Source organism: Xylocopa sonorina, chromosome 12 (assembly GCF_050948175.1).
Source record: "Xylocopa sonorina isolate GNS202 chromosome 12, iyXylSono1_principal, whole genome shotgun sequence".
Taxonomy (NCBI): domain Eukaryota; kingdom Metazoa; phylum Arthropoda; class Insecta; order Hymenoptera; family Apidae; genus Xylocopa; species Xylocopa sonorina.
In genome coordinates this window covers 5,321,042-5,392,527 of record NC_135204.1, presented here as the reverse complement: position 1 = coordinate 5,392,527, position 71,486 = coordinate 5,321,042, and the positions used below count along the sequence as shown (strand labels likewise).

Genomic DNA, 71,486 nt, shown 5'->3' with positions numbered 1-71,486 from the left:
GATACCAAAGGATACCTTTCTCTCTCGCACTCCATCGTCTCTCCTGCCATATATCTCTTTCTCTCTCGCACTTCATCGTCTCTCCTGCCATATATCTCTTTCTCTCTCGCACTGCTTCGTCTCTCCTGCCATATATCTCTTTCTCTCTCGCATTTCATCGTCTCTCCTGCCATATATCTCGTTCTCTCTCGCACTTCATCGTCTCTCCTGCCATATATCTCTTTTTCTTTCCCACTCTCACTCGAACCACTCCAGTATATCCGTTTCGTCTCTCTCTCTCCTCTGTATTTTTTCTTTCATTTTTGTCACAACTTCAAAGAGACCCCCGGCCATCGATTCCGGGATAAGAGATTCTGGGTCAACGGTCTTCCTTGTCTCCCTGTCAACCCTGGCCCGAGGGCCGATTGATATTCAGCGGAAACGGAAAAAGCTGGAAACAGGTCAAATGCAAATGGTTAGGCTCGAACGGTGGCTCAGGGGATGTTACGTCGAAGCGGAACGTCGAACATGCTGGACCAGCCAGGATTGGTTCTCGTTATCTCGATGGAGATCTAAATTTCTAATCGTCCTCGTGTCTCGTATTCGAATTCGCCATTTTCGTTTCATTTTGATACTTGACCAAGGATATGTCTTCAGAAACCTTCTGATCTTGGAGACTGTTCATTCAGACTAAAAACACTTATTACAAAGCTAGATACAAACATTAAATGGGTCGAAGAGGAGGTTCTCGTTATCTCGATGGAGATCTAAATTTCTAATCGTCCGTAGTTTGATTTTGATATTTGACCAAGTATATTTCTTCAGAGACCTTCTGATCTCAGAGACTGTTCATTCAGACTAAAAACACTTACTATAATGCTAGATATAAACACTAAATGCATGAAAGAGGAGGAAAGAAAATGGAAACAAATGAAACGAAGGGGAAAAGAGAGTAAAAATTAGAGAGAAGAAAGAATATTGGGTTGATCGGTCGCGATTGGCAACAGGGTCGCGCGACTCGAATCGAAAACTCGAGACAAAGGTGATCGGTCGGCGCGTAGGTGTTGTCATTACCGACAGAGAACCGGGACGCGCCTAAAAAGCATTCGTGCGAGAAAGCGATTGACCGAGTCGCTGGAGCAAATCAGATTTATCGGACGCCGGCTGGGTTAGAATCGTCCTCAGTAATTAACCGAGTTATTCGGCCAGGAGGAAACCCCCGTCGCTTTTCGATGCTGCAGACCCCTTGCAAACGTCATCTCCACTTGCGAACACATCGTTTTATTCGTCGATTCTTCTCTCGACCCGTGGGAACGAGCGCCATTAACACTTTCTGTCACAATTAACGATTTTCAGTCAAGATTTATAGAACAATAACGTTCACTGAGAAATTGGGTGCATATAGCTTTGCTCGTTTAAAGACGAATAAATTGGTTTGTATACTTTGTGAAACTGCGTTCTAATGTTTTTTTTTTTAATGCAAGTAACACATGTTTAATCACTGATTTTATTTGTAAATTTTGCATTAATTAAAAGTTTCTAAAAATCTTATACTTGGACATTTATAATCCAGATTTGCTGCTTCGTATAAACTTTTTTATATACCTCGAAGAAATACGCAAGAGTTTTTTTGCTACTTTTCAAATTAATGCGTTTACGTTGTAACAAGTCTGAACAGCACTCGATCTCCGCCTCCATCTCGCAGTTTACCCGGGGCTCGTTTATGAATCTTGCAAAAAATTAATTAAGAGTGAAACCGATGGTAGTGTCCCAGTTATGGCGTATTTACTTAATATTTAATTAAACTTTCACTTTATCGATTAGAAAGCCGCCAAGTTTTTCAATCCAGCGGCGTTTTTTAATCCAATTACAAAAGACACCGGGTACATCGTTTACGTAACCGAAATTTAATCAGCGAACGAAGCTGACGATCAGAAATTAATTATTTACCGATATCGATGCTTCGATTTTATGTAAAAGAGAATCTGTTAATCGTTAAATGAAGTAAAGAAGGAGCAGATTGTGTGTACTTTTCCTTCGCCTGAGTATCTCACAATTTTATCAGATGTTCAGCTAATACACTTAGGAACTTTTAATAAGTTTACGATTCTCTCCTCATTGATAAATTTCCCGATAAAACAATGAAAAGTTCGCGGAAAGTTTCGATGCGAGACAGATTGAAAAACAGCGGCTGGCTTTTATTCCACGGAAACGGAAACATCGTTTGCTTTCAGCTGTTTACTACAACGTTTGCTCTTAACTTTCCGTTTGCTCTAAAATGCGATTTTTAAATATCGGGAAACATTCGCGTATTAAAAATTATATTTAACAACCAGCAAAACTAGATTCCTCAAATCTTACTGTCGTAGAAATAGTCTCAACAACCATATATTTAATTTTTATTGCAATGCAAAAGTAAAATAAAATTGAAAGAATATAATCATTTAAAAAACCAAATGCTATTAATTTATTTTCTTGGCTGAAAAAACTGCTTTAAATTCGTTGACGAATTAAAAAAATCCTTAAAAATTAACCCTTTGCGCTCGAATGGCAACTCTCACTCGCCACGATGTTTCGCGTGGCAACTCGAGCGGCTGTATTTATGTTGAATTTCGTTATCTCCAATTGATAGATGCGAAGTATTGGTTCGAGAACGTGGTCCTTGAGACTGTTTATATCTTCGGTTGGAAAGTGACATTGTGACGTAAAATTCTACGACTGTAGTCCTGAATACGATGTGTCTGGCGTTAGTACAGTTTCGACGGTCGTAGCGAGCACAAGTATCGCGAAATTTTCCACCACTCGTTTTTAATTTCGAGCAAGTCTAAACGGTAATGACGTATCGGATGCGAGAAATAGAAAAATTAGCGTGACAGACAGTGAATCCGGAAGTAGCAGCGATGATCCACAAGATCCTGGCACTTCAGAATGCCTTGGTAAGTGTTTTCTAAAATATTACAATCATACAGAACTTGAACTCCGATAATTACCTTTGCAAAATGTAAACACCGATGATATATCAATATATAACACTTTCGTATGTTAATTCTTCTCTGTAAATTCATTTACGCGCGAAATCGTCTCGAGTTGCAACGCTTCCCGACCAAAAAAGTCGTCGAGCGCAAAGGGTTAAACACACGAAATTCAGTTCGAAACGAGAAGGAAGTGTTGATGCACGATCGTGCGCTGGTGCCCTCGCGATCTCTTCGTAAACTCGAACAGTCGGAGGAAATGAATATTTCGGATTATACGTAACAGCGGACCCCGCGAGGGAAATAATTTCCGCGAAAATGAACGCAGAAAGTACCATTATCCGCAATTTCACGGTTGTTCGCCGTGCGACAAAGAACGGAGGGGGTGGAAAAAAGCCAGCTGTGGATATCGGGACTGGCAATCTTTTCGCGATACGAGCGCGCCCGTTTCTAAGTGGATTCCAACGCCAGAGAGAAACCTGGGCGTAAATGAGGTTACTGATAATGAGTGTTACGCGTTGAGAATTTTATAACGACTCTAACAGGGTCCTTCGATTGTTAGTCGCCTCGTCTGAAACAGTGCAATTACTTAAAGCTTTGAGACAAAGGAGCTTCGAGTTTGAACGACGATAGAATGTAAATTGGGTCGTTAAAAATTGTTAATCTTAATCGCTCGTACGTGAACCATGGAGGATTCGTTCATTTTTAGTAATTTCGTGATGTACGATCGTTTTATCGAATCTACGAGAGGAGAAATAGGGATATACGTGTAAGGTAAGATCATGTCGTCCCTCTAGCGGAGAAAACCAACAACTGTCCGCCATTCATTGGAATGAAACTCTCTTAGAGTAGGTACTTTTCTTGCGCTCGTAGTATCGTCCAATTAGTAAAAGTTTCCATTACGTCTGAGAGGCATAATGGACATGTAACTGGGCATTAAAACAGCTGGATATCGCTTGCTTTTATGATAATAGAAATGAACGTTTAGTAGCCACTCTTGAACAGCGTTCTCCTTTGGAGAGTGTTCAACTCGAACAGAAATGAAGATAAACGTAGAACGATTGTCTTCTTTTTAATTACAGCATTTACGAACGTTCACTGGCAGACTAAGTAATCAAACATTGACTTACACATTAGAAATCTATTGTGTGACACTCTTTGGTTAAAAAATTCCCTCGATCTTAACCCCGTTATGATCCAACGATGCCAAATGAGAACAGGCTGGCGGATAAAGGGAGCTGGTAAACAGAAGCTTGTTTAGAAACACGTAGACAAGTCAATTTGACGTCGCCAGCCTTGGCTTTACGTACGTTCGACGACAGGAACATCGTTGCAACAAAATCAAGGGAGAAACCGAGAGCAACGTAAAGCCCAAATCACGCGGTTTAATTCGATTGCGAAACGCGGTTTGAATATTCAACAGAATTGAAAGCAACAGCGAATGATCGAGCGCTTCGATCGAATGCCAATCTACGCCCCGTTCATTTTACTTTCAATTCGACAGGGTCGGCTAAAACGAACCGTGTAACCCTCTCCTTAAGCGCGTCGTTGGCAAGACGCGCGATTTGATTGGACGGGTTATTCAATTTACCCTTAATTGAAAGCGTGTCGTTAAACGACACCAGCGTGGGACACAGGCGATCGACGGAGTTTCCTCGTCAACGAATGCTAATTCCCAGGGAATATTCAAACGCTCCCGCGATATTCCAGTGCCCGCCCTCCCCTCTCGACTCTTTTAACGACGCGAATTTAATGAACGACCCTGGCACGAGACGCCGTCCGCGAGCCAGAAAAACGGAAAGTTTAAAAATGTTAATGCGCCTCGTTTGCGAAGGCACTCGTAGAAAGGCAAACGAGACGCATGATTCGAGGAGAAGAAAAAAAGAGGAGACAGAAAGCACCATGGAAAGGTAAAAATGGACGAGAAAAACTTGCGAAAGTAGCTGTTCATCTTACTTTGCGTCTGTCGCGGTCTCCTCGCTTCTTCGCGTTAAAAATTGCATAAATAATTCCTATCCTCTCGCGTGTACATAAATACACCCTCGTTCAAAAGTGTGGCGACACTTGTGGCGCGAGTCGTTATGGCTCGTTCACGCTATCAACATTTCTTGTCAATATATACATTAATAAATCTCGTCAATACATACCCTGCATTTTCTTCACACAGTGACTAAGATCTTATCAATATCAACAAACCAATTATTACCTACCACAAGGATCACAGAATATTTATAAACAAACTTCTAACCTAAAAACTGCATTCGATCAAGAAAAAACGGTTAGCTTCCACTGAGAATACGCGAAAGCGCGAATGCAATTCTCACTTGCGAAAGCAACACTCGCGTAATTCCTTCGATTGCTGCTCGAACAACGTCCATCCGCAACTATCCGCGTTCCCACGGTACGAAACAAAAATCCAACCGCGGCATAATTAAAGCGGGCGAGGGAAGCAGACACGCCAGCGGCCGCGTCGTGAATTATAAACGGCTGCGGCGAGGGCTGGCAACGTTCTAACCCCGTCTACCGGAAGTTACGGATGAGGAACGTTCGCTGGTCGAAGTTACGGGTGGCTGTAGCCATTAATGTTTACGAACGCCGCGAAGACTGGGCCGCTGGATCAACAGGTACGGGGACGGGAACGGAATAATTCCTTGGCAGAAGTTTCCTCTCGTTACGGATGCGCCTTTCGCGCGGAAAAGTTCGAGCGAGAACTCGTGTTACACGTCTTTCGGGAACACTCGAGCCAGCGAGGCGATGTTTCAAACTTGTCCGTCGAATGAAAGGGATTTTTTGTTTGGCCTCGAGCCCCGTCTGCCGCTGAGAGACAAATATTTAAACGGCACCCACTGGGGCCGGTGAATAATCAAATTTTCAGGCTATTTGGTGTGTGGACCTGGCGCGTTGGACAATATTGATGCGTTGATACACGAGGATGCTGATCGTATTGGAAACGATCTCTGTTTCTGAGGAAATGTGCGAATGAAATCTTCGAACTTTCGTATTTTATCTCGCTCGAATTGATATGGTAAAAGAATTGTTCGTATTTATTTATATTTTATGTATTCAATTGACGAAGGAATCTGTTTTATAGATCGTGGCGTTAGGAATTTTCTTTTATCTTGGTTTTGTTATGTTACGATCGTAATTTGGAAACGATCTACAGTCCGTTTCTGAGGAAATGTGCGAATGAAATCTTCGAACTTTCGTATTTTATCTCGCTCGAATTGATATGGTAAAAGAATTGTTTGTTTATTTGTACTTTATGTATTCAATTGACGAAGGAATCTGTTTTATAGATCATGGCGTTAGGAATTTTCTTTTATCTTGGTTTTGTTATGTTACGATCATAATTTGCAGATATTTGGCAATTATAACAATATACTATTCTCTGACATTCCATATTTGTCAAATAAAAGCACTAGAAATAACAGGAATTAAATGCAACTTAGATTTAATAGAAAGCCCCGTTTATTATTGACTCGTACTACTTAGATTAACCATTTCCCACGTCCTCCGCTCTTGCCTTCGAACATTTCTACTTCGAAATGATGCTAAATAAAATTGTAGACCCTATCAAATACAAAAAAAGAAAAAGAAAACCCCCAAAACATGTGCCAAAATTAATTTCCACAAAAACACTTATGTTCCTTATAAAAAATTTCAGAAAATTATTTTCATGAAAAGTATTATACCATTATTCTTATCGTCACTGTTACATCAACTATCGAAAGACGACAATTATCGAGTTAATCGTAAACGTAAAATCTCCGAAAGGCAAGCAACCAGCGAGTGAACGAGCACGTAACGCAAACCGTAGCCGTTCACCAAAATCTCGATCAGCCTTCCGGAGCAATTTGTAACGTTCCTGTACGCCAACACCGCGGGCAGGGCGAACGAACGGTGCAACAACTACGGACAACAGCGGGAAACCCCTGCAGCCCTCGTCTTAACGTAATCGATCTCATTCTCGAGCCGAGACCCAACCCCTCGGCTGGCCCCATTGTACACACACGTGTTTGCGCGCGTACATCACGCCAGACTGGCTCACTGTTTTGGCTATAAGACCGTAAACAATGGTAGTAACTGGGCCGAGAGAGGCAGGTAGATAGAGAGAAGGAGAGAGAGATAAATAGATAGATAGATAGAGATAGAGAGAGATAAATAGATAGATAGATAAATAGAGATAGAGAGGGAGAAAGAGAGAGAGAGATAAATAGATAGATAGATAAATAGAGATAGAGAGAGGGAGAGAGAGATAAATAGATAGATAGATAGATAGAGATAGAGAGAGGGAGAGAGGGATAAATAGATAGATAGAGATAGAGATAGAGAGAGGGAGAGAGAGAGATAAATAGATAGATAGATATAGAGATAGAGAGAGGGAGAGAGAGATAAATAGATAGATAGATAGAGATAGAGGTAGAAAGAGGGAGAGAGAGATAAATAGGTAGATAGATAGATAGAGATAGTTAGATAGAGATAGATAGATAGATAGAGATAGAGAGAGGGAGAGAGAGATAAATAGATAGATAGATAGATAGAGAGAGAGAGATCGTGTACAGGTGAAATTAGCGGCAGGGCAATATGGTATGTGGAAGACGGAGCAACGGAACAAGCCGCTTTTAATTAGAATTAATTTATAGCCGACTGCGCCACAATCGAAGGCTCGTTGGAGTATTTCATTAATGGCGGACCCGATGGTATCAACCCAGTCCACTGATTGAAAGTACTCGAACAATCGAGATCCGATACCCATTCCGTGGGCACGTCCAACCCCCGCCGCGGACATGCTAACCTCTCTCCCCCGCCCTCTTCCCCTCTCCTGTCCCTACTTCTGTCGTTTCGTGGGATTAACCGCGGCATTGTTTCGCGCGGCTCTGTTCGGTAGTAAAGGAAGCGGTGAAAAGCGTATTTATAGCGATCGACGGCGAGGGCCGATATTGTTAATCGTTAATTCGGCTCCGCTCTGTTTTACTTCGCCGTCGCCGCTTCTCGATCGGTCCGTAAAATTAACCGCGGCATTGTTCGACGCCAATCGGTTCCACGGACACGTCCTACCTTCAAAAGCGGAATTTTTACTTCTGATAATACGCCGGATTGCCACTTCGTTCTAACGATTTCACTCGATCACGTTCCGCTACGTTTGTCGGATAAATATCGTTTCCCATTCGATATGGAAATTGCGTCCTTTTTCAGGGAAAAGCTTTTCAGAGGCAAAATGTTGTCGATTTGTTTTTAAATACGATGAAATATTTTTATGATGGAGCTCTGCGTCGATTGTTATGATTGTTGCAACGCTTTCCTCTCAGATTGGCTGAGCAACGCTGTGCTATACTACTGATATCTGTATTGGCTAATAGAAACGTTTTAAATTGATACAATTTAATTATAAAAACTGGCAGTTACTTAAAACGATATTAATCGTAGGTATTTTTGCTTGCCTTTATGCTATTGAACTATAAAATATTTCAAAATGTCTGATTTTTAGTTAACAATCAAGTTTAAATTAATATATTGTCAATTAGCAATTCATTTTCAATCACAAATTTATGATAGTACATTATACCATATTAATGACTCATATTGCTAAATCAATTATAATTACTTAAGTAGTATTAAATTAATAAACCTAAGAATAGAAATTGAACTTAATCTCAATTTTAATGATGGAAGTAATTTCTTTTTACATTCCAGAAATTTAATTAACCGTTTCATTTCGATTAATAAATTCCTCCCGATAGAGTATTTAGAAGTAGATATTAATTAAACAAAGTGAACCGGAATGAAAGCCACTTTGACGGTCGACGCATTTTGCGCGGATCGAGTCGAATGAATTTTGAAATCGAAACCGCAGAACGCGGATGCGCCGCGTACAACGCAATCGGGACGAGTCGATTAATGAAAAGCCCCAATAAAAGTTCCGATTCCAGTTCGTGATCGCGAAATTAAAAGTAATCGAAACCCTCCAGCCGGAAACATTTTTTGCGAGCGGCGCAATTTGAATAACCGCGCGCGCGTTTCCTCTGAAATGAAAAAAATTTATTGCCAATAAAGACATTTTCATTGGCTGCATAAAAATCGACAACAAAACCGTACGGTTACTAAAATGTAAAATACCCACGTATAAATGGAATAAAGTTTATAGAAACAAACATTTGGTGAGCTTAAAGCAAAGTGGAATAGAAAAGTTGCAGAATTCCATTTACAATTTTTTGTTAATATTAATCAAAATGATTTTATTTTCAGTGTACGATTTTTTTTATTTTAATATTCCAATTTTATATCTACGAATTCAAATTTTTTTAAATTTATAAATTTCCTAATAAAAAAAAAGAAACACTGTACTCCTACAGTATTTTTGCGAAAATTAATTCGCTGAAAAAAGGATAAATTTCAAAAGCAGAAATTCTGCGAACTATAGAGGATCGAGAATTCAAAGAAATTGACAAACATTTAAATTGCTCAAAATATATAAAATTCCTAATAAAAAAAAAAAAATACTGCACTCCCACAATATTTTTGCGAAAATTAATTCGCTAAAAAGGGATAAACTTTAAAACCAGAAATTCTGCGAACTATAGAGGATCGAGAATTCAAAGAAATTGACAAACATTTAAATTGCTCAAAATTTATAAATTCCCTAGTAAAAAAAATGAAACACTGTACTCCTACAGTATTTTTGGGAAAATTAATTCGCTGAAGAAAGGATGAATTTCAAAATCAGAAATTCTGCGAACTATAGAGGATCGAGAATTTCAAGAAATTGGCAAACATTTAAATTTCGATAATTCGAAACTTGGAAAATTTCGAGATTCAGCGACTTCAATTTCCGACCGTTTGAACACGGGGCAATTTATCATCAAAAACAGGTCTGGTCATCGATTTTCGCCGGAACAATGGCCGGCGTATGCACGTCCGAGATATTTATTGATTTTCTTTCTCTTCACACTCGAGTTGCGTCTCGGGATGCGAAGATCGATGTATCGCCAGCCGCGAAACCCCGTTTGGCCGCGGTTTAATTAAAATTTTCGCCCTTCAGAGTCAATCGAAATTCCGTGGACAAGATGATCAGCGCTTGTACAGGCAAACGCGTTCGCGGCCCCTCGATTTATTAATTTATGGTTTTAATCGCGCGATATCTGGCTCTGAGCAAATTGGCGGGATTCAACGGGCTCACCCTTTAACGGAATTCGATGAAGCCTGCAGAGGCTATTTTCTACAGTGTACGACGAAAATACGTTGAAACATGCACGCTGCGATTTTACGAAAAAAAATTACATTTACAGTTGTAACGATAGCAACAAACTTTTTCATTAACTGAATTAATGGAAAGAAGATGCACACAGAACTAAGGAACTACCATTGTACGTTTTGTGGGACCAAGTAGAACTACAGAAACCTTGATTACATTCAGTAATTAGTCACGTATATTGTATATATGTATAACGAATATTAAAAACCAGAAGAATTTCCTACAAGTTATTTAATATATATTGTAATGTTTTTGAAGTAACTTTTGTTACTTCGTGTATATTGTACATATTTTTGAAACATTTTTTTGTAAACTGATTATTTAAAAAAAATGTTTGAACGTCATTTAATAATAATTAAAGAATATATCTATGGTGTTTTCGAATTTTTAGAACTTTACTCATTTCCTAATTGCAGATAATTGCTGACATAAAAGGTATGAACGAAATATATTTTCTTCAACCACAACAGGGGGTTAATTTTACTAAAATTAATGATTAGCAATCAGTTTAGTCAATGTTCGACAGACTAAAAATGAAAAGATCGATTTACACCTTGCGAATCATTGAAACAAACGCCAATCGAAGGAAACGATTAAATATTCCGTTCAATTTCCGATTGCGGTAAAAAATGAAACCGTTCGACTGGCGAAAAAACGCTAAGTATCGATTTCGGGTGTACAATTCCGAGCATTCCCACCGCAATGCTTCTGTTCTTGATATCGAGTTACATTTTCAACGCGTCAGTCAGCGTACACTTGATGCCCGACCACTTATGCGGTTATACCACTGACAACAGTTCCCGTTTCCGCGCTTTCGCTCGATGCCTGATTTATAATTAACCGATTCGCTTAAACTGCGTCTTTTTCGTGAAACCCTCTGACAAATATAAAAGCACTATATTGGGCTTAAGTATCCAAAGATAGGCAATTCGAAAAAGAAAACAAACGATAATATACAGTGTTCTTAATAAATTGATGTGTATTTCTAACGCTACTTTACTCGCATAATCTCTTCTAGCTCTTTTCAAGATAAATTCTGACTAACTACTCTTTTCGTCTAGGCATTTAACGTTATCTTAGGTAGTAGTGATCTTCTTCACCAATTAGGTGTTATCAAAATGCCTACTACCTCATCCTCGTCAAGGTATTATCCCCTTGATAGGACTTTTTCGACTTTTCGACGATGATTTCATTCATACCTTTTATGTCAGCCATTGTCTACAATTAAGAAATTCTAAAAATTCTAAAACACTATAGATATAATTTGTGAAAATACCTTTTATGTCAGTCGTTGTCTACAATTAGGAAATGAGTACAGTTCTAAAAATTCTAAAACACCATAGATATATTTTGTGAAAATACCTTTTATGTCAATCATTGTCTACAATTAGGAAATGAGTACAGTTCTAAAAATTCGAAAATACCATAGATATATTTTGTGAAAGTACCTTTTATGTCAATCATTGCCTACAATTAGGAAATAAGTACATTTCTAAAAATTCGAAAACACTATAGATATATGTTTTAATTATTATTAAATGACGTTCAAGGTTTTATGGTACTCCCTTCATCCAGACAATGTCTGAGTCCCTTTCCAGCAGGTTAAATCTGTACCATAAAACCAGTCAACGTCTCCCTCGACGCGGTTGTCGAACATGCGGACTCTAAGTTGTGTTGCACTGTCCTTTTCCTTTTTTCGCCTACACAAACTACGTCCGTTAATCTACGCGGTAATTATTTCTCGTTAGATACTCGTTGGTAAATCAAGAATAAATGAAATATTAATGACGACGAGAGCTACCGTGTATATTATGTTAAACATACATATAACGTGATTAACAGGGATATCGTGTTACGTTTGCGCATACCAGCCGCCGTGCATTTGATATGCCCTAAAGGCCACGTATCAAATTAACTCGACTTATTATGGCGAAGGAAATTAATATCACAGTCCCCGCGCAAATCACGGAGATCCCGCCGTCCATAATAGGATAACGGTGATGCCTGTTAATGAATCACCGAATCAGAGTAATCCGTGCCGTTGACTAATGTTCTAAATTTTAGAGCACGCCTCCGTACTGAAATATCAGATTAATGCTCGCGATGGACGTCGACGTTCCACCTGAATCAATTTTTAGTAAACGTCCAACAAATTCTTACGTATCGTCGTTACTTACAGGTTTGCCAAATTTACACTGGCACGATTATTAAAATTAGTAGTATAGCGTAACGTATCTCGTGACATTTTACAGTATAAAATATGCAACTATAAATTAAAATTACACGGTGTAGATATTTATAATTTTTTACATCTCTACTTTATCTCATGAATTATCAAATTAAACGTAACAACGACTGTTTTTAGCATCAAAGTCACGGATACTGAGGTTAAATAAGAAAACTCAAACGATGTTGTTTATTGCACCTGAAAAGCCCTTTGTAGTGTACCAGTTGAGAAGGGTCTGAATTAAAAATTTGTTCATGCTGTTACCAGCCAACTAGACTCTGCTTGAAATATTTTATCCTACTAAAATTATTTATAAAACCAACCACTTTTGCCAACTCGTGAAAAATCGCGAAACAAGCGAATATTTTGAAAAATTACAGACGCACGGTGAGAAATCCCCTCGGCTATTTCCCGTCGATGGTTGAAAAACCCTTTCTCTGCGGAGGCCCTCCAATTACGTGGACGCCCTAAGTAGGTCGACACGTACTCCAGCCACGATACTAATTTTCCCCGTGGCAGTGGACGCGTTTTGTCATCTGACCGTCTAACTCGGAAATAAGCGAGCGTAACGCTAATTGACGCCCATTCTCTTCGCCTTTCTGGGCGGCCTCGAATGGGCCTGCGATAAAATCGCGATTTTAATTTCTGCGCGCGGCTGATTGCCGATTGTGCCGAACAACGTGCAGTCGAACTCGATATTCTTTCGTCTAACGACGATTTTCCGTTAAAACAGAATCTGTTGGACTTCATTATTCATCGAGTAATTAAAATTGCTCAACTACCTGCTGTTACTTTAAATATGTTGAATTATTAGTAGTAAATAATGATTAAGGATTAATCAAAGTATAGACTGCCACGTGTAAAAACGATCTTGAAGGAATTAAACGGTTAGCTACGAACGATTATTCGTCTGTTAATGGTTACTATTATGTGGTAAACTCTGATTATATTAGCATAGACAATAATTGGTCATTGCGGTAATCGATGTCGAAGTTAATTGTTATACGTTGAGAGAACTACGGCCAAACGTATTTGTCAATCCAGCTTCTACCATGGCCAACGATTAAATATTGAAATTCCGCGCATTATTAACGACAAATTAATAGTCGATTCGCAGCGGCATAATAATTATCGAATATTTACTTTTCTAACTGCTAACAGTGGCCGCTAAACTCGAGGCATCCTTACAATAATTATACATCACTGTAATACTTACACGATATTTCGAAAAATATCAAATATACTGCTACAAATATATAATTTAACTCAGAGATACACTTCTACATAATTGTATTGTTTAAAAAGAAAAAAACAAATTACACGCAGGTATCGATCGTCAAGCACAAAAATTAAGTTCCACCTGATGCGTTAACTCACAAGTACATTTCTATATATTTGGATTGTTTAAAAAAAAAAATAAATCACACAAAAATTAAGTTCCACCTAATGCGTTAACTCACAAATACATTTCTACATATTTGGATTATTAAAAAAAAAAAAACAAATCACACGCACGTATCGATCGTCAAGCACAAAAATTAAGTTCCATCTGATGCATTAACTCGCAAATACAATTCTAAATATTTTAATTGTTTAACAAAAAAAAGCAAATCACGCGCAGATATCGATCGTCAAGCACAAAAATTAAGTTCCACCTGATGCGTCGAGATCCCCAGGATTAAACGAGAACTGACCTAACCGCCAAGCAACAAACAAGCACTCGAACGAAAATCGTTCGCGGGCTAAAACCGAAACAGGGGTGGCGTGGTATTTATAGGAATGGTTCTGCACGCGGGACACGTTCAGTCGATATTAAACGAGGCATATTTTTCTGTCCTACGCGATCCACATCGATACATCGCCCGTGGAATGTCAATGGTCGAGCCAATTCCGGGCGCGTCTCTCCCACCCCCTCCCTTTCCACTACCAACCAACTATTTCACCCTTTTGCGAACCGACACGACCCATTTCTCCTCGAACGCGAACGAAAATCGCCTGATAACGCTGAAACGAGGCTTCTACTTGTACGTACACAGCAACGAAAGCTGGTTGATTAATGCGCCGGAAGATCGCACGGTAAATTTCGAACCTGGCGCGGAGATGATGATAAAAAGCGAACAGCGACGAAACGGCACCGCGAAACGAACGGGTCGCCGGATCACGGTTAGCCTAACGGGTGGAAGATAAATTTGTACGGGTAAAACAACTTTTTCAACGGCACGAAGAAACGTACGCGTGTGCATCTTTGCTTCGCGATCCCAGAGCAAAATGGGCTGAAGTTTCTTTCTGGAGTGGAAGAAGGTGAGGGGTGGTGCCTGTGTCGAGGATCCAATCGTCTGATTTATGACCACAGTTCGAAATCTGTACCGTTTCTCGAGGCTATCAGTGGGCTCGAACGAATCAGCTGTTTTAAATTGAGGGCTGAGGCGAGAGGAATACCAAAAAGGGTGGCAATGTGCTATTCTACAAACATGTATTAGAGTAAATGGTTTTCTTTCTTCTTTATGGGACCATAAATTTGCAAATTGAGATAACTATTGTTGTTGTAACAACGATACTCTCTACGTGTTAGGATAAATAAATAAATAGCGTATAGTGAAATAGATGTATTGAAAAATAGCAGAGACCCATCTAAATGGATTTTAATCACTTCTTTTTTAGTGTACTTTCTATGTTTCGTTTGTTATCGATGATTTAGATAGGAACGTTTAGCTGGATTAAACGGGTGATTAATAACGAGCATTCAATTGCGAGCACATGTCAGAAAGTGCTAATGGAATTGAATACAGCACTCAAGATGAGGTACCATCGCTTATCGTCGCCCACTTCGACGACTGAAGTAAATGAACCACTTATGAAGAGCGTGAGTGCTTCGACTGAGGCAGGAACAGTAAGAGGGTTAAGTTGATTAACGTAATGGGAATGGCGTTAAATGACAAAGTTCCCAAGACGAACACTCGATATCGATAAAGAGGAAAATTCGTTTAAATATAAGTAACCGCGAGAACTATCTTCGCTACGCAGCTGTATAAAAAAAAAATATTTTTTTGTACGATTTCACGCATTTTATTTGGCAAATTCGTTGAGCTCGCACGAGGGGATTAAATAAAAAGACACCTACGACACGTAATGTGTAAAAATATACGTACGTTCAATTAACGTAGCGAAAATGCAAATATCATCAAATTTATATTCTTCGCGCGCGATTAATAATTTCATTATGCAAAAGAGTGTCCCACGCGACCGAGAGAATTTCAGATACACGTCGAAGAGGGATACAATTGAAATTATTAAAAATGGACGAACAGAGCGTTGCATTGGTATAACGAGGCACTTTTTATTGCTAAGACAGCGTGGAATTTAAGGAGCTGTGAATGAACCATCAATCATAAAAAGTTTATCTATAGAAACTTTGAAAGCTCTAGCAACATCCTTTGATTACTCTTAAAAATTATATTTACTTAATATCTCTAGTTTCCTTTTTTAATTTCTTCTAAAAGATGCATCTTCGAACGAATTTAAACAAAAATTTGTATCAAACATATTTCAATAAAAATTTATTTCAATGTCAACCATTGTTCGATGAAATAAAAACTCTTCTATTACTCGAGTAGAACAAGTAATTAAAAAAAATTCCTTCTTACAAATCCGTTTCGTATTGAAAAAAGAAAATCGTTCGAGACATTAGTGGAGCGATCTGTGTGACTAAGCTGGCCGCCACAATGTGCAATCAATGGCGGAAAGAAGGTGGACAAAGGTTGCTCGTTTGATCGAGTGAAAGCTCGACAGGTTGCGAGCGTGCCGGCACGTTGTTTGCGGGACGTCTCGGGACTTTCGAGAAAGCTCGTTTAACAGTGCTTGTAACGATTTATGCATTAATAGCTGACAGCCACGGAATACTCATTAGTTCTCCCTTGGTGGTCTTTCGCTCGTTTTAGCCGCTCATTACCTATTTATATCTTCGTTACTCGGCGTGCCCGCGCGTTTCACCCTGCTCTTAGTCAACCTGCGTTCGCGTGGCACGTGCGTCACCACGATCCTCCAACAGATTTACCGGATGCCATTTTATTCCCGTCTATATTCGAATTTTTCTAATCGAACGCCTACTACAAACTCAAAACAATAATTCTTTAAATTCTCTTTCTCAATCATCCCTTCTGGAATTCCAAGTATAACATTTTAAATCGTTTCGTCTTGTTTATAAATTTTGTCTGAAATTTATCGATTTCTTAGTGAAAGGAACGAGTAAATTTGGAAAAGAAAAACTGAGAAAAATTGTAGCTTTAATTTGAATAAAATGTTTCGTTGCGAGTAATCAAAGAGACGAACAAGTCACCTCCATTTTCTAATTCAAAATTTACCATCAAAGGCAGTTTGATACAATCGTGTACGACTGGTACAGAATTTTGGCTAATTAGAGATTACAAAATTATCGCAAGGGAATGCATTTCTCCAAAGGCTAGAGATGGTGATTAAACAGCTGCCGAAATTGTTTAAACGGAACGCTGATTAGCAATTTCCGTAGAATAATTTTGACAAGTTAATTAGCTTGTACGAACGAGACTAACAAATCTATTCCACGGCAACCTGTTCCTTCAAACGCTCCCTCTGTACGACTTCAGTATCGTAATTACAATGCGTCCTTTTGATCTTCACCCTAAAGCGCACCGAAACGTACGTACCAGTTGCGACCAACCAATTGTTATTCGCCTCTGCCTTTGCGCGGAGTCGAGTGCGTGGATATTTGTTGAATAATTCCAGCCCCGTGGATCCGCTCATTTATTATTCTTTCTTTGGATCTGTTATTCCTGACGGCGAGCGCGTGCCTATCGAAACGAGCACGCGAACGAAAGCAACGAGAAAGAGATTTAAATGGCCCACCCTGTGAGTGAAAAATGTTGTAATATCTGCATCGCAACGTTCTCCAATCCACCATTCGAAAAGGGACCGTGTCCAAATAAACGTTTCGAGCTTTTCTCTCTACGTAAACAATTTTTGTTACCTCTATATTACTTTCGATATTCATCCTCCTCTTTCGTTGCAAAGAAAGTTTTGGGACAATTGTTTTTATTATTTTGTGCAATGTCGACTGTTTTGTGAAATCTCTGATGTTGCAAGGATAATACAATTTTTCAATGGTTTTCTATAGAATTTGAAATGAATTCTGAACGTTCTTTTTCATATTTTGCAAACTGTAGTTATTAGAGTCTACACAGGAAATTTTAATTGACGCCATCTCTGTTTCCTTCAGCAGTCTTTAATTAAAGTATATATCTTTTTGCATATGCTTTTCATGCGCGCTTCAATTTGTTGAAAACGATAGAAAGACTGACCTCATTAACAAAAGGACCCTATTCGAAAACCACATGCTTTCGTCCCCAACCGATTTTGTCTAAACTTCGCATATTTGTGGATCAATATAAACTCTGGCAATTGATGAGACACATATAGATCTACAAATATGCAAAGTATAAACAAAATCAAATATTAAACATAAGAGCATATGATAAATGAAAACATATGGTTTTTGAATAAGGTCCTTTGCAACCCTTAGCTGGGCAAAGTGATCCTCGACAACGGTATGCAAACCAAAAGTAATTTTCGTTTTATAAAACAAACAATTTGACGTTCCTTTCTCGTGCTTTTCCTGCTTCCCGGAAGTTTTCCTCGTTCGCGAGTCTTCCTTAAGTTACCCGTTTCTTCTTCTTCTTCCTCTTCCTCGAGAGCGATGGCAAACTTTCTTTCGCCTCCACTATAGAAATGTTTGTCGAACGAGCGTGTGAACGTGTAAAATCAATTTTCGCGCCGTAAATTTTCCTCCGACCATACTTTCCCACGTCCCTTTCATCTCCCTCGAATTCAATCACTTAAATCTAGCTCTAATCAAATTTCGATCAGCTCGCTCGTAGTCGTACGTACGTTTGCTGTACCAATCAAAGCTACAGAAGCATATTTGCTCAGTTTTAATGGAGTACAGTCGTATTACGAAACATCACTGATTTAATTCATTATTATTATTAGTATTATTATTGTTATTACACGAAGAGTGTTCGCGATTAAAAGAGAAAAATCCAGTGTAACGAAATCGTGGACGAGAGGTTTAATCTGCGAAAAAGATTACTGAAGGTAAATAGAAACACTTTTCTGAAAATTATTTCTTAGAAATTTTAACGTTAAATAAATTAAGTTTTAAATTTAATTTTTTATGGAAAAATAAAAATTGTCAGATGGAATATTTCGATTAAAAAAGTTACGAATAATCTAGAATATCAAACAATGATAATTAATGACGAATTGCGCTAAATATCGTTCAATTTTCAACTCATTTCGTTCATAAATTAGACTTTGAACGTCTGAAAAGGGGGATGGATCGAGAGGCACACAAGTCTTAATAAATTCGGATCGTCTCGATTGTAAATCACATTTTGCACGGCGAAACTTAGTCAGTCAGATTTATAGGGGATTAAGCCCAGACAGGCTTACGACAGCTGTTTACGACCCTCCTAAATCCTTTTCGGAGTGTGTGGTCGATGCCCCGAAAAACTGCGACCACCCCAAAGGGTCTGCCATTGTTGGCACGAAAATTCGCAAACTTCTCTTTAACTACGGTAACTGTGGAAAACTTTTTCGAGAGAAGTTAGTCGACCTTAAATGGAAATGGCCAGAAACATAAATTACCGTTTGGCTGAATTATTTATCGGCATGGTAGGTTTCTACAATTCTGCGGTATGAAGAGAGAGAATAATTTCTAGTGCCTTATTCGAACTAGATTTCTCTCCTTTCTGCTTTTCTTCTCTTATAAAAACCGCAGAGAACTAAAATATTTTCAAAACCAATATTGAAACTGCAATTTTGTTACTAATTTTTCATACAAATTATAGAACAACCATTTACCCTCTTCTCAAGCCAATTATACACACTCTATCATATAAGAGACCATGTTAATAACTTTTTAAATAACCAAAATCGTTAAAAAAGATTAATACAAGCATAATTGCAACCCTTTCCATCCATCATGAGAAAAAGAATTCCTACACTCCCAGATCTAATTTTATGTTACAACGCTTATCATTATTCGTCTTGCAAAATCATTTTATCACTTAACTCGACGAGTCAGGCAACAAAAATCACAATCACAATTTAAACCGAAATTGCTAAAAAAGATTAATACAAGCATAATTGCAACCCTTTCGATCCATCAAGAGAAAAAGAATTCCTACACCCCCAGATCTAATTTTATGTTACAACGCTTATCATTATTCGTCTTGCAAAATCATTTTATCAGTTAACTCGAACAAGTCAGGCAACAAAAATTATAAACACAACTTAAAATACTTTCGTTTGCCTCGACACTTGTCGCCATTCACAGCTCAACGTCAATTCCCTTCCTCGCATCGCAACGAATCAGAGCTTGCGATCAATTTCATCCCCCAAACGACTCGAAGATTCGCCGAGTAACTTAAGTAATTCGGTATTTCCGTGCGATGTACGACCATATATGAAGATACGAAGACGCAGACTGCTCGACGAGACGTTGCACCGAAACCCTGTCACCAAAAGTTCCGCGGCGACGGGCTAACTCGGCGTCGCGGCGCATTTCGGCCAGATCAATGATAACAACCGCCATGAATCGTATTCCCCGGCGTGGTTTATCGCTGGCGAAGTTTCGAGGCCGACCGTGCCCGGGATATTTTTGCTCTCGCGAGAACCCACCCTCTCCCCAACCCGCTTGGATTTAGAAGTTACACCCTGCACCTTTTGAGAGATCGAAAAGCCAACTTTGAACGACTCGTGGATATACAGGCCATCGATGCCAGTGTATTTTCTGGGCAAAAATGAGTGATACGCGATAACACTTTGCGGTGAAAATTATTTTTCTTCTTAGTAATAAGATTGTATGTAAATATATTTGTATTAACATACATTCATTTACATTCAATTTATATTAAAATACAATTTGGAATTTGGAATTTTATTAAAATACAATTTGAATTGGGAATTTTATTTTTTATAGAAGTATTATATTTTGTTTCATAAAGTGGTGTTTGGTATACTTTTCTATAGTATGTTGTAGGAAAATTGTATGCACAATAGTGTATAAACTGGACTTACTTTGATATAATTTTAGAAAGAAGTGTATGTAGATACTTGTTATTAGGAAAATTAAAAATTGTTTCGTAGATGTTTAAATTTTTGTGTATAAATATTTTAAGATGTAGTAATTGAAGCAATTCAATTGGTTTCAGAAGTTTAATTAATTATTAGTCGAAAGATATGGTTTTAAATGTCGTTTCTAGCCATGTCTGCTATACCATTGATTGTACTACTGAAATTCTTGTACTTGAGATAGTACTGTCTATAATATGAATAATAATTTCTAATTTTTTTATTTTATTGCATTTACTGTGTCCACTTTCATAGATGAAACATATTTTGGAAGTATAATTACAATTACTTTTTTATTTAAATAGACCTGTAGACTATAATTATTAATTTTACTACTAGCATTTGGCTAGAGAGTAAATCAAGGAAAAGCTATTCTATTTGATAATGAAAATGCAATTGAATAATTTTCTAACTAAAATCGCATTCTCAATAATACACAATTATAACACAAGTTATAATTAAAAATAAATAAATTGCTTGAGGTATCTCTATTAAAATATCTTTTATTGGAAATTGCAAGAATCCTAAAAAAGTCTCATAGTCTAATAATAAAATATAAAAAATTAAATTATGCAATAGAGATACTTTGCAACAAATAGATCTGATCTTAACAAAAAGGAGTTCACTTCTTAATAAAATTATTCCAAACGATTACGACTCCCAATAATAAAATTTGTGAGAAATGTTTCTAAAGCGATTCGTATTCGATACAAACTGAAAGCTTCTCGCGAGATGTCACAGTACAAAAAACATCGATGGTCGAGTAAAAAATGGTCACAAAACCCAGTTAAATTGCAGTATAAATCCAACGCTCGCTAACCAAGCGATTTATTAATTCGTCACGCTTCGAAAATACTTTCTGTCAAGAAAGTTTCGCCTCGTTAGACAGTGTCCCAATAACTTCTATTACGTTACCACCACAACGACGCGGTTTCGAGCACCAATCTGCTTGCGAAACCTTTAAGGATGCTTTCGAACAATACCGCAGACCAAAGTTATGCAGGCCTAGCAAGGTCGAGCGTTCGAGTATTCACTCGCTGCATAGACGGGGGATGAAAAAGGAAAAAATCTTAAGGCCAACTTCAATACCGTCGAGAGTTAGCTTCAATCAGACTTAATTGAAATCCACTCTCATTTCTGGAGCATACGGTTCTTACGTAAAACGAAGTTCGATTAGGCCAATCTCACGTCCCTCCTAATCGATACCACTTAAACTAATTTCATTCAGAGATGCTCCTCAATGAGTTGCATATCGTACATTGTTCGCATCACGTGTGCCTTAGAACTAAAAACTAAAGCATATATGGAGCTTAGAATCTCCAGAAACGATAGGAAACATATTCAAAACGAAATTTGAAAGTCAAGAGAATCTTCATCGATATTTCAAAGCACCTTCAAACAAACTTTACAATCCTTTATCCATCCAAAATAAAATCCAAAAACCGTTTAAAACCATGCAACGAAAGTATGCAAAATTATTAAAACGATTCACCAAACACTTAAAAGGACTCTAAAAACAATGGACAAAATTTCCTCCAGAAGAAATAGAAGAAACAAAAATCAAGTTGAAAGGAGAACAAAACCAAATAAAACAGACTCTATAGAACGCGACATCGATCCTTATTTTTCTCAGAGCACCGAAAACCCGTATCGAATCGCGAGGCCAACCAAAAATTCCGATTCCACTTTCAATGAACAGTCGCAAAGAGGAATGTGGACCATAGAAACCGACGGGGAAACATAGAGTAGATTTTTTTTCAATTAAACCGTGGAGAAAACCACGCCAACTCGCTGCAGCGACGGGGAAACAGCGTGTTAGCCCAGGAACGATCGAATCTCCCGCTTTCGACGGGAATGATCCGAGGAAACGCGACGAGACTTTGACGCGGCGATAATACCAGGGGCTGGTCTGCCGATGGCATCCGGCTCTATTGGATTTTGATACGCCAGATACGGCCAGATGCAGCCAATGTAATCTGACATTGAATGGGAAATTAATTACGCGGAGTAACGACCTCGAGGGACAGCCGTTGCGTTCAGCTTGGGAAAGTGCGCTTTCGAACGCGGCAGTTACACGAACGGTGGCGACTCCAAGCGGCTCGCGTTGGCCAACTTCCGTTGTTCACCAGGTTCTGGTGTGTTACTTGTAACAAGACACCGTGGCTCGAAGATGGTCAGCTGGATTTTGAACGCTTCGCGCATTTTTTCGACGGTAATTGAGATTCTTCGAGGGCCAGTACGAAGCAGCGATCGGTTACGATGGATTTTATGGTGGAAGTTTGAGAGTCTACAACAGAAATTTCAAGCTTCCACGATATCGATAGCGAATTTTGAATCTTTGCGGCGGTAATTGAGATTCTTCGAGGGTCAATACGAAGGGTAGTCGATCACGATGGATTTTATGGTGGAAGTTTGAGAGTCTACAACAGAAATTTCAAGCTTCCACGATATCGATGCTTCCTGATCGATTGAATGCCACGATTTTTCTAGAGTTTGATCGAAATGTGCCATGAGGTGATTATTAAAAATGGAATGGTCAATGCGAAATTTAATTTTGATTTTTTGTTTGATTGTGAATCTTCGAGTTTTTTTACTTCATTGTCGCGTTGAGTTTTGAACACGGTTTTTACGGTACATTAACTGCTGGCAAGGGGTTGTATATTATAGACATGAATTTTCGAGTAAATCGAGTTTATAGTTAAGCTGGCTGCATTTAACGGCGTGCAACGCGCCGCCTTCATCCCCTCTGTATTTGAGAGGCTCAGTGAAAAAGAGGTATACGATATGATACTGTTATTTTAGTGGAGGAAGAATTTTAAGCGAAATAATGGTTTCGAAAATTGTAAGTACCAATTTACCTGGTAATCGATTTAGACGGTTTACAGCAAATTTATTCTGTAATATGAAAATTCATTCTTGCGCAGAGTTATTTTGTTAGTATTAATTTTGTGTAAGTTTTTGAAATTACAAATATTTACACACCTAACTTATTCGTAAAGCAGAATAGCGTTTTGTATTTTCACAAGATCGTTAAAACCCGATACAACAATTTTCAATACAAAGTACACTCACTTTGCTAACATATGAGAATTCATTCTTGCGCAAGATTATTTTGTTAGCATTAATTTCGTGTAAGTTTTTGAAATTACAAATATTTACACACCTAACTTATTCGTAAAGTAAAATAGCGTTTTATGTTTTTACAGGATCCCTAAAGCCCGATACAACAATTTTCAGTACAAAGTACATTCACTTTGCAAACGTTTTGCGTTCTAAAAAAAATTGTGCTTTTCACTGAATCGTTTGCAACGAAACTTGCCTGGTAACCTCGACGGGTCAATGAAATGCCACGTGATCGTTGATGATGCACATTTAACCGCGGAACAAAGCGTGACAGGGGACTTACCTTAATCGACGATAACGTGGCCGCGAAAAAAAAGGAAGAAAAACAGGCGAATCGAACAGACGTTTCCCACTGTTATCTGGCTTGCTAGATCGACACGCGAATTCCAGTCCCGGGTACCACGGGTGCAAAAAACCTCGAAAGCTATCGAGAACGTCAGATCGATGCAACACCGAGGCTTTGTCACTGTTTCGTACGCGGGATCGTTCCAACCCCTGTTCACGCGAGCTTTAATCGTCGAAACGTTCCTCTACCCTTTCGACCATCCACCGAAACAAATCTACTGTACCAAAAACCAACAACGAAAGACGCAAGAGGTATCGAGGCAACTTCTCTCGACAACTGCTCACGCGATTCAACCAACAAACTCTAAAACCGAAATATATTACATACAATCGTCCTTACGTTTATCCCCAGGAATTCTCAATCAGAATCCCAATAGGATATTACGAGAATGTCCATCTCACGTGTCACACATCACTTTCGATTAATTCTTGACCGTCCATAGTCGAGCGTGTCCATCGCTCTCTAGCGAGCCCATCAAGATCTCTGGTATTTCGATCGTTACCCTCGTCGTCGAGGCGATTCGAGTTACGATTCGCACCGGAAAATTCATTCGCGGAAGTCGATCGTTCGATAAGTTCACTGCGAGACGAGGAGGGATGATGAATCGACCGTTTCTGTGCAGTTCGTTCGGTCATTCGTTTTTTGGCCCGATTTTGGCGATCAGGGACAGAAGGTTGGAGCCTGAACGTGGATCGCGCACGACTGGGAACGGAAACCGAGTGGCACGGTGGTTGCGCGGGAATTTAGCGACGCGGGTCGTGGAACGATGCGTAACGACGCACGGAAGCGGGCCTCGAGGGCTGCGTGGCGGCGTTGTTGCTGTCCGCGGAGGCACTACGGACCGACGCCGCTTTCAACCCCCGATTCGCGAGCCCCCGGCGGCGTCGCTGCTGCCATCGAAACACAGCCTCCCTCGCTGCCCCCATTCGCCTTCCTTTCTCTCGCCTCCTTTCGTTTTTTCTTCCCTTCCTCGCCGCTCGAAGACATTCTGGTTTTGCGACGAACCAACGTTGCGAACGTTTATTTTATCGGCTCTAAATTGTGATTAATTTTTTGCGCGTTGTGAAAACAGTTGGTGATGCAAATTTTCTGGTGGAGGAAGTTGGTGAGATTAATTTGAATTTTGGAGGGTAAGTTGTTAGATATATATTTCTTTTGGTGGGGAATGTAAATGACGAAGACATTCTGGTTTTGCGACGAACCAACGTTGCAAACGTTTATTTTATCGGCTCTCGATTGTAACTTTTTGCGCGTGTGAAAACAGTTGGTGATGCATATTTTCTAGTGGGGGAAGTTGGTGAGATTAATTTGAATTTTGGAGGGTAAGTTGTTAGATATATATTTCTTTTGGTAGGGAATGTAAATGACGAAGACATTCTGGTGTTGCGACGAATCAACGTTGCAAACGTTTATTTTCTCGGTTCTAAATTGTGATGAATTTTTTGCGCGTGAAAACAGTTGTTTAATGGAAGGTTTTATGCGAAATGTAAATGTGTAAATTTTCTGATGGAAGTTGGTGCGTGAGATTAATTTGTAAATTTTCTGGTGGTGCGTAATGAGAATTAATCGAAAGTTGGTGCGTGAAATTAATTTGAATTTTGGAGAGTAAGTTCTTAGATATATATTTTGATTGGTGAAGAATATTAGTACGATCGGGGATGAATGTGGATGAGAGTACTTTAAGTTCCGCTAAAACAAATGTTTGTACTTTGCGCTCTATTGATAAATATTCGACGAGATTTTATATATTTTACTAGAACTGCAGAAGAAATAGAAGTTTTTTCCTGTGTTCGAGAATGTGAAGAAAGTATGCATTAACAATATAATTAATTTTTGAATTGACAATTTTAATTAAATTTTGAAGTTGACGCGTGAGATTTATTTGAATTTTTGAAGGTAAGTTGTTAGAATATATTTTGTTTGGTGGGGAATGTAGATCGTGGATGGATGTGGACGAAAGTGCTTTGGGCACTGCTAAAACAAACGTTTGCACTTTGCACTCTATTGATAAATATTCGACGAGCCTTTATATATTTTACTACAGAAGAAATAGAACTTTTTTTCAGTGCATTCCATTTCAATGCATTATCAATTGCATAACAATTTCGACGGTTATCATAAAACACTTGCACAGCTGAAATATATCAGTATTTCACAGCGACCAGTTTCAAACGAACGCGTCACATAACCAACCCCCACGCGTACCACAAAAGCACGTCGCATCGACAGTAATATTCCGAAAATTCCTTCCTGACGCGGCCATCGATCAAAAACGTGGAATTGTCCAATTACCGCGGCAGAATGTTTCGGATCTCGCGTTTCTTTGGACATTTTAGGCGAAATTGGAATGTCCCGCCTACTTCGCACAGCTTCGAGAGGACAATCTAATTTATTTACTCCAATCGTTTCACGAGCTGTTCCACGAGCACTGCTTTATTTTTCTCGGACGTTTAAAAGGGGTTGGTTGGGACAATTAAGCTAAGGAGGGCAGAAAACAGCCGGGATTAACGTTTACGCGAGACAAAATTTATCCTCGTTCGCTTTCGTTTCCTGCTACCATCTTTTTTTTCGACACCCCTACCAGCACAACAGGGTAAATAATTCTGTAGCTGAAGCCATCTTCACTGAAATTGTTGTACAGGAAAATAAACTGTAAAAAGCAATTCTTCTTTTTTTATTACTCTAAGTAAAAAATCTAAAAAAAAATCGATAAATGTATCTTTTTTTAGACCAATTATTATCAATTTAATTGTTCAATTTGTGTAAACGAAAATTTTGAAGAAAATCATTTCAATTGAAATACTGTTAAAAAATTATTGACAATTAGTCGTACATAAAAATTACGATTTGCTGATTATACTTAAGTGTCGCGATCATTGCTATAGATTAGTGAAGAATTAATAATAAAATATAGTAAAGTTGGCCTCGCTGTTTAACTAGAATTTTTAGTTACGTCGACGAGTGACTGCGATTCAGTTTTCGAATGCTCGTTGGAATAAAAATCTGCGAGTATCACGGTCAATAAAACGCCTACCTGTTATTAAAGGATTAAGGTGGAAAAAGTAAGCTTTGGTTGTTGCATGGAATTTGGAGAATTTCATACCGGATTGTTTTCAATGGCCCAACAAAGTGAAGATTTAAATTGTTTTGAACAGCGGTACGTTCGAAAATTCCGAAACTTTTTTAAACATCGAATTTTTCACATTCTCATGTAGAATTTATCGTACAGTTTGCATACGAAGCTTTTAAACTAGTCAACATTAAGAAGTGAATAATGGAAGATACAATTTTTAAAAAACAACATTTTTTAATGGATACTTATCGTAGCTCATATAAATATAAATATATAAATATAATATGCTTTATTGTATAAATAATTATCGCTTTTAAAAGTATCACGTTTTACATAAAACGATTTCCGATATTTAATATAAAGTTTCGAAATTCATGGTTCACTTTGATTACGCTGCATCAGCATGCCAATACCGGATTAAAAGAAGATTAATAATGTTTTTAATTAAACATTTGCTCGCTTCGTATCACGTGATGCGTGATTTTAAAAAATTTCGTAGCGTTTCCCAAAAATCTTTCAGTAGAAATACAGAAATATTTTTTCTTTAATGTTTGCACCAGAAATATGTAAAAAATAAAATGATACTAGTGTAACATGATATTTAAATGTTTTGAGGCACGATTCTGCGAAAATTGTGAAAGTTTTAAAAGGGTGCTAAAAGTTTTTTCGAATACTTTTATGTATCGACAGGGGAGATTTGCAACCCTCGAAAGTTGTGATATTTTTCAACAGAAGATGCTAAAACCCTATCAAACTTGAAAATCCCTGAATCGTTGTTGAAATTCATTCAGCCGTTTGAATATTTTCTATATTCCAACAGAACGTGCAGAATATTCAACGAATATTTATAAAACGCCGACAAATTTTTAATCCATTTTATATGGTAATATTAGAAATGTACAAATAAAAGGCACAAATTTCCGTTGCAACCCCAATCGATACTAAATTCTCCAAACGCATCATCAACACTTTAAAACATTACACAAAAGACACAAATACTCGAATAATGTAAAAAACAAATTTTACAAAAACGATCTATTTTTAAACAATGCCTTTTCTTCCTACATCGCACATAAACAAAACCAAAAGCTACACATTTCTCTAAATAACTTCATTAACTCGACACAATCATCCCCAATTCTCACTCTTTCATCTTTTTCCGCGAGAAAATCGCTAAAAATGTTCAGGAGGACACAGCTTTGAAGATTCGCCATCGCCATCATCATCCGAGCTAAAGTTTATCCGCGACCAAAGAGCTAACCACCCCCTCGTCCCCATTCGTTTCACCCTCCTGGTTGCATCTCTACTCGTTTACGCATTTTTCATCCCCCTCGCCGCGTGTTAATGAACGTCGGTGTAAAACGGAAAGCGCGTCACGAATTTATCGCGATGGCCGTGGTTATCTTCGCCTCGCGACTTCTACCACGCGGATTTTGGCCAGCTGCGATAGATCGATAAAAAACGGAACCGCCATCGTTCACTTAACTCGCGAACGATGAATACTTCGCACGATAATGCGACTATTTTCATTTTCAAGCAGAGATTTTGTGTGCAGAGAGAAATACAATACGTGATTGGTGTAATTGAAAGAGCAGAGGGTGCAAGAGGGTGCAAGAGGGTTCATTGCGTTGTATCGGTCCTCCACAGGTCTACTTTGCTCGTTTCTTTTCGATATAATCGACGCTTGGTGTGAAAAATATAAATGAAAAAGGCAATGGAAGTTAGGAACAATATATATTGAAAATTAGATAGCAAGGAGCAAAGAATTTATTAGAATTAGATAGCAAAAGAACGTAATATTAAGCCAATGGTTGATTAAGGGAGAATAAGGGTAGATTACGTTACAGTGGATTTTATTTTCTGATTGTTATTGACAAATCCAATTTCTACCTAAAATTGATTAAACCTTCGTTCAACCATAGAATCGATAATTTCTAAATACATCCCCTCGACTAAGAATGATCCTCGAATCCCACGAGTCCCAGTTATCAAGCAAAAACTCGTGCTCCTCTAATCATCGAATAGAAAAGATAAGGGTGACGTACTACAGATAAGACAAAGTTTCAGGTCGCAGAAATTTTGGAAAAGTTTTATCGCTGTTCCGAACCAGGCAACTGTGGAGAGATAGTTGAACGTAGGGAGTGCTCGTTAGCTAATGGGAGGATTTTAAATCGAGATCGGCTGGGATTCGCGCACGCTTAATTCGAAAAGTAGAAGTCGCTCGACTCGTACAAACAACGACCGTCTTGTTAAAACGCGAAACTACGAAACGGCCACGCGATTCCTAGCGATTCGTCAACAGTTGCAGTCCGTTTCGGTTCGTTTCCTTTTACTGGTTCGCGCTCGAGCGTGAACCACGAGCGATGGCCAAGTTTGCGAAACGTTCGTCTGACAGTAAAAAAAAACTCTGTTTCGTCTCTTAGAAGCGTTAAAAGATGGATTTAGGTTATCAAAAGCCACGATTTTACGAATTCAAAACATTTTAAGTTTACCCTGCTAACTAAATCTTGATTACTATTAATAGTAATTTAAACTTTCTAATTTATCGACATTTATTATAATCGAGTGAAGGTTCCCTGATACTCCTTCACAGAGTCGCGCAGGTAAACCACCCCAACTCTAACGTCCTCCTTACGAATCTCAATTACAAAGAAAAAAAATTAGAAATATCAAAGTTTCTACCATCTCGTCGAAATGTTCTCACAAAAACTAAGAGTGAAAGGCTCTCCTCATCGAAGGACAACTTTCGCCCCCGTGAATTCGTGCCAGATCGAAAGACACGAAGGATCGGGAGCGTCGCGCGTTCGACGAGAGAAAAATTAGTGGACGAAGCGAGAAAGGGAAGACGGCGTGCCTAAGAAAGTAGGATTTTTCGAGGCTAGATCGTTCGAGGAGATTGCCGGCGTCTGACAAAGCCTGTACGTGACCACTTTTGCCCGAGAAACTTTCCCTTGCATCTTTTGCCCACCCAACACGACATCGCGTGTACCACTTTTTATTCCTCTTTCTTTTTTTCTTTCTTTCTCTCTCTCTCTCTCTCTCTCTCTCTCTCTCTCTCTCTCCTCGCACTCTCGTTTCACACGGCTCGAGATAAGAACGGCACCCAAGGTCCTGCTCTAAATAGCGAACGGTACCTGACCTTCCGACCTCGACCCTCGCCGCCAGGGGACGTCGATGGCGACGAATCGAATCCTCTGGGGACGTTACTCGAGGCGATCTTTAATGCCAATGGCCCGCGGTTAAGCATCGAGGCGGACAGTTTTATTGCGCGATCTCGATGAACACTGAACTGTTATTTAACTCGCGATTCAGGTCAGTGGAGCAAAAATTACCCAATTGCAAACTATACAGTTTTATATACTACATGTAATTTAAAGAGCAGTCAGTGGAATTTATATAAATTGAATTTTTATTATTTTTCTTTTAATCACTCCTTTGTATCACTATTGGAATGGTTATGTAGAAGAGGATTAGTTTTTTGGTGATTTCGTTTAGAAATCGATTATTGCAATTGGGAAGTTAATTACTCGTGTCGTGTCGATTTGACACGATATTTTTATTTGGTAGGCGAAGGAAATATATGTTATGAAAAATATAAAGGGGGAGGAGTCTCTGAAACGGATCGATTTTTCGCCCCGAAGTGGGTTCCATGTATCGCGGGACAGCCTCTGCGCTGTGCTACGCGAAAGAAACAGCGGTGGACGAAGCGAGTGCGCGCGTGTACAACGCGATATTTCATAGTTTCTGCGAAAATCTGTAAAATAGTTATGAAATATGTAAAGTACACCCGCGTAGGTGATGTTACGTAGAGATTGCGCTCCACGGGGGGAGGCACGCGATGTGAAGTATGTGCTTCGAATCTTATTTCACAGGAGCGTGCACGGGAACATTTTTAAACGGCTGATTGCATTCTTCGAACTGCGTGCAAAAATGAAATTGATACGGAAAATTTTGAGAATTAACGCTTCACGATAGGAATTTGTCAAATCCCACAAATTCTCGATCTTATTCTCATTCCACTTATTCGATTACAATTTTCATTTACCCAACGTCCGTCTTTAATACAACTCGTCTCTTTTCTTTCTCAGTTCGTTCTAACCAATCCAATTGTAATTTATTTCCTTTGTACATATTAAATATTTACGAACGAAAATTTATATAATTCCATATACTACAAGGCTTTAAGGATAAATTATACAAAATGGCAAATATTTCAAACAGAAATCAGAAATACGAATAATTGTTACACACGAGAGAAGTTCCTCTTTAAAAAATGGATGTAAGAAAAGAGATGAGGAATCAGCGACGTTCTTCGTCGTCGTGCGCTTTAAAATGGCCTACTTTCCCTCACTAGCCAATACCACATCGATGTAACGAACATTCGTATATTAAATACGTAGAAATTCATTTAAAATAAATACAAAACACCTTAAAAAAAATATCTCCTCATACATCTCCTTAATCGCTTAATTTCTTTCACGTTTACCTCACTTTCCACCTGACGCGATTTAAATAAGCGCGATTTCCGTTCGATCGCCGTATAAACTGGCGCTTTTCGACGCCTGGCGACGAGCAAACCGCGTCGCGTCGTTGGTAACGAGGTGTCGTAGTTAACGTTCAACTTTAAAACACTTTGCCCGCGAGTATCACTCGAAGAATCTTATTAGCGGAAGGTCGTGCTAAAGTGCCACTATTTATACAGGTTCTGTTAAAGTTCTGCTAGATTCTGGACAACCTGACCAGCAGAACTTAGCCAAACCTAACCTACATTAAACGACGACCGGAAGTGCTGTTAAAATTCTTCTCAAAGTTTCCACTGCGCATCCTTTAAACGCGATCAGGCCAGATTTTTGCTAAAAAATTCTGTACAAGGAATTCGACTGGGATAAAGTAAAAGAAAAAAGAATTTGGTGGATTATTTCAATATGTCAATAGAGGAAAAAAAAAGAATTCGATGCAGATAGAGTAAAAGAAAAAAGAATTTGTTGGATTATTTCAACATGTCAACGGAGAAACAAAAATGAATCTTGCGTTAGGAAATAGGATTCAGTATATATGCTGTGAAAGAGACTTTGCGTCGCCATTTTTTTTCTTTAAGAGAAATAAAGTTAAAAAGTATAAGGGACTATTAGACGGTTTCATATGTTTTTACCCATTCCCAATAGAATTTTTCTACGAAGCTACAGCACGGGACAGATTGCTATGCTAACAATCTCTAATAACACCTTACAATACAGCCGCGACTATATAGATTCATCCACGACTTCCGCCCTTCCACTGGCTTCCTACATTTCAGCTGTATGTAACTCTATTCGCAAAGACTGGCCTTCTCAGTGGCTTCTTGCACTGTAGCCTACAAATACAGCTTTTGGCTTCTTAATGTCGTAAAACTAGCGGAAATACGTTCCAGCTGAAAGTGAAGTAATTCAGAGATGTAAATGGTAGCAAGAAAATTCCATCGCACGGTTATTCGAGTTCGCATTGATCTCGTCGAACAATTTTCTTCCACGATAAAAAAATTGTCGTTCTTTACCATTCTCCTAGCAGGTACCCAGTTCGAATTCCCAGTGCCTCCGTTTCAGCAGCCACGGATATAGTGCGACCTCTGCACCGTGGCACAATTAAGCTGCAGCTCGAACAGCTAGGTAAAATGGTTAGCAGCCTCGTTTCTCGAAGCAATTTAAGATCAAAGAAGTCTCAGATGTGACCCCCTCCCCCTGTGCACGAGTCATTTATTGCGTGGCGAAAGGAACCAGAGGCGAGGCGACAAGACTTCCGGTACTCCAACGAAGAGTCAGAGGCTTAATTCCGTTGCCATTGCGATTGAACGAGGATATAATAATTTTATTATATTCACTGATGATTTTAGTATATTGAAGTTTCAGTAATTCGAATGTAACTTTGACTGTGAAATACCAGATCAGCGATTCTCAAACTTTTTTCGACGACAACCTGGTACTACTTGAAACGATACTCGAATGATAATTATATAGAGGTCTAATTGAGATGTTGGAGTATTTTTCTGGAAATAGGGTAATTCCATAATGGTTCGCTAAATGCTTTAAAGTAGCGAGAGAGTCGCATTTATAGGCTTTCGCATGTAAAACTTCAGGCACCCTTGGAGGTGCACAATTTCGCTTTATCCAATAAATTCCATTCCTTACGCATTCCCGTTACTCTTTTCTCAGCAAGAAGGTACAGAAAATAGAGTAAATGAGAATTACTCTAATTAAGGAACGAGTTACCTCTGCTACAGTCCTTGGGTCATTTCTGACCCAATTGGGTTCACGTTTTTCAAAAGAAACCTCCTAATCTCACAGTTAGGCAAATTAATCAGTTTATCGATTAATTGCAAAATTTTCGAGGAAATAAAATATAATAAAAACTGTATCGAGCGTTAATTTGAATGAGAATCCGTGATATTTAATAAAAAAAAAACGCTCTACCATGAAATCTCAAGGGTGTGATATTTGTTTCTTTTTCTCCCTACGGACAAATCCGAATTCACCAAGGGTACGAAAGTCCCCGCAAAAGAACAGACGAGCAACTTTCGACGAGCCTCATTCTCGACGCAAGCGGAGCAGCCAGCGATGGCCACGTTAAAACGATGTTAAGTCTGGAAAGCAGAGGTAACTACGAGGGGGAACGTTGGGAATGTTTCTGGACTTCGATAAACGAGATTAGGACAAATCCACGGGAGCACAGCTTACGAAGGCGCCAAGAGGGTGGTCCGCCCGCCATTGACGCATCTCGACAAACTTCCACGCGAACACCTATGCCGTGGACAAATTCAATGCGACGGACAACCTGCAGCCTTTCATCGAATCAACGATGAAAGTGTATCAAGACATCATTCGCCAAGGAATTTCGCGACAATTTCAAGAGAGAAGGGCTTTCAGCCTCGCGAACGCTCCTTCGTAGGTACCCTCGCTACAGTTTACAAGTGCACTTAACCGCGGCGCAATTATCGAGGGTGAGATACTTTGCAGTTAAAAAGAGACGTCCAGCGAAGAGTTCAGAATTTATTGCTTGTTATTCGACTGTGGACGTTTGCGCAAGATTATACTTTTTTTTAAATGCAATACAACAGAACCTTGGTTCATTTTTGTTTAAAAATTTCATTTTTTTTTTCTATTTCCGAATTCTATTATTCAAACAGTGATTGCTGAGTGACGTCAAAAACCATAGACTCGTTTCAAATACGAGCAATGGTGTCGCGTCTACAAACTTCACTAACGCAAACGCTCGATTGGAAACGGATCTATTGTCATCATTTCTCATTGGAAGGACGCGCAGTGGACCAAATAACAATTCCAGATGATATAGTGGTACATTGATTATTCGAACAAGCTGATAGATAGTCCAGGATTAATCCACTAATCGTCAAGATAAAAATGCTCGGATGAAGGATAGATCTGAAGGAGAATTACCTTGTTCTTGGCTAATTTGTTTCTTATCGTCGCACATGAGCGGAATTTAACAACGATTAATAGATAGAAGCGAAAGATTGAAAGTTGATGCAAGCTGGTAGATTATTCATAATAAAAAGTAGCAGAGAAAGCGAACAATTTATAATAGGAACGTGCAATATAAAAATGATTTTTATATAAATATCCATAACAAGCCTGCTACTTTTATTATGCAGATATTCGTATATTGTTTATTATTAGCATGCAACGCTTACCAGTTGATGTAAGGGATGAATGGAAAACCCTCGAGGGTGGTCGTCCTTTTAAAACTCTCATCAGAATGGCACCATTCGAATCGTAGATGATGTAGACTGTCTATTAAAAAAAAGCAAAAATGTTATAATTTTTTTTTTAAACTGTTGTAACTTAATAAGTTAATAAAGTTCGATTAAATTACAGTGTGTAAAATTAACTGAAATATAAAGATACTCACTTTATCGACTTCTGAAGCACTGTTTTATATTTTGCAAGTAAGCACTGACTCTAATACCGAATGCGAAAGGAAATAATTTAATGAAATATGAAAATAAAACACGCGATCGATTAAATTACCATCGGCGAACAAGCACAGACTCTACGTATGCGATTAAAGATATTAAAGACATTTCTCGAAGTAGATACTGACTTTACCGACTGCACTACACATAAATACAAAAATTTGTTTTAAAAAAAGTATATTTTTATTAAATCTCCATAAAGAAGAAGTGTTTTAATTTGATAATTAATCATGTTCACGAAATTTCCACTTTAAATTCTTGTTCTCTCAGCTTCTAATTTTCAGTCGACTGCATGACCTGCAACAGATAAGAATCAAACATTGAAGAAAAATACGTAACAATAAAATAATAAATATGTAACAATATAAAATAATAAAGACTAATAAATAACGATAAAACGTAAAATTAGTAAATAACAATTAAAATGTAAGTACAAATGTTAACAAGATAGTAGAACGACTATTGCTCAGTCGATAAGCAAGGGTTCTATGGCGCTTATTGGCGCGTAATTTAATATTAATTTACTTACAATAAAAATTTGAAATAAGAAAAATGGCGCGATAACAATATCAATTTCAATTAAATTGTGATTGATTCAAGGTACTGAACACTTTTAAAATCTACGACCACCACTTATTCTCTCCTCTCCTATTCTCTCTCCCCCTTCCACTTCTCAGTTTAACATTCTCCTTTAATGTTTTTCTTTGCTTTTAATTATAATTCACAATTCAATTATAAAAATAAATCGAGTGCATTCGGCTGTTTATATTAGTTTCTTTATATTTCTTCTATAAAAAGAGAACAAAATTATACCCTAACGTTTAAAATAAATACGTTTTTGAATTTTTAACAATCACGTAGAACACAAAAAACAATAAATGCGTATTTATCGCAGTGTTACACAACAAACAAAATTAAATACCTTATGTTTTATTTAGATGGAGCAGTATAAATTACTTACACTATTATCATACATCCGTTCAATTTACACACAGTCACTGCATACTCTCATCATTGAATCTTGATAATTACGTATAGACAAGGAAATATTCACACCTTTCCCTAATACGGTCTTACTTCCTGGAAATATTTATATAGCGAATAAGGTCAATTCGTATTTGCGTAATGCGATATAAAATAAAGTTCCAAAATGATAATTGTCCATTGCTTATAGAAATTCACGTTACACGTTGCAACGTGGACCTGTGTACAAAAGTACAGAAACAGGCGAAGTAATAGTTAACAAATCGACGAGTGAAATGATTAACTATATCACAATTGCTACTCATCTCAATATTTTTCGCCATCTTTTCTGATAATCGATACGTCAAAGTTCTACTATTTTCAAAGTAACAAGCAATGCATCATACTTTTATTTTTGCTGATCGTTACGATAACGTCGTAACGTCCGTTGTTCTTCTATTGTCCTCGAATTGGACCATTGGATATTCACGTGAATAGACTAATTTATATTTTTATATGATAAATATATACCCATAATATAGGTATATATTTTTAAGAGACCACAGTTAAAAGATATAAACCCATTAGACCATCGATTGCTGTGCTAGACCGTGGATTCATAACGCGACACGAGTTGGATGCAACAGCCACGCATGCAAGCAGAAAAATTAGGCGCTCACATTGCGTTGATGATCACACGCGTTATACATCTACAAGGATTATTTAACTGAAATGATCGTTACCCTATTAGATAAATAAATATCTACATCACAGAAGCCAAGCCGTGTTTATCGTATCGTTTGTGACATATGCAACGGCGTTAACATCAAATCAAACGCCGCATCTTTGAAGTTAGCACCGCGCAAATTTGCGTCGTGTAAATCGGATCCTGATAAGTCACAGCACTGCAACAGATTTAAATGACTCAATCTTAATATAAAAATAACCAAAACTGGATAGTTATAGTTAAGAAAAGTACCTCTAAATCGGCTCCAGCTAAAACAGCTGACCTCAGGATACAATTCCTTAGGATGGCATTTTTTAGCGTGGCTACCCTCAAATTAACGGCGCCCATGATGCTGCCCTCGAGATTGGCACCTTTAAGATTCACACCTTCCATATTAGCGGACAATCCTGAAGGATCTTCGAAATTGCACGAATGAAGATTGGCGGCAGCTAAATTTGCGCACAACATTCTTACGCGTATTAACTGGGCACCTTGTAGATTCGCATGAGACAAATCTGCTCGTTCGAAACAGCAGTCCGATAAGTTTGAACCGGCCAAGCTACAACCTCGCATAACCGCGTACTGAAAAAATATAACAAAATATATTGTTTTAAATTTATACAACTTATTTTTTACTTATTATACACTTTGTGTACGCTGGATGAAGTTAGAACTCTAAGCGTTTAATTAATAATGTTATAATAACCTTAAAATTAATTACCTTAAAATTAATATTCCTAAGATCTAACTTGGACAAATCAGCACCGACAAAATTAACACCTTGAAATCTGAGTTCTGAGGTTGTAGGCGTTGACATAATTGCTTTGAGTACATCTTTCCGCGTGAAAGATACCAAACCGCTTCTCTGAAGCTCCTCTTCGTCGGCCATTGCTGTCAATATTTCAATAGCACCTTCAATTCCATAAAAACGTGCTTCTGCCAAAACACCTGCAACAATTCATTAACTTTCATCTTGAAAAATATATTTATCAAAATCAATATATAACAATTCAAACTGAATACTGAATTATGAACAGAAATATAAATAGACAAAATAATAAGAAGTATACCTGCTGCATTGACATTAGCATCAAGTATTATCTGCCCGTGTCTTAAATAATTTAACAATGGCTCGAAGTACGTTGGACTTCTATCGATTAAAAATGCACCGTTCTTATCTTGTTTGCTAGGTAAGATTCTTTGCTCTGTGCCCGTAGTGTCTGTAAACATTCTACGTTTTCATATTATAAGTAATTGTTTTAAATTCTCTACAAAATGAGCAGCGCTTATGAATTTAATCGAATACCTTTTTAAGATACAATCGCTTACCTGGCCAACATGCTCATGGGTTCCTTCTTTGTCAAGGTATCTCTGGTTGTTGTAAAATATTTTCCACCAACATTCAGCGTTATCCATTCTGAATGCATGCTTAGCTGACTTTTAGTACAAATCTTATCCTTTGGAATAAAATCTTCTCCGCATGAAACATATAAAACATCATCATCCCTAAAAAAAGTCCATCTTTTACTAAAATTGTGTATATTAATATTGTTATCATTATTATTATTCACATGAAACTTAAAACATTTGAGTGAATGATAAAATCAATGTAAATAAAATATACACAATCATTCAAAAGTTTAAAAATCTTAATTATTCAAACTGACTCAAAACTACAATTTTGGACTTAATTAATAGTATACTGTGCGTAAGTCAAAAGAAGTCTCTTGGTCAGAGTAGAAACGACACTTCTTTTCTAAGAGAACGATGGAGATGTAAGTATCGAGAGTCAGTGAAATAGCAATCCTCTTGATCTGTTCTAGCCTGAGAAACTTCTGACCTCTGAATAGTACACAATAAGATTTCGCAGCAATAATAAACGTCATGCATTAAAAATTCATTAAAAAAATAGAACGTTTTAATACTTTTGAACACGAGTATATTAGAGTATATCGTTTATTTTTACCGGAGTAAATTAACATCATCGATTTCTCCGCCTTGGGCGTTAAATATTCTTTTGATAGTGATATTAAATTTCGAACCGGCTGCTGTTAGCAATTCATCTAATGAATCGTTTACCATAAACACCTGAAACAGAAAAATAAAAAGTTCTACATACATCATTTATTTTCGATACTTGAAATATTATAATTTCTTAAAATAATCACCTGAATAAATTTTTGGTTGATAAATGTAGGTGTTATATATAACGAAAGGTACAAAAAAATTAGGAAACATTCGAACTATCTACATGTACTTAATCCTTTAAAAAAAATTCGGTAATCTTAATGCAAATTTTATTAAAAATTCATTACATCAATCTCCTTAGATTCTTTCACTTTTAGCTTAAACCATACAAATCGTCAACAGCAAATACAAGACTATCATTAGAGAAGAAGACTTCAAATTAAATAAAATCTAACAATTATAAAACTATATTCTGAATTTACTTCTTCTCTATCAAAATGTTATTGTATACCAATTTGTACACCATGTATAAAGAAAGCACATTTTATCCAGTAGTAATATACCGTGTGACATTAATTGAAAAGCGTTATATAAACAAAAGTATACTTATTCTTTCGTAAAGTTGAACATTACGCGAGTATAAATACCAACGAAAGAAAATAACCTAGAAGACCTACGTCGTGTGAGAAAAATGATTGCGAAGTACATGCTCGTTCGAGCTTTGTTTACGTTATAAAAAAGCACAGGAGAGGTCTCGAGTACAATAATCTACGCTCTCTATGTTATACAAAAATATCAACTTAAATAACACGCATAATTGGTAACAAAATTGTATACTGTCCAAATGTACGCATAGCCACGACGAAAAAGCAAAACTTGGCAAAATCTAACGCTTGGGGATTCGATGGAAACGAAAAGCGAAGCGTGAAACATAATTTATTATAAGTATGAATAAAATCACAGCCACCTTGCCGTTTGGAACACTGTTTCCATTGACAAAAAGTGTTACTCTCTTCATAACTAGAAAGCAGCGAAACGTAGTCTTAATTAAAAGCACGACGCTAGACTAACAGAGTAACAAACAAGTTCCATTTGACACTGAACAGGTAACCGCATTAAACACTACAGGATCCAAAGTATACATATTGCAGATGCGTCTACCGATGCGATAAACTTAAACACCTACGGTTAGAGTCATAAATCTTTTTTATCGAGAAACGCCTCGAGCGGTAATTTTTATTATATTCGTGCGATACGACAAGTGTACTTGCGCGATACGCTAATCGAATGCGTTGCGGAATACATTGACCAATGAAAAGTGACTTTAGTCTAGATGGTTTTTGGCTCATCAAATAGAACTGATTCTTACTAAATTCTATGCAATTCTCTCGAACTGAATTGTATACAAGTTAAAATAACTTTAAGAGATTGAACATTAATTTTAGATTGAAAATAAATTATTACAATAACTTTATTCTTATTTAAAGCGAAAATAAATGTTTGTAGTAACTTCATTTTTATTAGAAGCGAAAATAAATGTTTGCAGTAGCCTCATTTTCATTAGAAGCGAAAATAAATGTTTGCAGTAACTTCATTTTATCTGGTAATGGCGAGAATACCATCGAGTTCGACCATCTATCTGACTCACACGTAGTTTCGTGGTTGCGAATAAAGGAACAGCAGGATTGGCATCACTGACTCCAATTCATTTACAGACACACACACAGATGTAACGTTTAACCTAGACGGAAAGCCAGAGGCTATGGCTACGTATTGTTACACGGGATGAGTTCGTCGGTGAAAATGAGCAATTGTTTAGCGTTAAAGTGAATTATAATCATTTTAAACGGTACATTTATGATGGAGTTGGGTTTGTCCAACACGCTGTTAGCGGGTGATCCACGATTAGTGGATCACATTGTTGGAGAAGTTAAATCTCAAGGAATTTTCGATCAATTTCGTAAAGAATGTATCGCCGATGTTGATACAAAGGTATGCATTGTGTATTTAAACAATACGCACGTTATACGAACTTTACGCAATGCCGAAACTATTTACACGGGAAAACGGTGACACGCAGTCATTATTTTTAAAAAACCAGCGTTTGTTTCACCATTTTTTTAACATTTCGAGTACAGCAATAAAATCTTTTGTATCACTTCAACTTGATCTTTGTTACGATGATATAAGTATCTTGCGTTACCCAATAAAGTTGAATGCAACGTGTAATTTGATGATATATTGTACGAATCAAGTAAAATCGAACTATTTTCTTATAATTCGTGTGTTTGTCATGAGATTCTTTGCTTAGAAATTGTTTGCCTTTTGTTTATAGTCTGTTTATTGTAGTTCGATATCTGACATTGGTAATGAACGATAACGAGTCTAATAGAAGTGGATATTATGATTTTTTATGAAAAAATGATGCGCATTAATGTTTACATAATAATCAAGTTAAGAGAGTAGCAAATATGAGTGAATAATTGCGATATCTTAATCAATAGCGGTTAATAACGTTATATATGCGCAACGATATTACTAACGATTTCATATTATTCTTGTTACAGCCAGCATATCAAAATTTACATACAAGAGTTGAAGGATCGGTAAATTCTTTTCTTAGCAAGCAATCATGGAAGCCAGATTTGAACAAGAACCAGTTAAGAGACACATTGCGGAAACAGATAAACGAGGCTCCTTATCTAGATGCCGGCGTGGAGCGTATAGTGGATCAAGTAGTGAATCCAAAAATATACTCCGTCTTCATGCCTCAAATCGAGGACGTAGTATACAAATTTCTAGGAATGGAAAGGCCCAAGGCGAAAGAGAAAAACGGTGTGTGTGGCCTTAAAGATTTGTTGCCTAAAGATTTGGATCCGGTCTCGCCTGAGTCTGATAAGAATAGTTTGAAGGATGTATCTTTGGAGTCTGTAGATGCGATGGAAGGTTTAGAGATAAGAAAAGATGCGAAGCTGGCCAACGAACAAAAATTACAAGAAGAGGAAAGTTCCAACGAGAAGAACAAGGATAACGTAATAACTGAAAATGGGCTAATTTCTTTTGAGGAGAAAGCATTGGACGAAACCGATAAATCTTTTAATAAGACTGGTAGTAATTTAAATTTAAATACATCTGGAAAGTCGGACGAGAAAACGGAGGAAGACGAAGAGGACAGTCCCACTTTTGAGCCGATTGATATTATGAACCTGAACGAATCGAACAATTCTAACGATTCACATTTATCCGGTATATCTGAACTAACTAGCCATAGATCTAGAAGTCCTGATTTTTGTAACGAGCTATCAAGGGACAACTTCGACTACAGTAATCAAGACTCGCAGCTGAGCAAAGTCTCCTCCGACTCTCGTTTATCGATCGTAACTGACTTTGGATCCTCGAATCATGCGTCGACACCGATACACGATGCGCTGAAAGAGGATGCTGCTAAAGATAATAAATGTGATGTTAAAAATATCAAGGACAACTTCAAAGCTGTCAGAGAATACGATTCTAACAAGAATAAAAGTAATAAGAATATTTTTGAACTAAATAAAGGTAAAGATGTACAGGATGTTAAAGATTCGAAAAGTGTTAGGAACAGTTTATCCTCCAAAGAAAACTCCCGCGACGCCACGGATAGCGGTATAAAGGATAAGTACGAACAGAAGAATAACAAAGAGAAAAGCCGTGATACTGAGCCCAAGTCGAAATCGAGGGATAAGAATCACGTGAAAGACGGTAAACATCATAGAGATAGGAGTAGTGACAAAAAGAAGGAAAGGAGTCACAGTACTTCAAAGTACGACAAGTATGACAAAAGTAAGACTAAAGATAAAAGTGACCAACCGAAAGAAAGTGCGGATAAGATTAAAGATGTGGAGAAAGATAATTGTGCTAAAGTCAGTACAAAAGAAACAGAGAAGAAAGATAACATCAGTAAAGAAGGCAAAGATTTGAAAGATCTCTACAAGGAAAAGATTCGAGAGCTCAGGGAGAAGAAAGAGTTAACAGAGAAAGAGAAATTAAACAAGGATATCAAAGAATCAAAATCAAACAAGGAAAATAAAGAAAAAAAGGACTCTCCGAAGGACAAAACATCGTACAAAAAGGATCATAAAGGTTCATCCAAAAACTCTTCGTCTAGCTCTCACGAACTCAAAACTATTAAATCGTCTGAGAAAATAGTCGATGGAAAAGAGAAAAGAAGCGAATCGAAAGATAAAGATAAGGGTAAACGAGACGAAAGGCGTAGTTCTAAAGACCACATAAAGTCTAAAAGTTACGCCAGCACCAAATCAGATTCAACGGAGAAGTTGGATAAACAGGATATAAAGAAAGTTGTAAAAACTGAAAAGGAAGAAAAAATCGAGAAGTCTGAGGTGAAGAAAGATGTAAAGTTAAATAGCGAGAAGTTGAATGGTAAGAAAGATATAAAAAATTATGCTCAAAGTAAAAGCTCAACGCGTAATGAGAAATTAGATAACAAAAAGGATGGTAAAAGCGAGTCGCAGCACAAGGATAAAAAACGAAGAGAGGAGAAAAAGTCAAAGCCAAAGGATGATCATTCTAGTTTGAGAAGAAATTCGAACGACCGACGTTCCACGGATAGAGACGGGTCCAATGGATCGAGCAGCAAAAGCTCGCAGTCTAGCAATGCCAGTTCCACTATTACGAACAGTAAATCGGGCACGTCAACTTTCTCCAAAGAAACGAATCACACCAGTAATTCCGGTAGCGAAGCGTCAGACAATACCGAAGAAATACATACGAGCGATATGAAATTATCATCGGAGCAGCAGCAAAATTCTAAATCGGAAAAATCAGCAGAATCGCATGCAGAGTACAAAACGGATAACGCTAACAATTGCGAGATACAAGTTAAACAAGACACGGAGCTTAACAACGTTAATTTACCGTTGAAGAAACGAGCGTTGCTAGATGATAATGGTACTTCAGGAGAAGTAAAGGTGAAGAAGCCGAAGTTCGCGAAGAATATACACGAAGCGAAGAAGTTAATGAAAATTAGGAAACAGATAGAGAAGCAGAAGCTTAAAGAAGAGAACAAAAAAGTGGAGAAGAAAGTTACGCAAAAGGTGGAAGGACCAACGCAGTCGAATAATACAATGAATAACGACAACTTTGAAAGTATGCCGGATGAGGAACGTGTCCAGATAATAGAAATACCGGATGAGGAGTACGAAGAGCCGTATCCTGAAAATCATACCAACTTGACGTTAGAGGAACGATCGATAATGATGTTACAAACGGAAGCCGGTACAAAAGATTTGTTAGAGACGCATTCTAATCTGAAATTAAAACTGTCAGATATTGAATTGTGTATAAGGCAATCGTTAAGCAAAACACTTCCTAATAAAACGTCAGAACAAGTATCTGGCCAACAATCAGTCTCCGAGACTGAAACAAAACTGTCTGACAATAAAGGAACTGAAGAATCACAAAATAAAGAGTCATTGTCTTCTATAACAGAGGAAACAGATAGCAATATAATAGCGAAGGTAGAGAAAGTAAAAGAAACATGCTCGGAAGCGGAAACACAGCTAGAAGACAATGCATTTAAATCAGAAAAGCATGCAACGTCTCGTGAATCGAATGGTTTCGATCTCGATACTGTTAGAAAAGAAGAAAGTAGAGTAGAAGAAGAAGTACCGTTGAGTAGTATAAGAAAGGAGAAAGCGAATTATTCGAACGATAATAAAACTATAGAAATGCCTACGACATCAAAATTTAGGAATGAAAGTGTTCTCCAAGATACTCAAAGTAATAGTTCTAATTTAAGTGGGGATACGAGCAATGGAAGCGGTATTAGACAAACTAAGGAGGAACTACAGGCAATACAATCCACTTCAAGGACGACTGAGGATAATGAAGATTGTCGTTACTTCAAAGTGGATAATGAGAAATCGGAAAAATTCTCTAATTTCTTAGAATCATTGGAACTAGTGGGTAATAGTTCCATAGAGGATATAATAGTGAGTTTAGGGGGGCAAGTTGTATCCTCGATGCCAAAAGCTATGGCACCTCCTTTACCAAAACGCAAGCATTCTTCTAGTCCTTTAACGGATATATTATTAAACAATTCGAATAATAACAACGATGGTCATAAAAAAGCATTGAGTTTACCTAGCGACGAAGCTTTAAATAACATAAAGAAGAGGAAATTGGTACCACCTAAAAAACAAAGGCTTCAATCAAACACATGTGCTCCGCAAGGACTTTCGAATGGAGAAAATTTTGTTATGCCTTTGAGTCCAGAAAGTGATGTATCTGCAACAAGTGAAAAATTACCTTCTTCAAATCTGATTAAGGAAGACAAAAGGTACATTGAATAGTTAGTTAAATCACAGATCCTTTATATTTTTGAAGAAATCTGTTCTGTTTCTAAATGCATGTAACAAATTAAATTATTGTATTTAGATTTATGACAAATTTTCTTTAAGGTTTCTGTCTGTAAAGAAAAATCATCTGTGTGTCTAGAAGCTATTAATCTATCAATTAAATATATATAATAAAATAAACTTAACTTTAATTAGATGAATAACATTTAAATCAACAAATTATGTATTGTATGTTATACAGGATATTGCCGGGATATGTATTACATTATACAGGGTGTAACCAAAGTATCTTCTTCTCAAGGATAAAAAAGGATTCTCTAACCATGGATTTGGCAACTTCTTTTTGAGAACATTTTTTTATTACTAGAGTTTTAACAAGAATGGCTAGCACGCGTAAAATTGCAAGTAGTGTCATCACTTTTTAAAATAAGACTTAACCACTTTTACAATAGTTCATCGTCAAAAGAATATTAACATTTTGGAGGGGAATTTTGAAGAAATGATCCTTTTTCATCCCCAGGAGACTAAAATACAATAACAAAGTTTAGTCACCAATTTCAATTGCACCCTGTATGCAATGTAAACAATTAAATCTATACATTTTTGAGTTATCACAATGTTTTAGTCAAAACATAAATAGAATTTCGCTGATCGTACCGTAACGAGTTTATTATGTAATTACAGCCGGCAAAGAAGCAGCCAGCGTTACTCAAGCGATGACTTATACAAACCACGTCCATTATTTTCAAGTTCTTCTCGCAGAAGTAGGAGGTCTAATCAGGTATAGCTAGTAATTCGTAGTTTCAGGTGTTAAATTATGTTTTCTGTACTTTATATAATGCAAAAAAAAGGAGTCCTAGTTGTTGATCTCTAGCGATACGTTCTACATTGTATTGGAATCAAATATTTTTAAACTTTAATCAATGTAAAATACTGATGTGACCAAAAGAAAGAAATCTGTAAACTATTAAACGCATAGTATCTTTAAAATTTATTCCGAAAGTTCATTAACTCGTGAAACGTTCAAATTGGTAATCTTGGAAGTTATTTTTATTTCTTGGATGTATATTATATTAGAAAACTTGCAAAGTTTTCAATCGGTTGACGTTCTTTAAATTTAATGTATATAAATTTTGGAGAGATGAAATTGGTATTGTAATCAACTAAGAAGATATGTTAAATGTATTTTAAAAGGAACTCTCAAAGACGTTATAATTTGCGTAATTATTAATTGAGAAGTAATAATAACAAACGTAATGCAGTATTAACAGAAGGATATGCACATGAGAATATTTTTAATTAAAAAAAATATATAAATGTTTTTTAAAGATACTTATTTCAATAAATAATATAAAATGCTGTTTGAAAATTTAGAAAAAAATGAAGAATGTGCAAACTACACACATACATTGGATTGTGAATTGTACAGTTACTAAGTTTCATTAAAATTTATTGTAACATTTTATTTTTTCAAAAAAAAGAAAAGAAAACTGGACATGTATAAATTTTTGTGAATAATATATTTTTAAGTTACATTTCAAACTATACTGAGTACTATATGCTCGTGTAGTTATTGTTTATAAAGGGGGAAAAAATGAAAAATGAAAGCAAATGATAATTAATATTTTTTCACACTGGTTATATTGAACTTTTTGTATAAAGCTCATCTCTCTTCTTGTAAAGGATTCACGCGAAATACGGAATTATTAGTGTGCAATTTTCATTGATGTGTATGTTACGTACACATTAAAGAAGTACAGAGTATATTTATAGAATTACAAGTTAAACGATTATTATACACGTTATTTAATACGAACAGAATTATTCGTATAAACTAAGTTTTATGTATGCTTGCAGAAATTTTCTATGCGTGTAATATTCTTTTAAATAACTGTTCACTAAAATTAATACGTGTTGATAAGGAATGCACATGAGAATATTGTAAGTCTGATAACATTAAAAGGAAAAGAATTGTTACTACTTTTGAACACTGATAATGTGATCCCACACCAACTGTTTCTATGTCTTCGCGCGTTCTACTGGCAAATGTTTTATTATTTAAGTTTAAAAGAAGCGAATAGAGAAATAAGAGTGAATCGCTCTGTGATGCTGAAACGGAAGAAAGAAGCAATAGTTCTCACGATGTTTTTCGTTTTGTTTCAAGTACGAAAAAACTGTAGCATGGCGGAAAAATTACAATGCGAAGAAATCGTTCATTTTTTGCTACATTATATAAATTCCGCGGCGTGTCATTTTTTCACTCGATACTTAAAAATTGTAATATTACATTTTTACAGGAAATGTTACATTTATTAATAAGCGTGTTCTTTATTCTGTACATGCATAAGTTTGTATAAATATGTACATAATGCAGGAGTACATTACAACTTTATATTACTGTGAAAATATTGTAGAATATTTTTTCCAACTTTTTAAAATATTTATTGCCATATGTAATATAATAACTAACAATTTATAAAACCCATTACTACTACGATTGCTTTGAAATAAAGCGATTTTTTGTATACATGTTAAAACGGTTTACAAATATTTGAATCCTTTCCTCTAACATTTGATAATTCGACACGAAATTCTATTTACGTAAAGCCGTACAATTTTCTTAATTAGAAGGGATATCAGATGCCGAAAATAAACTTCATTTTTTTTTTACCTCGTAAACAATTCCCGAGTAATAATGTTTAAATGGATCTACATGTAATCTCGCGTATCGTGACTGTGCTGACAGTACGATAAGATGCTTAAAGAAACGAATTAGCAGTTAAGTACAGCGTGTTATATTTGTCGAGTCATCCTATTTTCTTTCAACTTGAACGAAGTTGCATCGGGTGCGGCATTGCCGTTTGAACTCCATGCGAAGTCTACGCGCAATGATGAGCAAAGAAGTTTGTACGTTGTTTGAAAATGTTATGTCACGAATTGAATATTTATGTGACCAAGTAAATTGATACAGCTTATTCGATCGTATAGAATGTTGCAAAGTGGTGCGCGCGATAGACCCGTAATCGCGATATTTTCTATAAATAGAACGACAATACGCAAACTGTTTGTCATACGCCAAGTAACGTAATCTCGTAGGTGTTTGTACAACACGTGTAATTGTCCCAGGATGTTGTCGGGTCGTCTAGAAATTGTTACAAAGTATTAAACGCAAATCGATACGCGCGAGCAGTAAGATTTTCAATCGCGTTGCGCGACAGACATTTTGTAAATCGCGTTGTTCATCGCGTTGAGTGGAAAGGAAGTGCAGACCCTGTAATTGTAGTTTACATAACAGAAAATTCAGAATACATACAGAATACAGATACGTACAATATTTATTTGAAACATGTGACAATTTAACGCGAGACGAACAGAGGTTAAAACTTACTTCTCGCACGATTGAAAAGCAACTCGTTTGCAATACACGTTTATGCCGACAACAAGTTCATTGATCAACAAGCTTGAAATATCAGAAACGCGTTGCGAATTTCTCACAGAGCCATTCTAAATAGTAACGAACTCGAGACAACAGGCAACAAAGCTTGTAATTAGCATAAACATGTCCGAGAGAAGGAAAAGATCGGCGAACTGTAGAGAGATGTTCTTCTCGCTGATTTGAATCATCGTACGAATACGATGCGTCCACGAAACGAACGTATTACCGTGCGTCCTTTATGTGCATGCATAGCGTGTCTTCTTTAACAGTAATCAAACTACTTATTAAGCTCGCTTACTGCGTAGCACGCTACACGCAGAAACCACGTGGTTGAGTACGACGCATGCGTGACATGTGCGCGTGGACCTAACCTCACCGGGCGGACGTATGACGATCCGTAACCGTATCGCGAAGAATGCCAGTATGTAACGAGTTCCGTAACGATTCGAACAAACAACCGAACGTAAATGCCATGTGCCCCTGCAGTTGAGGAAAGCGATCGTAGCGAGTAAAAACCGCCTCTACCTGCCGGTTGACCACGTAGAGGGGGATATAATAGATTTGTAAATTTGCCTGCCGCGGGGGTAACTGAGTTTTCGATTCCAATACGGTTCCATTGGGACACGATCAACGAGTACGATTACGTCTTATCATTTCGAAAGAGCGAATGTTACCCTGGTATCCTCACGAATGAACGGTTCAACGATTAGAAGGCAAATGTTGCTACATCGAGGGTAATTCGGCGTCGTCGGTCATTGCCAGAGGAACGTGTTGGTCTGCCAGTTCGGCCAGGAGTGCGTTTAAGTAATTCCGGCATTTTCGAGCCGTTAACTGGGAATTCCGAGACAGAAGTATATAGAGAAACTATGAATGCGGAAGTTTACGAGTCGTTGCCGACGTCCTCCGTGGCTGTGCACATGACAGCGGGTGCATTCGCCGGAATTATGGAGCATTGCGTGATGTATCCGCTTGACAGTGTTAAGGTAACAGCTTTATTTCTCGCACATTTTTTTTCCTCAGATACTTTACATAACCTCAACCGCTTCGCGATACCCGATCTCTGTTGCATTCTAATAAGATTCAATGACATTTAATACGATGGCAATGCGAGTCGCACTGTCTTTGAATAATAATAAATGTGATGTTCAAAGACGCCGGGCTGTTCGTGGAATTTTATCAGTTTTCCTCGTCGATACGTAGAAATCAGGTTTCACGTATGCGGGACGTCGTTGTAATCTTAAGTAAATAGCGATACATCTAACAGACGTTCAATGTAACTACCAATTAAACAACTACGAGGCAACAACACACTGGATCGTACAAATTCGTATCGTTTTACATCCATCTGAAAAGAATTATTGTGCAATCCCATTTAAAGCTATGTAATTTCATAATTGTTTCTAGGTAATAGTTCTTAGAATTCCCAAACGACTAAGTTAGTCATCAAAATGATGTAGCAACAGTGTTCTGTAATAATTATTTCATTCATTTTTCACCACATTCAAACTGCAAGTGTATATAATATCTACTATTATGTCACTAAATACATTACTGCCAGTGTAAAGTTACATATTCGCAGGATAAAACAATAATGAAATTATTTATGTTAATTGACAAACAACATTGTGTAATAAACGAATAAAATTCCTACTAAAAATAATAAACTTTCTCTATTTAATTATTTTAATCAACTCATAAACGAAACGTACACTTTCTATTACACATTTTTATTGTTTACACGTCTAATTAAATTTTTGTTAACATTTAAACGATTGTTCTTAAGCATTCGCTTTAACACGAATTTCCTTTGTTTACTTGCTCTTCTTAACAAAGACAGTCTATAAGTCTATTGTACTGTACAATGTCATGTAAAAGTATATCTTACCAAACTGTTAAACAATCAAATACGTAAATGTTATTGAGAGGGGAATGAAATTATGTTTCTACTTCTGATACCACAAAAAAGTAACCTGCCTGATAGCTTAAACACATAAGATAATTGTAAAGAACATGAGTTTGAAACGTTCATTACATAACACATTTCTTAGCTCTAGTGCGGTAAGGTTCTATTTTTGGTTTTCCTTTCAACCTACAATCTGCATACATATATTAGTGGCCACTTTCGCGTTTAATTGTCAAGAATCTACATATAAATATAATGCACAAAAATCCATGAAAGATTGCAAACAATCTATAACACATGTGAAATTTCAGAGTTTAATGACAACATTCCACATTATTTTGCATCTCATTTACGAGGCATTATCACTTTGTATTCACGTCACTGTATTCATTGTCCTACTGTGGTTAAAAATGTGTAAATATATTGATTAAAAATTATTTAAATAGTTGCAAGTCATGAGTTGAAATCATTTTGGTGTTTCTAGACATCGTTCGTGCGTATAATTACATTTTCAATTATGGATCCTCTCACATACTTATATATAATTAATATTTCCAATTATATGTAAAAAATTGTAAAGTATCTCTGGAAATATTTATAAAACAAGTAAATGTATTTATTCAAATGGATATAATATTCCTTTTACTTATATTCAGACAAGAATGCAAGCGTTAACCCCAGGATCATACAGTGGAGATGGAATAGGAACAATTTTGACCAGGATGGTTCGGCAGGAGGGTGTTTTGAGACCTATTCGTGGAATGAGTGCAATGGTCGTGGGAGCTGGTCCTGCGCATGCACTGTACTTTTCGTGTTATGAATTTGTTAAAAATAAGCTATTGAGTTCCAAAGTACAGTCTGAATTACATTTAGCAGCATATGGAACTGCTGGTTGTGTAGCAACACTCCTTCACGATGGTGTAATGAATCCAGCAGAAGGTAACGTTTGTTGAATTTATTAGTAAATAAACAAATGATGCGGTTATCGTGCTACAAGTACTACACTTATTATAATTTAGATACTACATACTGTACGTATCAATTTTCTGACACAAAAGATTGTATGTCTACTTTTTGTTAAATTCACATCTAGCAAACAGCGCTTCATTGTTCCTTGCTACATATATATTTAATGTGCAGCAAGCAACTAATTCAAGACAGAAAAACACAGGTTCTAAATGTATATGATATTTAAATGTACAATGTGCTTTGAGTTTTGTCCTTCAAACAGTGTATTTGCAAATAAAAGTAAGGAAAATGTGTTACATAAACGTAGGCTTATAAATGCTTTTATTCAAAAGACATAATTAAAATGTAAAACACAATTGGATCTCCATTTCAGTTATTTTACTTTTATTAAATTATTATTAATCTATTACGAATAATTTATACATTTTTATTCACTGTTTCCGATTTAACTCATACTTGATTAATGAACTCATCCATTAACTCATACATGATTAATTTTTTCCTCTGTAGCTTTTTTACAAATATAAATTTTTAATTCTCTTATACATATGTATTAAATGTATTTTATACAAGTATTGCAATTAATGCAATTTTAGAGTACAATTTTAAACACCAACAAAAATATAAAACAATTGATATCTATGTCTAGTATAGACTTGATATACATTAGCATCTGTATATTAATTTGTGAAATGCTATTTTTATTTTACAAATTATTTGGTACGTATAAATGTACTTAAAGATATTCAGATATTATATTAAAAATTTGCATAAAATAAAATACAAATATAATAATACATGTACATTAAAGTGTACATAGGAATTTTAACAAACGGATACTGTACATATTAAAAACTACATGGATTATGCATAAATATATTTCTGATATGTTATAATCATGATAGATTGTTTACAGATACATTTACTGCACGTATAAAGTACAGATATATTTAATACATATGTGTTGTGTCTCTTTAAGACAATTTCGAAAACATGACCTTTATCCACATGCAATATCTATAGTAGAATACCTAGTCATCTTGAAGGTCAAAGAATTGGTTTTCCTCGAGTAAAAAACCAGTTCGTCATTTCTTCGTGTTTTTGCTATGAGTTTTAACTAAAGCATTCCTGAGCCTATATTTATCTAACATTTTTTCCCGAACTTCTACTCGTAGAATATGTTGGCACTGTCTAGCCAGATGATAGGATCTTCTAGATCCTAGGATATCCCTGCATATCTTATAAAACCAGCTAAAAGAAAGACGATAATGAAGGCAGATAAAAATAGAGGTGAAGAAAATACCGAGAGAAGACAGAATTAAAAGGATACAGAATCACCTAGTGCGAATCTGGATGCCGCGTTTTCCGCGATTCTGCTAGGATAGGGAGAGCAAGACCTTTGTAGGTGAAGAAGAAAGTCAGAAAACTTCAAATGTTCGGAAAGTGAGAAACTAAAAATGTTGCGCCTCGCATTCGACGTTTCCCACTCTATCTCCCCTAAAGACTTGGCAATCCCTGCCAAGGAATCTACCTTTTGCGATAGTGGTCCAGATATAGCCCCGGACGACTCATACAATAAATTGTTTATATGAGTTCCTTTATACGTGCTGATTAGTTGAAACAAAACGAAATCAGTTTCATTGGCGCCTCGTAAGCTCAGCGTGTAAATGTGCGCGCACTTGCTTACTTATTTCGTTGTGTTTATTTTGTCAGCGCTGATACGTTCCACTTGCAACGTGCCCTTACTCATGTACTCTATAAACGGCAACATTGATGTTATGCGTCATACGATTTGAGGAAAACAGTTGAACTACATACAATATCGACACTCGAAAGTCTTAAATATAGAAATAAGTGGAGTGAAAGAGATATTGCACAATCACCTTAGCGTTAAAGTTTTGCGTGTTCGCTGGAGTTGAGGGATATATGTACATAGTTAGATGGAGTCCCATAACTATAGCAGCCAAGTGAGTACCTGTGTGCGATCGACCATATAAGCTGCTTCAGGGGTTTTTTGCACAATAATATACAACTATTAATTTATAGATTATTATGCAAAAGATCGCCTGATTATAGGAACCAATCTTTTCCCAACATTACTTATTGAATCTCTTATTCTTATTCCTAAAGTGGTTCAAACAAATGAAAAAATAAATAAAAAATAGAGTCAATTAGGGAACGAGGTGAAGTGCCTAAAAATCGTAAAATCAATTTCGCCACCACTTCAGATCATCCAGTAAAATTTAACTATCTGTTTGTATTTTTTTCTGCATTTATCAACGTTCAGTGTATCTTTCGATGCTGCTACCGTCGAAAGTCAAGGTTTGATTATAATAGCAAATGCAGCTATTATTATTCATTCACGTACGATTGAACGTTCACAAAAACGAAATTCATTTCGTTATTTTTTGGATAGAATTTTTTTGTATACTGCAATAATTGCAAAAAAGTATATTCTACGGCCAAAAAAGCGACATAAAGACACATTTTCGAATGGATTAGAATTATCGGAGGGGGTAGAATAGAGAAAATTCGCAGCAAAACTTTGAACAATATTAGAATTAGAAGTGGCAACAATATTCATTGTTTTAAATATGGTCTTAGCGAAAATTATCTTTTAAGTATGTTACGACGAGTATTTTTTCATGTTTCAGAGTAATTGCTCAAATGAAATTAAATCTATATTTCTCAGAAACAGTAAAAGTGGACATACAATATTTGTGTACTAAACGATCCAAATTTAGTTTTTAGCATTTAAGAAATTCAATAATGTGAAAGGGCATGCATCGTTAAGTGAACAATCGAAATTATGTCTTATTTCAGTGGTCAAGCAACGATTACAAATGTACAACTCTCCTTACCGAGATGTTGTAACTTGTATAACGAATATATATAAAAATGAAGGCGTATTCGCGTTCTATAGAAGTTACACGACACAGTTGGCAATGAATGTACCCTTTCAGATGATTCATTTTATGACTTATGAAATTTCACAAGCATTTACGAATCCCGACCACGGTTATAATCCCCTAGCACATATGACATCAGGTGTGTATACATATATATTTCATAAAATGCTATTTATATTAATTATAATTACTTTTTAAAACGCGTTTATATATTAGAATTATCGCCAATTAAATTTATATGAATTACAGGTGCGTTAGCAGGAGCTGTGGCTGCTGCAGTCACAACACCCTTAGACGTTTGTAAAACAGTTTTAAATACGCAGAGTGGGGTACATGCTCAAGGTATGGTAGATGCTCTAAAAAAGGTTTACAGATACGGAGGTATACGTGGTTATTTTCGTGGATTAAATGCCCGTGTTCTCTATCAAATTCCAGCCACCACCATTTGTTGGTCAACGTAAGCATATATATTATTTTACTATATATATTACACTCTTTGTGTTGGTACTATAGAGTATGCAATTCGATAAGTTATGCAAGTTCACAAATGAATGTAAAATGCAATCAGATGATCTCTAAGATAAAACGTTTTTCTTTTATATCAGTGTTGTTTATCCAGACTTAAGTAGAATGTCAGATATTGTTTCATTGGGAAATAGCATTCAGCTTGCTTTTTTTTTACTCAAAATATGAATTTGCATGTTTATAGTTTTGGCACAGATGGGCGATATATAATAATAACGATGATATTTGCAATGTTATTTGCAATGGAAAAGAAGAAAACGTTTCGTTGTACAGAACAGTGTTTTTACAAATTGTTTAGATACGAATTTTTTAAATATATACTCCACGAGAAGCAAGACGATGGATATCGCGAACCAGAAGTTGACAATGATTCACCAGTCGGAATTAATCAAAACCAAGGTTCTCCTTCTAAGTCTAGTCGCTTTCAAGATATGGGCGTATACCTAAACAAAAACGCTCCGACCACCGTGTTACTTGATGTGACCACAAGATAGGTATTTCTGAATCCTTTAATGACAATTCAAATTGCATTGAAGGGTGGTCGATAAGATGATCCGTTTTTTCGTATTTGGAAAGTTTATCGATAACATTTTGTTGATTCATCTGTTGCTACGGTATTATTACACATACGTAGAATAATTCATAATGAATGAATTATACATATATATATAGAAAAGTCAATTTCTTCGGGCCAAGTGCAGGACGCAGGCTCGACGGAATAAAAGAACGTATCAGAAAATTTTTTAAGTTACTTCTTATAGTATATGACTATTTTAAACGACATATATATATATGTATATATATATATATACCAACTACAATATCATCATATTTTTGTTTAATACATTATAGTTAAAAGAAACCAAGTAATTATTTACAACGGTATCGTTGACAAATTTGAACGTTATCAATTGATAGAACATGTAAAGCAATGTACTCTGCGTTTTTTTGATACTATAAAAAATTTGATATTATTACTGAACATACAATTTTATCGAACGAAATAATTAACAGTTGTATCATATTGAAAAAGAAAAGTGGTGAGACGAAATTATTAATTAGCAACATCACTTCGAAGATTAGATATTATTAAATAATAGTATAGCTGATCGGAATCCGGTGTACGCAAACAGTTAGATACGCTATCATCTACCATACTGTTCACATGGAGTAAAATATCGGTAAATTAAATATTACGTAAACTACGTTCAATTTATTTAATCAAATAGTTTATATGCTTTTGTTATAATATGAATCCTTTTATTATGTCTGATTCGCGTAAGTATACTTCATACGTCCGTGAATCATCTGACGTGTGGAAAAATTAAAATTGTTACGATAAATTTGTACATTTAAAAGTGAACTGTATTTAATTTTAAATCGAAATAATATAAACATATTTTGTATAGAAAAAAAATTGTTGGAGATACTTCATTAAATGCAATAATTATATCGGCCGAATTATCAACGAAACAATGATGCACGCATTTAAAGAATAAAAAAAAGGAATATTAAGTTTGAAAAGTATGCTCCACTTGAATAGTGAATTAGATTACATAGCATATTTGATATTGTACAATATACATAACTTAAAAAAAAAAAGAGAAAAAATGAACGAACAGTGGGATGCATGGAAATAATGGTTAATGAACAAGTTTGTCTAGCATAATCGAGTCGGCATAATTAAAAATTGACTTGGGGACTTTATAACTTTCGAAAAGTAAACGTGCTTTAAGCGGGAAGAATTGTAAAAAAAAAATTTTAATATTCGGTACTTTAGGTAAAACAATAACACAGGTTCTAATCTCAGTTGTTAGATAAAAAAATAACTAAGTAAAATTACTAAGATTTACGAATTGCGAAACGAAACACGTTACATAAGTCATGCGTAAAGAGGTATAGAAAAATTTAGACTATCTTGTAGGACAATGTAGATAAGTTAATAATATTACACGCGTATATGTACAGTATGGAGGAACAAGTTAGCAGAAAAGGGAATGGCAAATGTTATTGTGCGATAAGTACAATTCGCCTTGATTATACAAGTACAAATTAAGAATTGCTCCTTAGTCAGTTTGTAATATAAACGATGCATCTAAACTATAATGTATCACAATATTGCTTCCTATGGCTGTGATTACGGGGTCATTTGATGTTGACTTTAAGAGGGAGTAATATCATATGAAATCTCATACTTCACGCCATATTTATTTATTATTATCCATCATTATTGATATACCATTTACTTTGACGCCGCAAAAATATTGTCACTAATTCTTTGTTGTGTGCGTATAAAATGTATACTCTCTTTTATAAATATCATTTTGGTAGCCTCACCATGAAAATATGTACATATATATATTACTTTTTGAAAGAAGCGGAAAGAAGAAATGAAAAAAAAGAAAAAAAAATACATATTTAAATTATTTTTATGGTGCGAAGATTCGATTTTTCGTAAGACGGACAATTTATAATAAAATATAGCAGGTACCATGAACTGTGCATACAAGTATACATATATGTGTTGTATGTATAAATTACAAGGTGTACCGGATAAATAATAGTACGTATTCAAATTGCGACCGGTGTTTAACGAACGTACATACATTTTGTGTTCACAGTATTCTCACAAACTCAATTATCGCGCAAAATTAAATTGTATATTCGTTTTAATTGTTTAAATAAATACTCACTTTGCATAGAGTGAAGAGTAATATCAGTTGCCCAGTTTCTGTTAATATTTACATACGGGTTGCGGATATCAGGATGATCAATGGATTTCCATGGACACTAATTCACCCTGAAAAGTTGAAGAAGAAATCATTCGTACGTATTTTCATTTTAAATTAATAAGTTTATTATATACAATATCATTCGGTGCTTCAATTCATTATTATTTCTATTTGATAAATTTATATGTATATAAAGTAATGCTCCCACTGGTATTATTACGTAAGTTAATAACGATAGTGCACTAAAAGGTAATTGATTTGCGTACAGTAATGTATATTACATGTAATAACAATGTAAATAAAATAAATGTATAAAATATAAAAGGATATATATATATATATATATCACGGGAATGTTTCTCTTGCCTACAGCATTAAATGAAAAAGAAAAGCTGTTAACGAAGAAACATCTGAGCGTCGCGGTAATATGTAATCTTGCTTCAGAGTTATGCTATGTTGAAAATTCTTTATAAATGTAGTTTCTTGTTAAATCAATGGGCTTATATACAGATTTTGGTCACGATTTTCTACAAACTGCTCAGCAGTTGACAAAGTTAAATCATGACAACCCGAGGGATCTGCGGTGCTCGTTGCCAAGCGTTTCACACCGCGATGATTGAGAAGGAAGAAAACACGCGTATTAGATGGTTTTTAAAAAATCAGCAGAAGTTATTAGAACGCTTAGGGAAGTCGAAGGAGATGAAACTGCCGTCGGAACACGAACCAGAGAAACATCCAAGAGAAGACATTGTATGCAACTTCTACATGTTATAATAAACTTTTTATATACATATATGCTCTTTGTATAGTTAAATTTAGATAAAGCTTTCTGTTCCATAGATACGTTTAAAATCCTTACCAAATTGGAGGCCACTCGAACCAGATAGTTCTATCAATATGAACATAATGAAACCAGTCGACCCGCAAATAAAAGCCATTTTATACGAAGATGTCCCAAGTTTTATCGCCGCTGAAAATTACATGAATGAAAGGTTTTACATACTATATTAACTCTTTGTAAACGTAATTAAAAGAGATAATTATTTAAAAATATACTTGAATAAAAAAGAAAATCATTTTTATATATTATATCTCTTCATTTCAGTACTCCTATTTCCATCTTGTTCAGAATCATAGTCATTCAACTAATATAAATGAATATTTTTCTAGACTAATGTTTTCCCTGATTATTTTAGATTAAAAGGCATTCCAGAAAATCGTTATTACTATCCGGATTGCACCAGTTGGATACACGGGTGGCGCCTAACTGATTATCCGTCTGTTCCAAGAAATACCTTCGGACGACAAGCTGTTATCAAACGCGAATTCTATCATCCAAGAATATCAAGTCTCCAAACGGACCCGGAATGGTATCGTCCATCAAGAATAGTAACATTTATATGCGATGAAGAAATGAATTAGCATTCGAGCGGACGAAAATTAAACCAGGTACGTTTTGCCACTACAGTATCTTGTGCTAATTTTTTTATCGATCGAGAGACTCGCAATAGAAAAAAAAATGGTAAAAAACGAGTGATCGAATCTTTAATTCGAAAAAATTGTAGACAACATTAAACTTTAATAGAGCAATCTGTGCATTTTTATACGTTACAGTACTTTACTATATGTATTATCACTAGAAAGCACTTGTATTATTTTTTTCTCTAGTTATCTCGCTTTTAGAAAAAAATATACTTGCGTAAATAAACTTGCTTCCAACAAACCCGTCTCTCGATGATACTTTTCCAGAATAACGGATATTTTAGGAGCTGTTTTTCTTCCTCAATTTATTGCACAATATATTCATTTATATAAATTCTTTTCTGTTTAACGTTCTCAAATTTATATTACAACTCGAGCTTAACATTTTTCTCTTTATTTTTCAACAAGGCAATACATATTCAATTACTTTGCACTTAACGAAATTGCAACAATAAACACGACAGATAATAATGACTATATTCTTTCCTTTTCGATTATTTTCTCTACTTCCTTATTCTTGTCCTCTTCATCTTTATCAATGCTAATTAATCGTTGCAACTCTAATGGTAATAAATAATCCGCTTGTCCCGGAATAGCGCAAAAAACGAAATCGATGAACTTCTGGAAATGCTTAGTAACGCTGCAAAGTTGTTCCGCTAATAATTTCTTCTCCACGTGGCAATCAACAATTTCTTTTCTCATGACGGTGGCCACGTCTTTCAAGCGGCCGATCAATTTGTGAATTTCATCGATTTGTTGCTGTTTAAATGCGTAATTTTTTTATGAACATACTTTACTCGCGTCTAGCTAGAGGTATTCGATCGATTCCTTTACCTGAAAGTATTTATGCATGATATGCATCTCGTTGTTACTTCGTAGCCGTTCCATGCATAGAACATACATCACATCCGCGGCGTTTCGCATTTCAAACTGACGCCTCTGAATGCACAACTCCCTGCTCACTTTTTCCTCGAACTCTTGCATTTCTTTTCTCAATTTTACATGCTTCTGCCTGCATCTCAATATCAATTAAAATTAATTACGTGACAATATCATTGCAGGGACATGATGGAATATGATCTGGTTGGAGGTGACCTCATGATTTGATTGAAGTCGGCGATTATAACATCTCTTCGGGAAGCGAACATCTCTTCGAATTCCTTGTACAACTCTTGCACAACGTACGTCATTTCCGCACGCATTTTCCGCATCATTTCGTGGATCACGTTCATTCGTTCCTGCGCAACAGCTTTTTGAGTGTTCTTGGCACATTCCGTGGCCGCTTTCGACCATTCTATCTGGGAAATAAAATTCTCCTTTTTCACTTCTCATAGACACGCGCAATTTTGTATATAGTTATATTATTCGTTTCCAATATTTATATTGAATGCTTTAAACGTGTAAGTTTAAAATTCGTAGAAAACACTAATGTTAGATTGAAATGATTTCTGGGTCTTACTGTTCTTTTCTTTTTTTGAAGGATATTTCTTTCCTTTTGTTAGACTATTATGTGATTTACTACTCTAGATAAGAGGGTACTCAATATCCTCGTAGAATGATTGTAAGATACTAACACGGTGTTATGCAATCGTATAGCACATAACCGAGATATTTCTAGAACGAGCTCTTTCTTGTTACCGAAGTTATTTGAATTTAAGTTTTTATAAAATGTTCTCATTCCAAAAAAATGGGCTGCATCGAGCCAATAATCGTTCATAATTATCTCAAATTTATTGCATGAATAATAGAAGTCCGAAATATTATTGCTTCCTTCGATATCGCCTTACATGACACCGGATCATTAACTCGAGTTAATGATCCGGCGATTAATCAATCGTACGTAACAAAAAAAAAAAGAGAGAAAAAACGAATTACTGCAGCAAAGAAAAATGAGAACAACTCGTCGATTAAACAATTACTTCGAATCCGCATTAAATAATCCACATTGTAAGATCATTACTTCGAGCTGCTTCTGTATCTTTCCTCGAACAGTTTCAACGTAACTCTTATATCTCTCGTGCAATTGTTGTACGTCCAGCTCAGCCTCTCGCCTCTTTTTCGCTTGATACATGTAAAACTTCTCGCGTGACTGTCTCTCCACTTTATCTCGCAGACTTTCCTCGATTTCCCTTTTCACGCCCTCCAACAGCGTTTCGCCTATCTCTGCATTGTTTCAATTCAACGTTATTACAGCCACGTATCGAACGACGTCCTCATGATGCTACATGTACCTAATATGTTTTGGTGGACGAATGCTTTCACAACTTGGTGGTCCGTCGGCGGTGCGACCTTCTTCTCGAGCACGTGTTCGTCGGACGAGATCGACCAGCACGTTCTCGACTTTTTCGCCGGTGTTAGCACGTCCAATAGCCCAATCGTGTCTTGATGAGTGTATTCGAAAAATACCTGTGCCAAAGATGGGCCGAGGCAGGCACGAACCACCGACGCAGGTGGTACAGGGTTGCCCGCACATAATTTTGCGTTACATTTTCGTCTCGTTTGATCTGTAACAATTTTTTGTTCTCCCGTCTACCAAAAGGTTCGGAAACAGAGGTGCAACGAATACCTTCGTATTTACGACTTACGCATATTTTGCGTTAGAATTTGTTTCTGGTATTACGGGGAATTTGTACAGAGAGGAGATTAATTTTATTCAACTGTAGGACTTAACCTTTCCAAATTGATACTTCTTACTGAATGACAAATGACGAATGAGATAATGGAACAAAAGAGATTTCGTGGTAATGAAAGTTTACCATTTTGTATCATGTTAATTTTGTAATTATGAAAATTTAAAGTAATCATGCTTTGATCCGTATAACATTTTATCTTTGCAAAACTTTATTCGTACGCGATTGTATTGCAATTTTCGTGCTCTACATTGTTTTTTGATAGAATCGTATCATTCTCTCTCTTTTTCTCTCTCTCTCTCTCTCTCTCTCTCTCGATACATTATGATTCGAAATGTTTAGTTAGGTTAAAATAAAGAAACTTTTAACTTGTATCTCTTGAGATCCTCGAGTTTGACGAGAAGTAATACGAAAGCAGAATTTCGTTCTAGAATGTGAACGAAAAAAAACATTTCACGTGTAACAACCGTTACACACTAAATATATATGCATATATATAGTTTTTGTTACAAGAAAGGAAATAGAAGCTTTCAATCAGAACCTGCGACAAAACAATGACACAATTATAATTATTTTTAGTAATGATATCTATAATATGAAATGCTATATGTAAACTATTAAGTATTCGTAATTTTCTATAAGATACGCACGATAAATCATTGATACGATGTGTGCGTCTTAAATTGCTGAAATGCGTCGAGGCGAGGAAAATTATTTACGATCAATTTTTAACGATTAAGATTGAAAATGGAAAAGATCGAATGTTTCAGAGGAAGTTCCTCTATTAATTACGTTTCGCATGGATTTCCTTTCAATTTAATTGGGTGAAAACAGATTTGAATTTAATCGTGTTCGTAATCTATGATTCTGGGCAGAAAATTTACCTGATCCCTCGGTTTACGTTAAAACCGTGCTCTTGTTTACCGTTGTTACGTTAAAAAGTGTGCCATGTGTAACTTTTCCGGGTAAATAACGCGAATTAACACTATTAATAAACTGAAATGAAAAATATAGCGACGACTCGTGTTCGATACAAATTTTCCTTTCGGTTTCACGGCGAGCAAAGGTGCCGCCACCTACTTTAACCTTTTATCCTGATACACGAGGTTCAAGTTTTCCTATGTTAAAAATTGTAGAATATGAAAATAAATGGGAATCGTGTGAAAAATGATACCAATTATGTATGTTGTCGCAGAGCAATTGAAACGGCGCAGTAATTTTTTGGTATCATTGGTTTTAAGGTGCTATCAGAGTTTCTGTGATCTGATTGAATATCTTCTCGAGACAATTACATCAACGTTATACTCTTAAAAATCTTATTTTCAGGCAATTAAATCCTACAGTGAAATGTGCACAGAGCATAAGAAGGAAACACACAAATAGTAAATCGTCTATAAGCTCATTATTTAAACCGATCATCGTGAAAACGAATGCAAACGAAGAGAACATTGGTATCGAGTTGTCTGGTACTTTAAACAAACGCGATATTATAAATATCCTGTGTAAGTTCGCGTACCAAGACACTGTTAAGGAGTTAAGTGCAAAACATGGATTGGACGGTAATTATTGTCATCTACGTATCCAGTGGTGAAACGGTTCTCCTGTTAATATTTGATTTCATTAGTTACCTAACTTTTTGCAGACGTCATTTTTAACACAACCATGACCAGTTTTCGAAAATATTGCATAGCGTCTGACTCGTTACCTACGGATCTTCACATTGTGTTAAAAGACATTATAGTGGGCGCAGGAAACATTACCGATATATTCCCATATTTTTTACGTTACGCCAAACAGATGTATCCACACATCGACTGTTTAGATGAATTAAAGAAGATCAGTGATTTACGAAATCCATGCTATTGGTAGCTGTTGATTTAAGTTATTATTTTACGCGTTAAAGACATCCTTTAATTTCTAGTATTTTTAGGTATCCCATAGCAAGAGCGAAGAAAAGAAAAATTATATTTCATGCCGGACCTACAAATAGCGGTAAAACGTATCATGCTCTGCAACGATTTATATCGGCAAAAAGTGGCGTTTATTGTGGGCCGCTAAAACTCTTAGCCACTGAAGTTTTTAACAAATGTAACTTTATGGTCAGTAGTATCAATAATATACCATTGTGTTACGTTATTTTTATTAAATGCAAATAACAATTATAGGGTACACCTTGTGATTTAATAACAGGAGAAGAACACAGGTACGCGAAGAATGTAACATCACCTGCAAACCATATCTCCTGTTCTGTAGAAATGGCAAATTTACAAAATGTTTGTAAGTACATTTATTACCTTTGATAAAAGCACTGGAATAATTAGAGCTAAGTATATATCTGGTTTATTATGTTCATCAATTTTCAAGACTATTATTATAATTACAGATGAGGTAGCAGTAATTGATGAAATTCAACTAATACGTGATCCTGGTAGAGGATGGGCATGGACGAGAGCCATTCTTGGTATCGCTGCGGATGAAATACATTTGTGTGGTGAATACGCCGCTATACCTATTGTAGGTTCTATAGCTTTACAAATGATATATCTGAAAATATCATACATTTGTTAAATTTTATATAATTTCTTCAATCATAATATAGATACAATCCATATGCCTAACAACAGGTGAAACGGTGGAAATAAAAGAATATAAACGGCTGACTGATCTGGAAGTAGAGAAATCAGCACTTTGCTCTTTAAAAAATGTTCAACCAGGAGACTGTATAGTTTGTTTTAGTAGAAATGAAATATTTGCTGTGTCGAATGCCATTGAAAAAATGGGGATAAAAGTAGCTGTAATATATGGTAGTTTACCACCAGGTACAAAATTAGCACAGGCTGCAAGATTTAATGACGCGGAGGATCCTTGTAAAATATTAGTAGCTACCAATGCAATAGGAATGGGCCTTAATTTGTAAGCTTACTACGATATATACTTTAATTCTTTTGCATAGAACTAATTTGCAGAATATTGTAATGATATCCGTGCAAACGAGCCAAGCTACAGCATTCGAATGTGTACAAAATATTTACAATATTCAGCGAATTAGTCGATAATATGATGAAACTAAAGAGTATATTAATATTCTTTCAGACATATTCGTAGAATTATATTTTATAGTCTTTCCCAACCAACTGTAAATGAAAAAGGGGAAATGGAAGTGGATACGATTTCCGTGTCAGCTGCGTTACAAATAGCCGGTCGTGCTGGTCGTTATGGAACACAGTGGTCGAAAGTAATTTATAAATTATCTTTTTGTGAATTTTGAAAGGGAAAAAGATAACATTCCAAATACCTTATTTTTTAGAAAAACGAAGACTATTGCTCAAGTTATATGTTATATTGAAAAAGATTAGTATTAGACCATTATAATATAAAGTAAGTAAATAAGTAAGTAGGGAAAGTGAAATTGTAGTTAATTGAAGATTTTAATTTTTTTTTCTAATGTTTAAAAATATTACTGGTAACTAAAATCTTATTTTTCGACTTTTACTCTTCATTTTTTTTATTTTATGTTGTTTTAATTAGCCACAAATGGTTGAAAATGCTGAAATATTTTTAATGTTTTTGGAATATTGTCTTCATCCTGCTTGATCATTTCAATAAGGGTAAACCAATTAAACATATATATATATATATGACATATATATATATATGTCATTAATTATTTGTATTGTAGGGATATGTGACAACTTATAAACCTGAAGATCTTCCTTTATTACAAGATTTATTGCAGCGAGATCCAGACGAAATTACACGCGCTGGGCTTCATCCCACAGCGGATCAAATAGAATTATATGCTTATTATCTACCAAATGCACCATTATCAAATCTCATTGTAAGTACAATTAATTTTATAATCTATCATTATTCAAACATTTTTTTTTTTTCAGAACATTTTCATTGCACTTTGCGAACTCGACGATTCTTTGTATTTTATTTGCAATTTAGAAGATTTTAAATTTCTTGCTGACATGATACAACACATACCTTTACCACTGCGTACGCGATACGTGTTTTGTTGTGCACCAGTCAACAGGAAAGTTCCTCTCACATGCAGTATGTTTTTAAAGGTAAATTAGAATGGGAGCACCTAAGGGAAAAGCTAGATATGTCGAAACATCAATCAGGAAATTAAAAAAATATCACATTTGATCAAGACTTGATTACAATAGATTGAAAGTATTTGATGTGAATATTATATTTTCATATTCGTTATCTTGTTCAAAGCGTGACGAGTACATCGAATCTCTGGTTAGCTTGTTTAAAAAGTGGAATAGTTAAAATTGTATACACTAAATATTTCTTCCGCGGGTACAGTGATCTCAAAGGACTATTGTGGCCATTTATAAATGGAACTGCGATAAATTACAATTTTGCCATCGAATGACTAAACATATAGAAATTTTTCTTCAGAAATGCAATATCAGAAAAATGAACATGTTCACTTTTTTTCTTAGGTGCTTTGAATTATGTATGCTATTTAATGTTTTACGTTAAATATTCTTTTACATTTTTTTACTTAGTACGCTCGGCAATGTAGTAAAAACGAGCAAGCAACTGCAATGTGGCTATGTTCACAAATTGGATGGCCTCCAAAAACGCCAACAAATCTTGCTGATCTTGTTCGTTTAGAAGGTATATTCGATGTACTAGATGTTTATCTTTGGTTAAGGTAAGTAAATATATGATAATTCAATTTCGTTTATAAAATACATGAATTTATAACGATATTTGTATTTCATATAGTTACCGAATGTCAGATTTGTTTCCTGATGGAGATTCAGTTAGACAATTGCAACAGGAGTTAGACAAAATTATCGAGGAAGGAATTAAAAGGATTGCAAAATTATTTAAGAGTTCTTATGCGGGTATATATAATATTTTAATTTTAAATATTGCTATTTGCTTTTCGTTGGATCAGAGATGGATTAAGTAATAATATTTGATTATACTTAACAGGCCCTGATGCCAGAGGAGAACAATTAAGGATTGGTGAAGGATTAAGTGGTAATTTTAATATATACGATAAACACTGTTGATTTATTATATTTTTGTACAATTATATTATTTATGTTACAGATAAACCTATAAAAGGAACATTAGCTGATACGTTGATATCACGAGGTTTATTAACGCCAAAAATGTTAGAACAACTAAAAACAGAGTGGTTTTCGGTAAGAAATATAATAAAGAATAAAAAATTGTCTATAACATGTATAAATCACCTTAGATTATTTTTAATAATAGCCTAGTGAAAGCTGGATAAATCTGTAACCTATTTATTTTTCAATGGTTCTAGGAATGCAAAGAGAAAAAATATGATAAATTTATTCCTGGAAGCAAATACAAATTTCGTAGATGAAAAAGCCATTTAGCGTTAATTAACGAACTAAATTAAACTTAAAAAAAGATGTTTATACTTGTATACCTTTGTTTGAAAGATACATTGACAATATTCAAATAATTCGAATTAAAGAAATCTTTTTTTAAATCTTGTATGTATTAAAATATTTCACATGTATCCTTTACAAAATAATTCGGGTGAGAAGAATGCAATTAGAAATCGTAATTTCTTCTGAAATTTTATTTAAGATTATTCCTTGAATAATTTTATAAGTTCATACTCGTGATCTTGTCGTCTCATACGTTTGTATTTCTGGCGAATCGAATGTACTCGATGTTGCTCTTCTGTAAATATTAGAGGATTGTTAAGGAACACGAGACTCTTGGATTTAGTTTGTAACGTATGAGACAGAGAAATGCATTTTGTACATCTCGACGAATCGTTATTTACTATTAACGGACACTGAACATGTCTCCACTGTACACCATCCTTGTAAGCAATTTTAATACGATTAAAGTCTCGGAATCCTTCAGTATTGTATATACCTAATTTATAAAATAAAAGGTTTAATGTTTGCTAAAAATATTAACCAAAGAGTAAGAAAAGGGAAATATAGGAATACCTAGACAGACAGTTCTTTGATCAAATTCATCGATGAGTTCTTCTATATCTACTAAACTTTGTACTTTTAAATGTTTCCCTTCCCTTATGAGATTGTGAATGAGCGGATTAATTTCTGTATTTACAGCAGCGCAATGTAACACCATATCACTTTTTACAAACACTTGCTTCTCCGTGAAAGGCATTCCAGCTTTTGTTATTCCCATATATAGATACACTATTGTCGTTGTATGGCCTTTAGAAGTCACTAAACAAGACCAACCACGCGGTAATGCTACTTCTGTATATACTTCAAGTAAATCTTCAAATAGCATCTCATTTTGATCGATTTCATTATACGTAGAATAATATGTATCTAATTCGTTATAATTAAAATTATCCATTTCGGTTTTTATGTACACTGCTTCCATTCCCAAATAATTATGATCTGTTGATTTTTCCTTTTTCAATGTTCTAGGACTCCATGCCATAGTTTCATCCTCTTCTGAGACATTATAAATTTTAGAGGAAGACTCGGAAATTTTATCAGATAAATTGGAATAAGAATCATCTTTAAATAATTCGTTTTGCTTCTCTTTCTTCTCTTTCTCAGAATTTTTATCCTCTATTGATTTTTTCTCAGAAATAATACTGTCCTCCACTATATTTATAACTTTAGTTTGTTTTGTTTGATTGCTATTTCGCTTGGAAGATTCATTGTAATTATGTCCATTAATATCTTGAGAAGACTGTTGATGTTGCGTTGGACTAATTTTAGGATTCTCATCGTTATTCGTTTGTAATTTTTCTTCGGTTCTGCGTATGAGGAAATTCTGTTCTTTTCCTTCGGTTGTATGTATCTTGTCATCGTTCGTCAAGCTATTCATGTTACTATCGGAATCATCAGAATTTTGATCTTTTAGATTTTCTTTGAGATGATAGTGTTTTCCAGGTACAGCTCCTGGTCTTAGCCTGCATTTTTTATATTTAATCTGTGAAATAATGAAATTATTTAACTATATAATACAATAATGCAGATGAAGACAAAAGATTTAGATACTTTTAACTGTTAAAATTTTGTAAAACCGTCATATCAAAATGTAAAATTGGTACAATAACACGTCTAACTGGAATAAAAATATTATAATGTCATCATTATCAATATCAAGAACTCGCGCAATGTGCTCTTTCCGTATTAATAACTTAAAAACAGCAAAATTGAGAATTAAGTCATTGTTACTACAAATGAATGGTATTATAAATATATAACTATTATAACTTACTGATATAACATGTGGTGGCACTCCACTAACCCAATGTGTAATGATATCATTTTTATGAAAGTGTTTACTACATACATATGTATCGTCTGTAACAGCGTAATTTTCGATACCAATGGCGTTTTGCCATTTTTTACGCATCTCTGGGTCTTTCGGTGCCGAGAAGAAGCTATAAGTGTTTCTATAATTGGTTTCTTTGCACAGTACACACTTACGCGTCATAATTAACTTTGAACTTGGTATCCCTACGTTATTTTATTTGCAAATATTTGTAACACTATCATTACATTTTGCATTAATGTTTGTCGTGCGTATCACGCATTTTGTCACGGCTATCTCAATTTGTTCAAACCTGTACGATAATAAATTCACGGGACACGTATAGGTTATAATATTTTTAGATCATCATCGAGGAACGAAAAATGTAGTTTACACTGAAACTTTAGCCAGTGTTACTTCTTACTAGATGTACAGAATATTTTTCACTTAATCACGCTCGTTGCGTTCAACATGTTTGCATAGCAGTCTTTTATATTGTTTCCAAACAACAGTGCTATCTTTGTTCAACCGTATCCTTTGGTTCGAGATATGTACTTTGACGGTGGTAACTAGTGGATAATTGTGCAATTCATTTTACAAATTCGACAGTTCATGATGCTGTTCAGAAAGAAAAGATGAACATTTAACATTTTAATATGTTTTCACGATTTTTTTATTTTGATTTTATAGTTCTACAAAATTTGTACCACCCTCTGTTGGTAGAGTTCACAAACAAATTTTAAATATAAAACCATCTAAGAAGTTATTTATCTTTATACCTGTATGAATTTTTCAAAGAAATGTGTGATGGAACATTAAAATATTAGAAACACTACAATAATTTGTTTGAATTATAATAAAATTGTATTATATTAAAACAGACGAGAAGCAGTAACAAGATTGAAAATTAATATAAATATATAATTGACGTGTATTATTGATTTAATATTAATATCCAATCCTGATTGGAAATATGAATTCCTGATAAATTTTTATTGTAAATATAAACTTATTTTAATAATTAAAATATATATAAATACATTTTATACATAGTTCAGTATTTTACCGTTAGAGGGTTATAATGCGATACTATATTGTACTCTCAATATAAAACTTCTCAACCAATCGTATTCAAAAGAATTCAGTAGGCGAAATTCAAATTCTTCGTAGACTAGTTCGAGCTATCGTGGCGGTAGCGTCACATTTTGTTCTTGCTTTAAATTTCCATTTTTAAGTTCAATAAGCAGTGTTTGCATAGTAAAAATGTAGAAAAAAGTGAAAATATAGCCTCTGAAACTCGTTTTGATAGTTTGTGATATAAATTTGTGACTAATTTCGGGGAAATGTAAGTTTAAATATTTCATCCTTTTGATTCGTGAAAATTGTCTTCGAAGCGAATAAATTTTGTTCTATTTTATCGCTTTTTACGATATAAGTTGAATATTTAAGCATATAACATGCTATAATATTCATGATAATCATTATGTGAATAATAATTAAATACATATAAACGGCATTTATACTTGATCACATATATATGTACATATACATATATATGGTCGAGTTCTGCATAATAAAAATTATTCAATGAATATTAGATTTTATTCTCTAGTATAAATGTAATTTTTCGATTATAGTAGAGTATAATCTCCGTAGAAATTGTGTGCATGTTACGTCGTGATAAAATTATTAATATATATTTAATAGTTGTTACAGCAGCAGCGGAGTGGGGATAGCGTAGTCCACGGAATCCAAGAGGAGTAGGGGTAGCGGAGTCTACGCACTGTGAGACGGAGAGGGGAGGACTACGTTCGTAGTTACGAGCAGCGCGTTGTACGGAGTGGTACAGTTTGGTGGTGTAGTAACCTTCCGCTGTGCCGATAAGACAAACCACTGCTTTTGAGGTACGTATGGAAGTTTGCTTATCGACGACGTAGTATTCTCGATAGGTATTCTATTAAATAGAGAGTAGTTCTACTTTATTCTCTACGTCATTTAATTAATTTATACGTAATATACGCACATGCGCAATATACGTACACATGATTAACTATCTATTGTATGTGTACATAACAACATTACAAATGTAAATAAAGTGTGAGTTTTCTTTAGTTTCCTTTTTGGTCCTACATTTCGTTGTTATAATTGCATATGTAGGATTTGTTTGACCTTCCGTTTGTAAGCTTGACTATTGTATAACTCTAACATAACTGATTTTGCTATTATGTATTCTAATTGCTTTATTTCGTTTTCTTATAGATTACGGATCAATTACGTCAATTGAACATGAGAAATAAAAATTAATTAACGTATGGACGATTAATATAGTAATAATATTACTATATAGTAATATAATATAGTAATAATAGTAGTAATAATATTGATTAAATAAATAAATACGAGTATTCATCCACACCTAGTACGTGTATTGAGAAAGTTTAACAAAAAGTAGTATATTAAATATGAATATATATGAAAGTAAAATATTCTTCTGAATATTTATAATTATTTATAAT

General features: G+C 35.7%; 7 protein-coding genes and 1 long non-coding RNA gene across 10 annotated transcripts; 4 read left to right on the top strand and 4 right to left on the bottom strand.

Annotated features, from left to right (window-relative positions):
- Positions 1–36,348: 36,348 nt before the first annotated feature.
- On the bottom strand, positions 36,349–39,858 carry LOC143429662 (BTB/POZ domain-containing protein KCTD9). 3 transcript variants are annotated; one of them, XM_076905341.1, is made up of 7 exons: positions 39,730–39,858; positions 38,761–38,882; positions 38,124–38,300; positions 37,865–38,025; positions 37,516–37,742; positions 37,047–37,376; positions 36,349–36,972 (listed from the first exon to the last, which is right to left on the bottom strand). In XM_076905341.1, exons 1-7 carry the CDS (start codon positions 39,778–39,780, stop codon positions 36,856–36,858), a joined length of 1,185 nt encoding a protein of 394 aa, XP_076761456.1. In that variant the 5' UTR covers positions 39,781–39,858; the 3' UTR covers positions 36,349–36,855. The 3 variants fall into 3 exon arrangements, with proteins under 3 accessions (XP_076761456.1, XP_076761458.1, XP_076761457.1); XM_076905343.1 differs by having other exon boundaries at positions 38,124–38,265; XM_076905342.1 differs by having other exon boundaries at positions 39,834–39,853.
- A 627-nt stretch (positions 39,859–40,485) lies between these two features.
- LOC143430050 (uncharacterized) lies at positions 40,486–47,232 on the top strand. Its single transcript, XM_076906022.1, has 3 exons — positions 40,486–40,754; positions 41,330–45,099; positions 45,803–47,232. The coding sequence occupies exons 1-3, from the start codon at positions 40,620–40,622 to the stop codon at positions 45,903–45,905; spliced, it is 4,008 nt and encodes a 1,335-aa protein (XP_076762137.1). The 5' UTR covers positions 40,486–40,619; the 3' UTR covers positions 45,906–47,232.
- A 2,154-nt stretch (positions 47,233–49,386) lies between these two features.
- On the top strand, positions 49,387–55,897 carry LOC143430025 (mitoferrin-1). The gene is made up of 5 exons (XM_076905988.1): positions 49,387–49,537; positions 51,114–51,396; positions 54,250–54,474; positions 54,585–54,792; positions 55,159–55,897. Exons 1-5 carry the CDS (start codon positions 49,421–49,423, stop codon positions 55,352–55,354), a joined length of 1,029 nt encoding a protein of 342 aa, XP_076762103.1. The 5' UTR covers positions 49,387–49,420; the 3' UTR covers positions 55,355–55,897.
- Positions 55,898–57,055: 1,158 nt separating this feature from the next.
- On the bottom strand, positions 57,056–62,625 carry LOC143430042 (uncharacterized). Its single transcript, XR_013102594.1, has 2 exons — positions 62,589–62,625; positions 57,056–58,562 (listed from the first exon to the last, which is right to left on the bottom strand). It is a non-coding gene; the product is annotated as an uncharacterized LOC143430042 (long non-coding RNA).
- LOC143430031 (uncharacterized) lies at positions 57,920–60,405 on the top strand. The gene is made up of 5 exons (XM_076905999.1): positions 57,920–58,014; positions 58,103–58,342; positions 58,433–58,584; positions 58,789–59,041; positions 60,136–60,405. Exons 2-4 carry the CDS (start codon positions 58,154–58,156, stop codon positions 59,012–59,014), a joined length of 567 nt encoding a protein of 188 aa, XP_076762114.1. The 5' UTR covers positions 57,920–58,014; positions 58,103–58,153; the 3' UTR covers positions 59,015–59,041; positions 60,136–60,405.
- On the bottom strand, positions 59,514–61,911 carry LOC143430022 (uncharacterized). Its single transcript, XM_076905984.1, has 6 exons — positions 61,660–61,911; positions 61,306–61,578; positions 61,035–61,237; positions 60,170–60,372; positions 59,909–60,086; positions 59,514–59,833 (listed from the first exon to the last, which is right to left on the bottom strand). The coding sequence occupies exons 1-6, from the start codon at positions 61,661–61,663 to the stop codon at positions 59,549–59,551; spliced, it is 1,146 nt and encodes a 381-aa protein (XP_076762099.1). The 5' UTR covers positions 61,664–61,911; the 3' UTR covers positions 59,514–59,548.
- A 107-nt stretch (positions 62,626–62,732) lies between the features above and the next one.
- Suv3 (Suv3 RNA helicase) lies at positions 62,733–68,066 on the top strand. The gene is made up of 14 exons (XM_076906007.1): positions 62,733–62,945; positions 63,031–63,263; positions 63,347–63,569; positions 63,635–63,803; positions 63,870–63,981; positions 64,088–64,218; positions 64,304–64,617; positions 64,798–64,939; positions 65,384–65,542; positions 65,598–65,777; positions 66,231–66,379; positions 66,454–66,586; positions 66,765–66,881; positions 67,007–68,066. The coding sequence occupies exons 1-14, from the start codon at positions 62,872–62,874 to the stop codon at positions 67,067–67,069; spliced, it is 2,199 nt and encodes a 732-aa protein (XP_076762122.1). The 5' UTR covers positions 62,733–62,871; the 3' UTR covers positions 67,070–68,066.
- Positions 67,271–69,601, bottom strand: LOC143430010 (uncharacterized). Its single transcript, XM_076905959.1, has 3 exons — positions 68,935–69,601; positions 67,674–68,643; positions 67,271–67,596 (listed from the first exon to the last, which is right to left on the bottom strand). Exons 1-3 carry the CDS (start codon positions 69,151–69,153, stop codon positions 67,301–67,303), a joined length of 1,485 nt encoding a protein of 494 aa, XP_076762074.1. The 5' UTR covers positions 69,154–69,601; the 3' UTR covers positions 67,271–67,300.
- Between the last annotated feature and the right edge of the window lie 1,885 nt (positions 69,602–71,486).

Coding starts and splice junctions, on each gene's coding strand:
- LOC143429662 (XM_076905341.1), bottom strand. CDS start 39,780: ATGAAGAGAGTAACACTTTTTGTCAATGGAAACAGTGTTCCAAACGGC. Junction 38,301..38,760: donor GATGATGTTAATTTACTCCG/GTAAAAATAAAC, acceptor GACTTTTTTTAG/GGATGATGATGTTTTATATG. Junction 38,026..38,123: donor CCCATGAGCATGTTGGCCAG/GTAAGCGATTGT, acceptor ATGAAAACGTAG/AATGTTTACAGACACTACGG.
- LOC143430050 (XM_076906022.1), top strand. CDS start 40,620: ATGATGGAGTTGGGTTTGTCCAACACGCTGTTAGCGGGTGATCCACGA. Junction 40,755..41,329: donor TCGCCGATGTTGATACAAAG/GTATGCATTGTG, acceptor TTCTTGTTACAG/CCAGCATATCAAAATTTACA. Junction 45,100..45,802: donor CTGATTAAGGAAGACAAAAG/GTACATTGAATA, acceptor ATGTAATTACAG/CCGGCAAAGAAGCAGCCAGC.
- LOC143430025 (XM_076905988.1), top strand. CDS start 49,421: ATGAATGCGGAAGTTTACGAGTCGTTGCCGACGTCCTCCGTGGCTGTG. Junction 49,538..51,113: donor ATCCGCTTGACAGTGTTAAG/GTAACAGCTTTA, acceptor ACTTATATTCAG/ACAAGAATGCAAGCGTTAAC. Junction 54,475..54,584: donor CCTAGCACATATGACATCAG/GTGTGTATACAT, acceptor TATGAATTACAG/GTGCGTTAGCAGGAGCTGTG.
- LOC143430031 (XM_076905999.1), top strand. CDS start 58,154: ATGACAACCCGAGGGATCTGCGGTGCTCGTTGCCAAGCGTTTCACACC. Junction 58,343..58,432: donor AACATCCAAGAGAAGACATT/GTATGCAACTTC, acceptor TCTGTTCCATAG/ATACGTTTAAAATCCTTACC. Junction 58,585..58,788: donor GAAAATTACATGAATGAAAG/GTTTTACATACT, acceptor TGATTATTTTAG/ATTAAAAGGCATTCCAGAAA.
- LOC143430022 (XM_076905984.1), bottom strand. Junction 61,238..61,305: donor CGTCCACCAAAACATATTAG/GTACATGTAGCA, acceptor GAAACAATGCAG/AGATAGGCGAAACGCTGTTG. Junction 59,834..59,908: donor TCATGCATAAATACTTTCAG/GTAAAGGAATCG, acceptor GCATTTAAACAG/CAACAAATCGATGAAATTCA.
- Suv3 (XM_076906007.1), top strand. CDS start 62,872: ATGATACCAATTATGTATGTTGTCGCAGAGCAATTGAAACGGCGCAGT. Junction 62,946..63,030: donor TTGGTATCATTGGTTTTAAG/GTGCTATCAGAG, acceptor TCTTATTTTCAG/GCAATTAAATCCTACAGTGA. Junction 63,570..63,634: donor TTACGAAATCCATGCTATTG/GTAGCTGTTGAT, acceptor TAGTATTTTTAG/GTATCCCATAGCAAGAGCGA.
- LOC143430010 (XM_076905959.1), bottom strand. CDS start 69,153: ATGACGCGTAAGTGTGTACTGTGCAAAGAAACCAATTATAGAAACACT. Junction 68,644..68,934: donor TGCCACCACATGTTATATCA/GTAAGTTATAAT, acceptor ATTATTTCACAG/ATTAAATATAAAAAATGCAG. Junction 67,597..67,673: donor TCAAAGAACTGTCTGTCTAG/GTATTCCTATAT, acceptor TTTATAAATTAG/GTATATACAATACTGAAGGA.